Source organism: Watersipora subatra, chromosome 6 (assembly GCF_963576615.1).
Source record: "Watersipora subatra chromosome 6, tzWatSuba1.1, whole genome shotgun sequence".
Classification (NCBI taxonomy): domain Eukaryota; kingdom Metazoa; phylum Bryozoa; class Gymnolaemata; order Cheilostomatida; family Watersiporidae; genus Watersipora; species Watersipora subatra.
This window is the reverse complement of record NC_088713.1, coordinates 19,908,335-19,979,958: the sequence shown is the minus strand read 5'-3', so window position 1 is coordinate 19,979,958 and position 71,624 is coordinate 19,908,335. Positions and strand designations below refer to the sequence as shown.

General features: G+C 33.5%; 2 protein-coding genes across 2 annotated transcripts in view; both read left to right on the top strand.

Annotated features, from left to right (window-relative positions):
* The first annotated feature begins 11,409 nt into the window (after positions 1-11,409).
* Positions 11,410-55,975, top strand: LOC137398101 (uncharacterized). The gene is made up of 15 exons (XM_068084209.1): positions 11,410-11,484; positions 21,859-22,102; positions 24,093-24,212; positions 28,214-28,366; positions 29,341-29,448; positions 33,583-34,000; positions 36,219-36,331; positions 37,153-37,278; positions 38,649-38,782; positions 41,832-42,151; positions 47,575-47,649; positions 50,098-50,194; positions 51,007-51,664; positions 52,847-52,965; positions 54,960-55,975. The coding sequence occupies exons 2-15, from the start codon at positions 21,905-21,907 to the stop codon at positions 55,186-55,188; spliced, it is 2,868 nt and encodes a 955-aa protein (XP_067940310.1). The 5' UTR covers positions 11,410-11,484; positions 21,859-21,904; the 3' UTR covers positions 55,189-55,975.
* Positions 55,976-63,336: 7,361 nt separating this feature from the next.
* The window catches only part of LOC137398100 (chymotrypsinogen A-like), a 10,738-nt gene continuing 2,450 nt past the window's right edge, over positions 63,337-71,624 (top strand). The window contains exons 1-7 of the mRNA XM_068084208.1: positions 63,337-63,385; positions 65,132-65,302; positions 66,211-66,383; positions 66,522-66,532; positions 68,974-69,079; positions 70,412-70,580; positions 71,523-71,624. The exon at positions 71,523-71,624 is cut by the window's right edge and continues 35 nt beyond it. Of these exons, the coding sequence (XP_067940309.1) occupies positions 63,337-63,385; positions 65,132-65,302; positions 66,211-66,383; positions 66,522-66,532; positions 68,974-69,079; positions 70,412-70,580; positions 71,523-71,624 (781 nt within the window). The remainder of the gene's footprint in view (positions 63,386-65,131; positions 65,303-66,210; positions 66,384-66,521; positions 66,533-68,973; positions 69,080-70,411; positions 70,581-71,522) is intronic.

Sequence of the window (71,624 nt, the reverse complement as noted above, 5' to 3'; positions counted from 1 at the left end):
CCATTGTGTAGCAGCGAGGTTGCTTATTTCCCTTGCATACAGGTTGCCAGTAAGGACTGCCGTGTGATTGGCGACAGCATTCTGCTGTGGGTGTGTCTGGCCATGAGAGTGAAAGCTGGTAACAAAGGGAAGGTGGGTGTGCCATAGTTGACACTTGGTGCTGCGTAACAACACTTCTGTTGTTGTGACTACAAGAACAGAAGTGTATGAGTGGCAAGTAGGACAAAAGTGTTTATGAGACAAATACAGGCTCTCTTTGTTTGTTCATTCTTGGCAACCACTCAAGAAAGTCAACCCCAATGCAATACAGTTTCCAATCTATAAATATAAATATAGCGATAAAGTTTTAGTAACGAAGAGTAAACTTTGCACAGGATTGAAACTCACTGCAAGAGTACTAACAAGTTTGCTAACCACAAAGCTAAGCCTTTCTTATCAGTGTCATCCCTTTTATCATATACTGTATATTATTTTTGCGATTGCACAGGTTAAATGTGCAATTTTTATTGCTATTTAATACAGTGTGCCTTTGAATTATGATGATCTAGTTATAAGAGTTATAAGGCCTTTTTTGCCTTACTATATGAAACACAGTTTTTTACCTCATCATACAAGGGCAAATTTTTTTTCTGTTTTTTGAAAGTTATAAGATATCAAAAAAAAAAATTTCTCAAAATATAATTTTGGCAGTCAATCCATTGATTACAAGGAAATAACATAGATGCTGATATGTTATTCGCCAACAACCCACATACAAGGCTTAAAGGAGATACATGATGCTTGTTATTTTAGTTCAGCGTTATTCATTATAAGATATGCTGAATATAAATTCAAAAACAGATCGTAAAGTGGAAATTTTAATAAAATACATACTAAAACTTAGCCTCAAGTATGTTTTTAATAAGCTAAGTTCATTTAAGTTTAATTCACCGTTTACATATGTCTATCTAGAAAGTAAGAGCTCCCTATGGTGTGTACTGCACGTAGTACGTTGTGATGTTACATCTTATTTCAGATCATTATACCACTAAATACACTAAAGTTACTGTAGGTAACTATAGTTACTAAAGTTAAAATAATTATCGTTTTGTTACTAATTTTAATATGTACAGTTTGTGTATAAAATTTTGAGCTTTATGAAAGTGTGCTTGCATTAAATTTATTGTTGGTTTCTATACCACTCTATACAATATTTTCATCTTATGGTGCCAACACTGAAATGAATTTAAGTCATATAATCGAATACCAAATAGTTTTTCATTTTAATTGTCGCAAAACAGACTTTATATTGCAATTTCTTGCTAATTATTTCACATTCACATTTAAACACCTCTACATTTTTATTCTTTCTTAATTTATTTCAACAAAACATTTTTTTCTATGATACAAAGTTTAAGATACAGTTGTTTTATTTTTTTCCTAATTTATTTGAGCTGCACAAAACACCTTTTTCATGATATGAAATTTGACAGTTAGAATGGTAACTGTTGTTATATGCTAAATAAAAATAAGCTTTATGTGCAAATACCTTTTCATTACCTAGACAACGTGGAGCATTCAACTAGTGATATAATGAGAATAAGATGTCCATTTAAATAAAATTAGCCCAAACGAACTCAAAAGAAAATTTATAGTGTAACTAATTATAACAAATAGTACCCTGATAGTCTAGTTCTCTTATTTCCCTTCCGTCATGGTGGTAAACAAGTGGTGCATGTTCCATATATTTTAGTGGATGTTGAAAAACGTCAACAGGTGTAAGAGTTGCTGATCAGATCATTGGCCATGATCTGATATATCAATCTGGCCAAGCCTGACCAAGAAAACTATCGCTATCAGCTTGAGAACTGTACAGTTCCAATACCCTGGCAGTCTGATGTGCTGTGAGAAGTTATCAGGTGTGCTGATAAGCTACTAAGAATAAGAATTTGCGCAACTGCTAGAATGTGCACAATAAGCACATGAGTGTATGAGTGTATGAGTGCACAGCCACGAACTGGAGTGCTACAGTTCGAATCTAGTGTGATGCAATGGTTTTTTCCAACCACTAACTCTGGCTTAAGATAGACAGACATGGCTCTAATTATAATAAAAACTAGCACGCTTGGCAGTCAATTTTGGAACAATGAAAAATCATTATGAGTAATCAGTATGCGCATGATTATTCCATGAAGTTGTACCACGGCTGAGTAGTGTAGTGGTTAGTGTGCTGGTCTGTGACAGGGTGTGGTGGAGTTCACTTTCTATGTGAGGTGACTTTTTCTTTAACGCCGTTAGTATAGCAAAGATTTATTGATTTGAATGAATATATCAATGATTAGAGGACAACTGCAATGTGCTATGTAAAGTATTTGCTTCAAAGCTGTGAAAAATATGAAGATATCTCAACAAGGAAAAATGATTTATTCTCAATGACTCTACGGCGTTGACCTGATTAGGTCAGTTCTAGCGATTGCGGCTGCTAGACGTTCTTTTGAGGACCGCTATCTCGTTGTGGCAAAATGGGGATAACATTTTAAAGACTGCCACTAATTTACACAAGCTAGGCAATGTTTAAGGATTTATCTACATTGACAGTCAATGCTGACATGAGTTACTATGAACTCTGTCTAAAATAAACAATCTCATCCTGTGTCTGCATTCAAGGTTTATTCTCAAAACTAATGTTATGATACATCTGTCTGTGAAATCGTGTCATGTGTCTAAAAGATAAAATGCACATTTTGGCAAAAGTTGTGCGTCACATATACCAAGATGTGTTTGGCGATGTATATGTTATAACATCAGCCATGCCATGATAGTTTTTTTTATATAAAAGAAGCATTTTTAGCTATAGAGAGTCAGTCTTTTAGACGTGTTTGCTATATGCACAGTGTAATTTACTCAAGTATATTATATTGCTTGAGGTTTAAAGTGACAGTCCTTTGTGCACGAGACTTTACGCTGAAGTTATAAGTGTGAGGTCAACACACCCTCACTTTCTGGTGTCAGAAGCTGTAGATCGGAAGAAAGAGTGCTTGCTAGTCGTCGAAGAAGACAAAAATTAGAAGGTATGGCAGACTATGACTAGCTAAGAGCTGAAGGAGGCGTGAGAATGACGCAGAAACCGTGATCACGCTGAACGAAATGTAAGATGATGAGCTAAATTTAGATGCAATCGAGACATTAGAGAGAAGGATAGAAGAAAGACATAGAGATGCCTGTCTGTATGCGGATGAGATATACAGGATGCTTGCAGCCGAACGCCAATTAAATGATCGGGCCAGGCGCTTGGAGGAATGTTAGAATTCTTGGAAGTGAAAGTTTAAAATGTTCACAAAAGGGAGCTAGCCTTAACAAGCCCTCCTCCCATAGATTTCAAGATAGCTATGAGAATAATAGAGAGCCAGCCCTTACAAGTAAATAAAAATGTGCGAGTACAACTTTGATACCATGCTTGCCAGTAATAGAAAAAACTGGGTAAAATTTGGTTTGTCTTCCACAGGCAAATCAGTAGACGGAGATTCTGAAACATTCATCAAGAGATTTTAAACACGTTGTGTACTAAATGATGTACCTGAAACTGAGTACGCCGTAATTCTGCCAGTTTATCTAAATGACTTGGCCGCTACAAACTGGCAAAAAATTCTTAGAGAAAAAAGCAAACATGTTAGTTATAATACTTTAAAACGTATTTTGAAAAATAAGATAAGCGCTTCACGAGGTGCTGAGCAGGTGATTATGGAAATTTCCTTGATTAAACGGGGTGAGCGCAAAACCGTGAAACAGTATTACAAAAGTTTCTAAAAAATCATGAGCTGGAGGGAAGAATTAGAAAGAAGCCATTTGTGCTACTTCACTTTAGAAAAGGCTTCAAACAAAAAATCCGAAAAAGCGTGCTAGCTTAGGCAGGAAAATTTCTGTCCAAACTTTTGCGTAGAAAGATCCTAGCATAGAAACTGGGTTCAGGAATAACGAAGTTGATGTGGCTGTCAATTACAAATCAGACTCTGGTAGCTACAGAAGGTCAAACAAATGCCCTCTTCAGAACATTCGCTTTGAGAAGCGTAAGCAAACAAAAAGACTATGTTTTGAATGTGGAGATGGAAACCATTTTCTTTCCAATGTCCTATTTGAGGACTGAATACAAAAAAAAGTTTCAATGCAAATGGAAGCTTTTGCAATGAGAAAAACTTTCAGCATAAAAACCAGCAAACAGGTGTTTTCCAGTCTAATAGCTATTTACCTCAATTATAGGAGCCACTTGGGCGACAGCCACAAAGGTCTAGATACCCATGGATGCTACCTTTACAGTGGGATAAACAAATGCCTGGCAAATTTTAAGCCATTAAGCCAGTCTCTTCTGTTGCTTCCAGCAGTAATAATCATGATTAAGTTTCCTGCTGAAAATAAGCAAAACCAGTCAATAATTGTGCCATTTTTGCATCTTCTGAAAATGTTGTGATTGGAAACAGTACGGATGAGATAGAATCTCACTGTGAAATTACACGCTGTGTGGGTGCTGAATACAGAGGTATGCTTGAGTTGACCATGTTTGATGACCGTGATGAAACGGTTGAGAAGTCTAATACTCCATAGACAGTTGTTATATATTCATACTGTAACACGTTCAGGAATAAAGAACCACAGGCTAAATAGACTACTAGAAGTTATAGTTACTGGAAATACCGACTACGGCTTAGACGGCTAGGAGACACATGACCCATATCGATATATAGTGACTGGCGACAAAGCTGACGGTCTCTTGTGATCTTGAGTCCAGGGGGAGTGATTAATTGCTCCCCTGAGCAATATACTGACAGTCGTAACTGAAGTGGCTTAAAGCCAGGTGCTTTGCGTTCACATGGTTATTGCTGATAAAGTTGCCAAAGTCGAAGCCTCTCTAAGCAACTTGCATGAGGCAGCCGATCCACTCCCTGTAATTTCAATTCATGAGACCAATCTAGAGCTTGAGGGAACAGTAGCATTTAATGATTTACATTGTGAAAAAGCTGACAACATGTGCATATTGTAACAGATGAGTATATGTTGTTATGCCAATCTGCAAGGAGGAACTCTTATGCTTTATGCAAAGGAATTCCCCATAGATATAGTAAACCCTAGATTGGCGAATAGCTATCATTACAATGGAGCAAAAGTGAGGCCTATAATTGGCTGTTGTTTTCACGACGTTACGTCGTAGTGATGTGCATCACAGCATCAAAGCCTTCAATTGAGCAATGAGTTTAGTAGTGGAAGCACGCTTGGCATGCTAGTTTTTAAGTCATAAACGTAACAATAAGACCAAATTCTTAGTAAAATGTCATCAGAAGAGACCACAACACCTCAAGTATATCCTGAATTGCCCATAACAAGACAGAACTTCAACTCAAAACAAGAAGTTCTCAACAATATCATAAGCTTTCTATGCCGATTAAAGACACCAAGCTGAAAGCTGCTAGTGGAAAATAATAGGAAAATCATCATCATTTCGTCATTGGTTTTGAGTCAGCAGCCAAATCTGTACATGACATTGCTCAGTATCTTTTCAGCAACTACCCTTACATCAACTACTTCTTAATATTTAAGATCAACCAGGATCACATTGAGATTCTGTTTTCCACAATACGATCTATGAGTGGCTATAACAATAACTCGGATGTGCAGTGCTTTAGATCTGCACTTCGAGCACTGTTCATAAAAGCAGATATCACACCAAGTCCCGATGTTAACTGTATTGATCTGGATGTGAGCAGGTCTGATAAAACTGGCCAACTCCTGCTACATTCTCTGGTTAGAAAGAAGAAGGAAAAGACAAAAGCTGAGGAAGGTGAAGATGAGGAGTTCGGTGATGAGGATTTTTTTCTAACTCAAATGTGATGAGTGTATCAAGTTCTTGACCAATGTACAAGTAGTGGGAAGTAGAAGTAGTGATGACATAACCCTAATCTCAGTTAAAAACAGAGGAGGATTGGTGACACGATTGATAGGCCGAATATGTATTGCTGCAGAAAAGTGCCTACTTTCACACATGGAGAGCTATGGTATCACACAGATAGCTTTTAAACAAGTAACATCACAGACAATAACATATATGTCTTATTACATAACCTCAATCAAGGTTTTACATGTACAGTGCATGCCAACAGTCTACTCAAAACTATAGTAAATCGCTATACTAAAATCAGAATACACTATGCCGCTTCAAAGCAGGAATCTAGTTCAACCAACCTTAGACAAAAACTATCTCGTCTAGTTATTTTCAGTCATGTCTAATGGGTGTTTAATACAGTGGTCCAGCGTAACTGCTTCTAAATCTCATTTGATTCATTAGTTTGTTATTAGTTTAATTTCTATTTGGTCACTCTTTGTATTATTAATGATATAGAAGCTTCTAAATCATTGGTATTATTCATTACCATGTGTGTAAGATTCTTGCCTTTCTCATCCAAAGTCATTACAGTCATACTTCGACTTAAGAGCTTAATGCGTTCAGAGACTGAGCTCGTATGTCAATTTACTCGCATGTTGGTGCAATTTATTTATATATAGAACAATTAAATAGATATTGATTGGTTTCCATACTCTAAAAATCGAAATAAAACACTCAAAACAAGATATTGTAACAGAAAGAACATGTTGGTTTTTGTCCTAACTTACCACATGCTTTCAAAAAGCAACAAATACAAAATAGTGCAAGGAAATGTGATTAATTAAGATGTAAAATTAAATACATACAATAGCAGCTAACACTAGCATTTGCCAGAGAGGGAGAGATAAGTTATCCTTCATTACAACAGTGTACTTTGATAAATTTGGATTTTATCCAAGTCTTAAAAGACAAAAAACTTAAAAGCAAACCTAAAAGCAAACTTTAATCTTTAATTTAACGTAATTAAAATTTCTTCGGCGTTCTTAGTTTTAAGTTTCTCGCTGTTTAGCTAATTTTTTTTTGTTTCGCTGTCACGACCAGCCGGCCGTTTTAAGAGAAACCTATCTAAGGATGTTTGCCTTTGTAGCCCTTTCAACATGTTGCGATCAGGACGAACACAGGTGTCGTCACCAAGGGTTAATGCACGACCACTAGCCAACTTGTCCGAATGTCTATTTTTTATAGTCTTGATAGATAGCACCGGCCTTTTTACGTAGCACCGTTTCAGTTACGCAGTCACCGGCCAATTGTTTGTCTTTTATCCAAAGCCTGAACAGTCTCAAACATGGCTCGTATGTTAGTGCTAAAACTTGCTTAAAAGCTGACTCGTACCTCAAGTTTCTCGTACCTTAAGGCACTTGTAAGTTGAAGTATTACTGTATATAAGTTTTACATATTTTCAATAAAATATGCAGTCTCAAATGCACAAACTATGGAAAAATTGAGCAGTTTTTAGTGCTAAGTCAATAGGAGTTAATAGATCAGCTGATTCGCTTTGCACATCACCATGACGTTGCGTCATGCTAATTATAGGCCTCACTTGTTTTGATTATTCGCATATCTAGGGTTTACTATATCTATGGAATTCCCCAACTAAACATTCATCAGAAATCATTCATGTGTAACAATTAAGCTAATAAGAAAGTCTCTAGTAAAAATCTCTCACTAGTTTATTTAATTGGCATATTGTGCGTATAGCATCTGTAATTGCGCAAGCACCAATGGTCCTCAAAACAGGCCATACAATTCCCAGGTTCCTGTTGCCCACAATTGCTCCTGAACCGATGATTGATGAATTTTATGAAAAGCATGTAGATAAACGCTGTTGAACCTCTATATTTTGAGCTATTGTGGTGGATTTTACCTGTGCCACTTTCATGGTTTCCCACAAGCCAAGTAATCACGAAGACCGAGTTGTTATTTGAGCATACAATGTATGTTTACATAATAAATATAGTTGTATTAATATAACAATGGCATGCATACATAAATATTGCACAGCATAAGGATAAAGTGTCTCTTGTATGCTGGGAGCTGCGCTGCTCTGCCTGCCTCTCCATCGCGTCTGTTCTTTTATCTGCTTTGTTCTTGTTGGCTCCGCCCACTTGTGGTTTCGCTTCCCACCGTATGTTTGGCGGCTACGTGACTCATGTCACTCTGCCTTATCGCCGGCCCCAGAGCCGTATAGTTTCACAGAGTCCCGCGACCAACAGAAGCGTATATGGGAGGTCGGGCGATTCCAAACAAACAGACCATGCCTACTATTTTTATATATGTTATAATGGAGAGGCCGCAACATTATTCAACAAAAACTACTCCCATTAGCAGTCCCTTAAAAATTGATTGTTGTACCATAAACCATTTTAAAGAAAACAAAATTTTCTACAAAAAGCTACTAATAACGTTTTTGTAAAAACATAAAGTAAATGCAAAAAAGAACGGTATTGAGAGCGAGGTATGAATATTCCATTAGAGATCAGTATGTCGATCGGGTTTGTTTGGAAAGCTGTATAACTTCACAGAGTTTCGCTTTTAACGGATGCGTATATTGGAGCTCACACAGCTCCAAACAAACAAGCCGCACCCACTATTGTTATATTGGAGAGGCCTCAACACTAACCCACAAAAATTACTCCCATTGGCAGTCGCTATGAAATTGATTGTTGTATTATACACCATTTGAAAAAGGAAAAGATTCCCTACAAGAAACTACAAATGATTTTTTGTAATAAAATAAAGTAAATGCAAAAGAGTGAGATGTTGAGAGCGAGGTGAGAATATTCCATTAGAGATCAGTATGTCGATCGGGTTTGTTTGGAATCAAGCGTTTTTGTTCCCGGTTTTTGGTCACGGGACTCTGTGAACCTATACGACACTGGCCGGCCCAGCCTCCAGGCGAGAGGGGGGAGGTCTGGCTAGCCTGTCACTTTGCCGTCACGCTGGCACCGGCTCTGCTCGTGATGCGTTTCCCTCACACTATTACTAGTTTGTATTACTGAAATCAAGAAATTTGGAGCTTTGCAGTCAGCATCACTAATGCATGCAGGTAAACACCGCAAGTGACGAGTGATGTGTCAGGCATACACAGCATATCTAAATAAACCAAGCATGCCACCAGGCTCACTTATACGAACTGTAGCAAGAAATCATCGCCTGAGTCGTTTTACTTACCCTTATCAGTTAAACCAGCTGGCATTGCGTGATATCTTGTCTCTCTTAGCTTCTTACATAAGCCTACGTGAATCAATGTGAGCGCTATGGTAGCTGGTGTCATACAATCAGTACTTATCAGTTATGGAGCTCAGATTTCTACCATTATGAAATCCTTTTGTGATTCTGTTGGATTAACATCTAAAACCAAGTTGTGTTTGGCAATGTTTATGTTTTGACATCAGTCGTGCCATCAAACTTTTTATATAAAAGAAGTCTTTTTAGCTATAGAGAGTCGGTCTTTTAAACATGATTGATATATGCAATGTGCACAGGTCTGCCAACCCAAGAGTGGGGCAATGGGTGAGATTTGGTTTTGGGGCAATTGATGTATCAATGATAGTATATATAAAATTGTGGAAATTGGGGCAAAAATCTCACGCATTTCTCGCGCATTTTCATTTTTTCTTTAGGGTGATTGCGTGAGTCTCACGCCCAATGCGTGAGAGTTGGCAGGTATGAATGTGCACATTACTCAAATATATTACCTTGCTTGAAATTCAAAGTGAAAGTCTTATTTGCACAAGATTGTACGCTGTAACTATAAGTGTGAAAACCGCACACCCTCGCAGTTGATGCTAGTAATAACGTTTCAGAATACTTCCTACATCCCTAATTTTTTCAACTTTTCATACGCAAATGATTTTTCTCCAACAGGGTTTTCCTAAGCAGGTTTGTCTTCATATCCTTTTGACATTAAAAATGTTTCACATCAAGTTTCAAAATTTTTTATCAGCAAGTATAGATACTTTCATATCATTTGAAATTTTGTTTGTTGTATCAATGATATACAGCCCCCCCCCCCCCCCCCCCTACAAGGATAACCGACGGCTCTCATATGGATGAGGTTTAATGATGGAGCTTTGTTGGGATGAACCCGAACACGGCACCCGAACAAACAAATATGCTGAATAAAGCCCCTTGTAAATTTACAAATATTATGAACTATAGTAGTTGTTTTACTTATCTGTTAAATTCATTTTGTTGTCAAATACATATAGTATCCCAATATTGCCACCATTATGATCAGTCAGTAGCCATTCGCAAGCATTCGTGGTATTAATAGTCACAATCGTAAAATAGCCAAAATCTGGTTTTGTATTTAGATGTTGAGTATGAAAACTACACTGCAAAGCTTTGCCTGCTGTCCCATCTTATTGGCCAGGTAAAACAATGTGAAAACGGTGAAAGACTTTGTCATTTTATATTAAAGGTGGCAAAAAATTAATCAAAAACTAGGAAAAAAAAGGCCGTTGTTCGGGTAAATTATATTCAACTTTAAGCATATACTACGACCTTTGCCCATTTTAAAATTACTAAAAGTAGGTAATTTGAAATGTTTTATTTTGCATGGATCCAGTTTTTTGGTTAGGTATGACCCCTACATTGTAGAAATTCAAGGTTTGCTATTGTGGTCTACTGACTGAATGAGCTAATGAAATGATAACAAGAGCCGTGTTTTGCTAAACCTAACAAGGCAACGCGACCGACCCCGAGAATTGTGTTAGCTCCAAAACCCAGGCTAGCACAATCCTAACAGAGCTCCATCATTAAACCCAGCCCATATGATAGCCGTCGGCTATTCTTGGGGGGCTGTATATCATGGGTTGTATTAGGTGATCTGACAGCCAGGATGTTTCAAGATTACAATTGATAGAAACTGATCACGGTTAAATTACTCAGAAGGAAAAAGCGTGCCCAAAGATGACAGCAATAGTTGCACTTCCTGTTTGTTCTTCCCCTTATGATATTGGCTATTGCATTTAAATGGCAGTGTTTTGCGTCTCAGTTGCCATATTTGTTTTGTTTTCCCTAACAATTTTTGGAATAAAGCATCAAATATTGTGTTGCTTTGTATAGGATTTGAACCAGCAGCATTCAGCACCACCACAAACCATTCACCTTCCAGGGTTTTAAAATTAGTATGCATACATATGTACTTATTCTCTGTGTTTTATAGGCACATGCCAATCTGTCATGGCACTTATACTGCATTGGTACAAAGGCACTGTTGCTATGAATTTCAAAGCACAGTTATAAATAATACCTATGTCCGGCATCTCTGTACCTCCTCCTAATTCATCAAAAAATTGGCCCTCTAATACACTCATGCTACAACAAGGAAGTAGTCTGCCTCGCATTGGCTCGCTAGCCACTGCACAGCTTCACATTTTTCCCCTCACAAAGGCGAGAGCACTAGGTCAGTTCATTGCATGCAGTTGGTTAAATTTAGACACACCCACTTTCAAATGACAAACAATGACAGGTTATTGGCATTCATAGGGGCATAGAAAGAGGACATGACACGCCGTCTCTACTAGTGTCTCTACTAGTACTACTAACAAAAAACGGAATGAGACAAGGTGAGTCATGGATCTTACTGCCGAAAGTCATGCGTAGGAAAGATGAAGCTAGGATAGTTTATGGTTAAGCCTTCTCATTTTAGAAACAGCATAAGGCCTATAGAGGTATTCACAAAGCTGTGAAAACCACGGAATAGATGTATTACAAAGCTGCAGAAACTGGGGAATAGAAGTATTCTAAAAGCTGTAAGAATTGCAGTATAGCTGTATTCACAAAGCTGCAGAAACTGGGGAATAGAAGTATTTAATAAGCTGTAGAAACTGCATAATAGATGTATTTAATAAGCTGTAGAAACTGCATAATAGATGTATTTAATAAGCTGTAGAAACTGCATAATAGATGTATTCAATAAGCTGTAAAAACTGCATAATAGAAGTATTCAATAAGCTGTAGAAACTGCATAATAGAAGTATTTAATAAGCTGTAGAAACTGCATAATAGAAGTATTCAATAAACAAAGTATTAATTGATCTCTAAGTATAGTGACATATTTTAACCGCTACAGCCAAAACTTTTAATATTAACAGGTAGCGTATATGATTCTTCAAAAAGAAGCTCTTGGAGTTTAATTTTAATTATATCCTGTATGGAGTCTCACATCTACGTGCTGGGTCAACTCATTCTGAGATTCATTTCATCTGTCACAACTTGTGTGCTGGAACAAATATTTTGGATGAACAATTGCAATTGTTTATTTCGTTCTTCTGGTCAAACCACTAAGATAATGGTTAAGAAAATATATTTGGTAACTTCGCTTGACGTTGAAGTAAATGCTCCATCTCAGCTTGCTTAATTCTAAATGACAAATTAAAATGATATGATGATGTAACATGGAAACAGAAATTGAATGTTTAAGGTTTTTAATACGTAGGTTAGAAAGTAAAGGTGGTAGTAGAAATATTTGAAGTTACTTGCAGTAAATTGCTTTAACTTAGAATAACTTACTGAATTTTTCTGTAACTTACTCTAACTTTTCATAACTTTATGTAACTTACTTAACTCACTGTAACTTACTATAACTCACTGTAACTCACTGTAACTTACTCACAATAAGTTAATATATATAATATATATATACATGTATGTATATATAATATATATACGCTAGGTGAATATATATACCTAGCGTTACCTAGGTATATATATACCTAGCGTTGCCCGGGTAATAAAAAGTCTTTAGACAAAAAAGTAATTTTCATTTAACATATAAGCCTACAACCTTTAAAATTCTAATTTTTACACTTCACTTCATATCATGAGAAAAGTGTTTTTTGTGTGGTTCAAATGAATTAAGAGAAAAAATGAAACAACTGCAAAAGTTTTAAAACTTTTTCAAACAACTGTAACTTTTAAACTTCATGCCATGAAAGAAGTGTTTTGGTTGAAATAAATTAGAAGAAAAAATAAAACTGTTATGGTGGTTAAATGTAAATGTGAGTTCATTGGCAAATACTGTTTGTTTTGCTACGATTACAATGAAAATTTATTTGGTATACAATTACATGATTTTAGTTTGTTTCAGTGTTGGCATCATATAAGGTGAAAATATGGTAGAGACGTAGAGAGTGGAAAAAAACCTATAGTAATCATCTATTGCGATCACCTCCTGGTAAAAATCATCAAAATCATCATCATTAAAAAATAGTAACAGAACAATATGTTAACTTTAGTAGCTATAGTTACCTACAATAACTTAAGTGCATTTTGTGGTTATGATGTGCAAGAAAATGTAACATTTTAATGTACTATGTGCAGAGTTCTTACCTTCGAGACGAACGTGTAACATAAATGTTAAATCTAACTTATATGAAAGTAGTTTAATAAACACATACTCAAAAGAAGCTTTAGTATGTATTTTAGCAAACTTCAAACTTGAGACTAAAATTTTATCACTTATTTGCTTGCGAATCCATTTTTACCATATCAGATTACGCCGAACTGGGACCTGATCAACAAAGTAACATATCGACGTTTTTGTTATGGCAGGAAAACAAATTGGCCATAGTGTGGCAAGGACGAAAAAGCATCGTGTTTCATATTTAGGGTGCAACGTATCACTTAATACAAGTGTGCAATCGAGAAAAGGGTATAACATTGATGATAAGAGCAATAGAATTCTAAGGACTGTGTAGCTCTGTAATTAATTGCGTGGTGATAAACTTGCGGTTACAATCTCTGTGAGTGCAAGTCAAGCGCGAAGCAAGCTTTTCATTTCAAGATTTTAATAGCTATAACTGAACAGGCAGACACCTGAACAGACAGATGATGATTACAAACTTTGATATTTAAATATATAATATCTTCTATAGTCTACTATATTTATCTATATATATATATATATAGTAGACTTTTGGTGCTATAATTTAAATGACGTTATGAATATTGGGGTATTGGCTGCAGTGTTTGGCGAAATGCAAAAGAGTGCTTTATACTTTGAATTAGGCTTTTCTATTTTAATTTGTGCCAAAGGTTTGTTTAGCTATGAGGTAATGTACTTTTCTAGTCACTTGGTCAGAAGACATAGAAATGCTTGCCTTTAATGGTTTCTGCAAAACTTGTGAGGTGCCCAGCCATTTTGACTCTGAAAAATCCACATAATAGAGATTACATGCTACCTTCCACTACACTATAACTGCGCCCTTAGATGAGGCTTGATAATTATTTTTATTTGTATTCCAGACCAGTTCCTGCTTGAACTAAAGCTTCCACCACACATTGGTCAGCAGGTAGATGCATGCCATACATCTATAAATTGATAAGGTTTATTTGCTTGACAAACAAGAAGGAAGGCCGACTGATAAATTACTTTAGCATGAGTACTAGTTATCTACTAAACTGCAAACAGAAAATGTTCATTGTTGAATGGGCAATCATTATGATCAAATTTCAAAGCAAGTGTGGGTCTATAAATATAGAATGTTATTCTGCATTTTCTACAGTATGAGTTTGACACAATAGTACTTATTATGTCTATTAACAGTACCTAGTATGTCTATTAACAGTACCTAGTATGTCTATTAACAGTACCTAGTATGTCTATTAACAGTACCCAGTATGTCTATTAACAGTACCTAGTATGTCTATTAACAGTACCTAGTATGTCTATTAACAGTACCTAGTATGTCTATTAACAGTACCCAGTATATCTATTAACAGTACCTAGTATGTCTATTAACAGTACCTAGTATGTCTATTAACAGTACCTAGTATGTCTATTAACAGTACCCAGTATGTCTATTAACAGTACCTAGTATGTCTATTAACAGTACCTAGTATGTCTATTAACAGTACCTAGTATGTCTATTAACAGTACCTAGTATGTCTATTAACGGTACCCAGTATATCTATTAACAGTACCTAGTATGTCTATTAACAGTACTTCGCATTTATGGTAACAATACCTAGCACATGTAGTAACAATAGTTAGTATATATGGTAACAGTATCTTGTATGTAGCATAACCATACCTAGTATGTATAAAAGCAGTATCTAGTATTCATAGTAACAGTACCTAGTATATATAGTAACAATACTTATTATGTATATTTACACCACCTAACATGTATAGTAACAGTACCTAGCATGTATGCTAGGAGTCAACCCTGTCAATTGCTCAACACTACAAATAGATGATACCCTAGGACACTTATATTTCGCTAGTATTTAGTTTCGTGAGTAGCACACAGAGTAAAATTTCGCTGCAACTTAATTTCGTGGCTCTGATGAGTGCGAAAATATAGTGGTGTGAAAATAAATGCAGTGGAAAAAACATTACATTCCTCAGGTCCAGTTCACTAATAAGAAAAAAATTCAATTTGGGAATAGTTCGTATTTGTAAACCACAGGTTGAAATGTGTGGGTGAGATCGACAATTCAATTTGATCACTTGCTGCCATTTGTTTCTTAGACTATCAATGACGTCTAGGTCCCTCCTGCCGTGACTTTCACACTCTAATCCCAAGAAGAAGAAAATAGATAGGTAACAACCAACTTCCCAACCAAAACTGTATAACCCTTACGTTGCCATAAACGCATTTATGCGTTTTCTAGGGGTCACTGACATAAACGCATTTTCTGACTTTCTCAGCAATTGTCTGGTAACCTGATTTTATTATTTGTTGACCACATAACCCACGGTCTTTAAGTGTTTTATGAAATTGACTGTGTTGTCCGAAGATTTCTTTATAAAATCAGCCTAAAACAACGAAGCAATTTTAAACTTTTGTTTGAGAATTTCTTATCTGAAAACGAACATTTTTCTGTGAGTTCATTAACTACCCCGCGCGAGTCATAAAACAGGTAATTAGTTGTTGATGACATAATAGCCAGTTTATATTTTCGTGATTATACAGATAATTAAAGTAGAACTTGAAAAATACTGTATACATATCATGAAGCAATATCGGCAATTTCGGTAAAATGGCTGGCACTAGGCCGGTAACGAATTTGTACATGATTGGCAGTGAAAGAGATGTGGTTGGACATGATGAGGGTTGATATTGTTTTTGGATGGTAATAAAATTCATCACTGCAATAATTATTCTTCAATTTTACGACTTCACCTACCAGACTTTCATTCTCACCAGTTACAAATTCGGTGACTAAACTGATATTGCTTTGCCATGCTGCTCAGTTGGTGTATTAGCTATAATGAGTTTACCAGAAATTTCCCATTTATCCTAACCACAGACGAAAGTTGCCTGCATTTCTAATATTACGATTTTATTGTGGATATCAATGAACAAAGCTATTTAACTTCGCGTTTTCGCTCGTTCATTATGATAGTTTAGTTTCGTTCATTAAATTTTCGCGAAAGGATTACACCGCGAAAACGCGAAAGTTAGATGCCGCGAATACATAAGTGTCCTAGGGTAACCCTAAGTTCTAGGCAAGCCTAGCCCTTTATGAGGGCTCATAAAGTACCCCTGTTCTCAATAGATATTTCTCCAGATGTGCACAAATGGGTAATCCAACAGCATTCTTGATTTGAGCACAGTTACTGTTACTAATGTTGCAAGTATGGACCTGTGCTTGTCAGCTTGACAGGAACCTATGAGCTTGCCACATTGCGAGAACAAACTGTTTCTGCAATACGAGTGACATACCAGTTGTGAGCAGTGTAAATCATATGTTTTGCTGTTTTGGCTATAATAAGGTTTTGTCAATGCTTGCAATTCTTTGGTTTTTTTTGGAACTGAATAAACAGATTTCCGATCAGAGAAAGCTAGTACAGTAGCTACTTGTTGAAGTCGAAACAAACTTAAATATTGTAAAAGAAACAGCCGGTTCCTTTTGCTCTCCACAAGACAGTCAAGCGATGACACCAAGTGTCAACCACCATAATATACTAACTTAATAAATAAATATACATAAGCATACGTGTATGACAGGCAATGAACCGCATTCAAACATGCAGAGAGTGTGCGTGTGCAGCTGTGCTGAAACAATCAAATCTTGCTTCTTATAGAGGCTTTCTTCTTTTTAGACGATGCCCACTTGTCTTTTTGTTTTACATTTGGTCTTCTAATTGATTTCCTTGATCATCCGGGTGTTTTCAACGGTGACCGAGCCTTCTCCTGGAACTGGAAGGCGCAGCCCAGTGACCGTGGTGACCAGGAGGTCGATCGTCACGTCCCTGGCCACACCGCACTGCCGTAACAATATGTTACACCCTCCTGAGTATTTTATGTAAACCCTTTTTGTGTGAAGAATGTGTTTATCATCAACCTAGAAAGGCTGCAGGAGTGGCAATCAGTAAATACTAACTAATCAGTAAGGCGAAAAATAGATAAGGATATAGCCTATAGCCCTTTATCAATACTTGGGGAAATGAAGGAAATTTTTCAAACCATCCCCCTTGTTTTCATCTGAAATGAGGCACTTGTCATGAGCATAACGTATACACCAAATATGAGGCTTTGCGCAAGGGCAAAACTTGGTGATTAATGCTTTTAGCAGAAGAGTTGAAAAGTTTAGCAGCCTCTTTTAATATGAAAATATTTTAATAGAATAAGGCACAATAGTAAATACTTTCACTCGTGGCATAGTTAAAAATGTCAACAATATTCGTGCAAGCAAGTGACACTAGCTAGCAGGTGTTCGGCTAAGGATAAAGCAAACCACTACCTATAATAGGCCATCATCACATAGTAACCGAGTCAGTCATGTAAATAGCGTAGAGCCATTCTTATTGTTAATGTTTGGCATTGTGGGTGGTTACCCTTTACCATGCGGTCTATCGTAATAACATAATGGCATTGTTTGTACCAGTGTTGGCTACCATTAGCTTAGTATCTTAATGGTGAGCTCTCATAGGATTTCAGTGGAGTTTATTAAAAATTATCAGTATTTTTATCATTTACGGATGTTTTTTTTATGATTGAGGTGTTCTGACTGCCAGGATGCCTCAAGGATAATATTGACAAAACTTGACCGTAATTAAAACGCTCAGAAAAAAATACGCACAAAATAATGTCACTAACTCTACCTGCCTAACTTTCTCTCGTTATTGATATAAGCTATTGCTGTGTGTCTCTGTGTGACCATTACGTGGTTCTATTCTGTTGGTCTATGTGCCGACGTGCAAAAATAGACATTATGATTGCATTTTCACTTGAATCGGAGCATTTAACCATGATCAAACGTTGGCAATTTTAATCTTGCAACGTCCTGGCAGTCAGAACTCCTCAAACATCAAAAGCAATAGCAATTGATAGCAAAATACCGGTATATCAGGTTTTCTATTATTTGCAAGTGTTTTTAATGTTTGAGGGGATCTGACTGTCAGGATGTTTCAATATAAAATCAACAAAACTTGATTGTGGTTAAAACACTCAGATCCAGCGAAGTTGTGATTATGATGTCTATAGTTGCAACGAAACCGACAGAATAGTGAAACACAAGGGTGTGACTTGAACACAATAGCCCATACCAGCTATCGCAACAATAACGACTAGTAATGTCATTTTGCGCCTGTTTTTCTTCTGAAGTTTTGAACCGCGCTCAAGTTTTGTAAATTTTAATCTTGCAACATCCTTGCAGTCAGATCTCTTCAAATATCAAAAACTATCTCAAATACTTAAAAAATACGGATACTTTCTGATAAAATCTACTAAAACCTTTGTGTAAGTTCATTTTTAAGCACAACTGCGAACCGAATTAGCATATAATCTTTAAAAACACCGCTTTGAAGCAACAGCGGGCACTACGTATTTTCTCAGGCACTACGTATAACTACATAGCACTGCGTATAGCTATATAGCACTATGTATAGCTATATACTACGTAGCTCAGGCTTGAGTGAAATGGTGAGCTTAATCTCTCGGCTTCTATACAAACTTTCTTCTCACATGCCACACTCAGTGCCGCCCCTTAATCTGGCTCTTTATCAAATGAGATAAATAAATGGTTCTGCTGCTCAAACGGTAATAATGTGTCAATAATTTCACACATAGGTCGCACAGAGTAAAAGACGCACCACCCTCCTCTTTCCTAACAAACTACATTAAGAAAAAACTGGCTAATAGTCCAGAAACTACGGTAAGTCGAACATTGCCCAGCATTCTTTTCATTTTCAAACAGATAGCCTGCAGCACGAATGTAGATTTTCAATCAACACGCTTGCTACAGAAAAGTGATTGATCTCAACAATCAATTTTCTGTCAAATCGACAAATTACCAGTCTCGCAGCATCTGTCATGAGATATAAATTAAGCAATTCGCTACAGCCAATCACCATTGCTGAAGTGGGTGCTTAGAAAAATATCGTAAGTTTGATGGCTACAATGTTTCCTTACATGTTCTCGTTGCAGCTGTGATGTCATTGGTTTGCGACATACATATTTGAATTGAGGAATCATTGTACATATTCGTACTATTGAGGTTTTGCGATACAGTGTGAGCCAGCTTTCAAGCCCGAAAGATTGTGTTCATTTCAATCAGATAGCAGCAAGCGTGTAGATTTTCAATGCTTATTCATACACTGCTTCCTCAACAATCCATGAACACATTCATTGAGAGCAGCTATCCTTATGTATGTGAATGCTGTGCGTTGAGTTTCTAATCATATAGGTGTTTAAGATGCTGGTTCTCAAGAACCAGCCAAAGTTTTGAAACCAAATAATTTTTGTCATTTGGAAAAAATCATAGAGCCTATATCACTATGTTTCCATGATGCGCAGTACTGCGATGCAGCCCCCTCCGAAGCCAAGGGATTGTACGTTTACATGCTGCGCTGTGGTTTACAGCAAATTAGCCAGAAAACAGAAATTGTATAAATCGAATCGCTTGATGGAGAAATAGAATCGATCATGGATACCGAACATCGGAAACAGTCTTTTTATGCTTCTGTCATCATTATACTTTTATTTACAATACACATTCACAAGGTTTTACAAACCTTAACACAATTTTTACAAAGTAATATATTTTTAATAAGTATTTTTAAGTAATATATTATTTAAACGTTACTTTAGGATTTACCACCTATTTTTCGAAAGGTGTTGGCATCGATCACAAAGTCTAGGAAAGTAATCACCTCATCATCCTCATGGGTGAAGATCATAATTAAATTTAAGTGAAAGAAAATTGGCAGAATAGAAAAAACAAGATTAGCGGGATAACTTTTGTACTAGTTCATGGCCCTTGATGAATCGGTCTACACAGCAAGAGAGTTATGTGCAGCCACTGCGCTATGCCATTTCTTTGCTGCAAATTTGCACTGGCTTCGCACTGATCAGTGCGCAGTGATTTCAGTGCGAAGACGCCGTTTCCATGATTCGGAGACGGCAAAACTCTGAAGTACTGCGCATCATGGAAACATAGTGTATGTGTGATGAACTTTGGATGAACTCGGATAAAAAAAGTGTTTATACAGGCTGACAGACACAAACAAAAACATGGTAGCACATGCAGAACGCGTGCGCAGGAATGCATACCACTCACACACACGCCCACCTCATGCTCAGTACACACACGCACACAATTACAAAGAGAGATTTTTTGTTTTACTGCAAATTGCTAAGAATGGTCAAGCTAGACATTAAAACCTGCAGTCATAGGCTCTGGTAACCAGACGCTTACCGTGCAACAAAAAATTTTAGCGGATAGTAAAAATGTTTTTATTAGATTTATTTTAAGTAATCTTCTGAACGATAGAGTGAGTACCTTCATAATGGGAATTCTTGAAAGGGTGGAGGATAACTCCTATATTTTGAGATAAACTCAGAACATATGTGACAGGTTGTATCATTTTCAATACAAATGACGCAGTTGTTATAGTGCACAATGGGCTACTAAAGTGAAATTTGTCCATGTGACTTTTGTGAAACCAAGTCATTCCCAACATTCATGGAAATGTAATGTTTGTAACATGCGGTTGCTATGACCTTCCTAAACATCCACAAATGATACTGTTTAACATCCTATCCATTATCTTTGAAGACAAAATTTTCAGTTTTTTGTGTTGATCATGTTGGCCAACACCCCCTTCAATAAAAAGCTGTATCTTAGGCTAAATTGCTTCGACTTCAATTCCGAAATCAGGTTTGAAAAGCTGAGAAGTTTCTCTATTACAGAGCTAAAAACAGTTTTGCCATCTAACCTCATTTGTATCGAAAATGATATGACCTGTCACATGTTTTAGAACATATTTATTGTAAACCTCACTTAGTTATTGTTGTGTTCTAGATGAGAGTGTAATTTAAAAGTTCTAGTAGTACAATCGCAGTAGACACACCGCCTCTTACTGACGTTTGGGGATGTATACGATTTTATAAATCGCAGCCAATAAAACTATTTTTAGCCAGCAGACCAAATAATACAAATGGCAATGATGTTATCTACTTAAAACTGTAATAGCTGCAAACTGTTAAGTCCTCAACAAATATAGATGTTGAGGCCTTTTAGATGTTGAGGCCTGTTGAGGTTTTATGTTTTTCATCAGTAAATTGCTGCACTGGGTACAGGTAATCTACAAGCCTGCATTGGAAAACATTTAATTAAATCAAATTGAAAAATTAAAATTTTAACCTTGAATTTAATTAAAAATTTTAATTTAAAATTTTAATTTAAAATTTCAATTTAAAATTTTAATTTAAAATTTTGATTTGAAATTTTGATTAAAAATTTTAATTTAAAATTAAAATTTTAATTTCAATTGTTCAAAATTGAAATTAAAAATTAAATAAACTAGTTAAAAAATTAAAATTAATCTTTATTCATTTTTTTGAAAATCTGCTCTGTAAGTCAGCTCAACGGCCACAAGCAGCAACATTATTTAGTTCAAATGACCTACATGTTAGGCTAGCTTAAGAGCTTTTGCATACTTTTATAGCCATGTTTGTATTCTGGCTATATAACTGGCACTTTTTAAGGATAGGAGCTGAGTCTACCGATTAACCGCTTCAAAAGCCTAAAGACATGCCTGAACCACAGCTACGTCAGTTAGTAGAGGTGGTCAGTAATGGACCACCCAAGATCAACGATGATCTACTTAAAGATGTGCTTGCTCCCGTGCTGGACATTCCTCTACATGTGGTTAGCATCGTAGGAGAAGACAACTCCCGAAAGTCTTTGCTGCTAGATTCGCTGTTTAGCTGCCTGCAACAATTTCAAGAGGTAATTTGTTTTGCAACAGCCAATGAAAATTTTAATTTTTGTTTTTACAAAAGCATAGGCCATTTCCTCAAAAAGTTTGAATTCAAAAATTATCATTGCTACCATAAAAACTATTGCAATAAGAAAGATGAAGATAATTTTTAATTTAGTGGTTATTGTAATTTTTGAACTAAAAATACTTTTTCGGCGTTATAAGACAATTGCCAAACAATTTTTTGTTTTGTTTTCACAATATTTCTAGTGCAAAATAATTTGAGCAGTAAAACGCATACTAGCCCATTAATTCTAATCAGCCAAAGTTTAAATGTCAAACTTTGTAGTCATAACTTCTATGTTACTGGCTAGCAATAATTGTGTAAACTTATAAATTAATGAAATGAAGTAAGTGACAAGTTAATGATTTTATTATTATTAAAATCATTAGTTTATCATTTTATTATTGTTATTTTATTTTTAATAAAATCATTAAGTTTAATGATTTTAATTAAATTTAATCATTAAATTTAAATCATTAACTTTAAAGCATTAAATTTATTGATTTTAATTTAATGATTTAATTTTAAAGATTTAAACTTTATCATCAAGTTTAAATAATTAAGTTTAATGACTAATATTTAATGTTTTTATATTTTATATTTTATTTAATTATTTTACCATCAAATTTAAATCATTAAATTTAATAATTTTATCATTAAATTTAACAATTTTATCATTAAATTTAATTAAATTTTACAATTAAGTAAATCATTTAATCAAACATAAGCATGGGGAACCAAAGTTTCATTTTTTTGCAAGCAGATTCGTTTTATCAAAAGCTGTTTCACACCAAGCAGCTACCTTATTTTCACTAATAAATTCTCACTGACCTGCAATGAGAATAAAGTCTAAATGGTGATGTAAGGGATTAGCACTTGCAAATCACGCGTTTAGTTGATCAGAGGCATCAAACACTGACAACTGCATTTAGCTTGGCTGTTCATGACAGAACAAAACTTTTCTTAAATTTAAGTTGGTTTAAAATCTTCAATTCTTTTTTCAGAATCTAACTAAGCAAAATCTCTTTTGAGTTTCTATTCTCTTTACTTTTAGACAAAGCAAGTAACAAAATGCATTAGTAATGAAATTATTATTGATTATTAAGTTACTATTGTTAATTGAATTATTATTAGTAAAATAATTTATTATTATTGGTGAGCTAGCTAAGAAAATAACTTAGAAATAAAATGATTTTCTCATTGAATTGCGACTTACTTTTCCTGGTTGACAGGCACGCACTCTTGACCAGACTTGCCTGGTAACATCTTAAAATGATTTTGAAAGCTTATAGGTTTAGAGAGTTAGTAACACTGCAACTTAAATGATGTCTCTAACATTAAATGACATCAGTTAGCATATAGGTCATATGTGCAAAAATTTAAATGAGAAGCATTTCCTGCTTGCATTGATTGGTTGCAACTTGACCTTGCATTTGATTGGATAATAATTTGTTAGCAATCTATCTTTATTTTCTCCCTGCAAGCTTATTCATTTTTTTAGCAGCCTAAAATCATGAAAATCTTAAAACTAGAATAAGATATACCTGAATTGAAGTTGCGTTTTGATATGGCAAAGCTTCCAATTTGTTTCATAGATGATTTGTTGTCAGCAAAAGTGATATCTACTCCATTGTTTCAATTTTTTTGCAGAAAAAAAAATTTTAGTTTGAATATATTTTAGTTTATCATATATATTTTAGTTTGAATTCGTATAATTGTTTGAAAATTTTATTTCTTCAGCGAAAGTATTGCCTCTTTTTAAAGGTTTGTCTGATGTCGTTCGAAATCTTAACAATATTGAAAAATTATCTTTTTTAATGTCTTCGGTAGAGAATATAAATACGACCAAAATCTGTCATACACCCATCTGTCGAAAGTTTACGATATTTTTGTCAAGCACTTGCTCTGTGTATAAATAAAATCTAACACATTGCTTTTATGGTTATCTTTTGCAGTCCAGTAACTGGAACCAGGCGGCAATGCTGAGAAGAGGAGATCAGTGGGACAATGCAAAATGTACTAGTGGAATCTGGCTTTGGGACAAACCCCTTATACTCACCGTGGACCAAAAACAGGTTTGAACTCCAATAGCAAAAGCTTTTAATCGTAGTTCTGCATTTAGGCTTTTTCTCAAATAATCATTTTTTGTTTCTGTAACATAATAATAAGGAAGTTGCATAGTTAAACCATCAATTTTGGTGAAACTAGCAGATGACCTTTTTTGTTTAGAAGTAGAGGATTTTGTTGAAAAATCAGTCTTTAAATTGGATAGTGGCAACTGTGCAGACGCGTGCGACATTATCAATATATTTTGTTTTACATTTTCATTAATCCAAAGTCGTTCTCAAGTTTCCTTAGATATACACTTCAATAATTTAACTTCAAGTTGAAAAAAGGGACTGTCTGTATTCAACAAGTTTTCAAGTTTAGTGGCATTAAAATAACCTATATTACTAACTTGATGTAACATTTTGTGATCATTTGTATTTTATAAAATAACTTTATTTACTGTTAAATTCACTGGAGAGACCTGCAATGCATTTTTCTTCTACTATTTACTCATTTCTGTTTAAAAGTTGAAGATTTTGTTGTAGAAGCAATCCTAAAATTCAATCGTGGTCACCCCTTTTTATATATGTACAGAAGTGTGAGACAATGTCAATTTATTTCATTTTTCTTTCTTTTCCGCTTGAAATTATGCGTAAAATATCACATAAAACAGACAAACACTGACAATTCAACATTTTGTTGGTAAGAAGGCTATCTGCATTTTCTCATACAGTTGAACCTCAATTCTCCACCAATTTGGTTGTTGACAAAAAATTGGAGATTTTTTCATTTCAGGTCTCGAACATAAATTTGGTTCTCGACCAAACCGAAGCATGCACATTGAAATTAATCGTTCAGAACGGTTCCAGAAACAGTTTGGAAACATTCGTTAAAAAAGGGAAAAGCAAATTACACTTCATAAATTTTTTACAAAAAGGAAGGAACCATCTGGGACAACGTTCCTCTACCGAAGAGATCTGGTAGAGAGACAACTCCTCCAGTCGAGTTACCGTAAATTGTTTTGTAGAAAGATTCTCCTTCAAAGATTTAAAGTACTTGTGCTATAGCTGTTTATATTTTCTTTTTCACACGTTTTTTGATGTAAATGATCTGTTGCACTTTTTTGCTGTTTCATTATCAGTTTCTGCAATTTATGGTATTGTGTCTTAACCGAGAATGTGTTCGATGTTTTAAGAGCAAAACATATGAAATGTTTACATTTTTATCATCATAGATAGAAAATATTCTATTAAAAATGAACATGATCTATATCTACCCGTTTTTATTTACAGTATGTAGTATACAGTACAGTTTATGGTGTAAAATGGGAAAAAAATACTTTACCAAAGTTGTTTTTTTGACTTGGAACGGATTAAAATATACATACATTAATTCTAATGGGAATAATTGTTTTGGATCTCGAACAACCCGTTTTTTGAACAAACTTCTGGAGCGGATTAAGTTCGAGAACCGAAGTTCCAGTGTATTTTCAAAATTTAACAACACAAAGGCAAAGTGAACAACTAGTTTTATTTGTAATCTTGTAGTAAATTTTGTTTTTCAAAAATTCTTACTCGTGTGAAGTTTGCTAACACTTCCAAGCTATCTGTAACACAGCTCACGGAGCATCACGCTTATGATACTATAGATTATTTTTCACCTTTAAAGTTTGGTGAAGAGGTGCAAGTGGTAAAGGGTTGGTCCATGTAACAGAAGGTTACAAGTTCAAGACCTGTACAAAGCAACCTTTTATGGAGCACTCTAATTCAGTGGGACAGCTTCATGATTACAAAATGATAGTTTCTTTGGGCTTGTTTATTTATATACAAATATGCTGACAGTCTCATGCGCCATGAGAGATTTTCATGTGGAATAACTATAAGTACAACTCTTCCAAGTGGTGCAGTTGGTAGTGTGGCTGCCTGCAAAACAGGAAATCTGAGTTTGATTCCCATGTGAGGCTGTTTTTTTCTAAAGCTCAGCTCTCTGTTCAAAATCTCCTAATGCTTTTGGAATGCGTCCTTTCATTTGCCTGTCTGTTCAGAGCCTCGCTAAGAGCATTAGCTCTTTAAGGCTGGTTCCTACTATATCACCGTATCTCGGCGTTGATGCCACAATACTTTGATGATCGTCGATGAAAACGATGTTCACACTATCACATACCCATGCGCATTTGCATCAGGAAATACTCCGTGGCATAATGTTTCTATTTTTCTTTTTCAATTTTTGCGAATAAATCTTTTTGTTTTCACGTGCTAGAATTAAATACTAGTATCGCAGTGACTACCCTAAACCGATATGAATAAATCATGGTTATGCCAAAATGGTTCCCATTTAAAAGGTGATCGTCGGTGCTCGGCAAAATATCGGGAAGGTTTGACAGCTACAAACTTTTCCGACGTTTCCGCAATGTTTCGTCTATGCCATCGGTTCATGGTTCACATAATCGATGATGAAGGCCAAAAAAAAGCGCTGACAAACAGCGATATAATGTGAACCAGCCTTTAGAGCATATGCTCTTAACAAGGCTCAAAACTGACAGGCAGATAAAAGGACGCGGCTCTTATCAAGCCTGTAACTTAAGCTAGTAAACATCTTTACTATAATAAGAGTCATGTCTGAAGCCGGCTTACTATATGGTCTTCAATATATCTAGTAGCTAAGCTAATAAGCTAAGCTAGCAGTAACCAATAGTATGTTCCCAAGAGCTTCAAGCGCGAGTGATTCAACTAATATAATAACTATGTGCACAATTATTACTTAATATCACCAAATGGTTGTGAAGTGTAGTGGGTAGTATGCTTGACTAGAGATCTAGAGGTTCGTAGTTCAAATCCAGTGCCAAGCAGATTCATTTCTAAAACTTTATTACTATAACTGGACATTTGAGCATCTGGACAGCAAATGACAAACTCTGAGATTTATCCCACGACCAAACAAGAGTGAAGCGATTGATTGGGAGATTTATGATAATTGCACATGTGCACACAGCTCCCGAAAAATTATTTGGTAATGGCCGTCACCAAACCCTTGCAATGAAATCCTATCAACAAATTTAATATTTTTCAGTAAAGTCGTTTAAGTATAATAATGATACAAAACGCATATAAACCTATTTAAATATGTTACCAAGCCTTTGAAAGGTTACCGAAAATTCCTAAAACTAACCCATCTGATCGGATTATACATAAATAGACAGATTTATTAGGACGAAAATCGTCACAAAACGCTTGAAAAGCTTGGTTTAATAAGAGCTAAGACCGGAAATTGAAACAGCGAGGAACAGAGAATAGAACAATAAAGTCTTGCGCATTTCATGAAAAAAACGTGCACTTTTCATCAGTCTATAGCATTGTTCCCAAGGTTTCAGCAATTAACATAGGAGTTTAGAAATTGCTTCATTCTTGTCGATTTCAATTTTTTCATTTTCAATTACATTTGCAGACACATTTGAGTACTTTCGTATTCTAACTGATGTCCAACGAAGTATAAGTAAAGGAAATGACGATGATATTTTTTAACAGTTCTTATGAGATTATTACAATAAGTAATTATAAGTTTGGATGACTACAGAACAATGACTACGTAGTACAGGTTTTCTAAAAATCTAACGCAGTGTAAGTAGCCTAAAGGGAAAGACGATGATATTTTTTCTAACGGTTCTAATGAGATTATTACAATAATTAATTATAGGTTTGGATGACTACAGAACAATGGCTACGTAGTACAGATTTTCTAAAAATCTATATCAGTGAATTTTACTTCTAATAACGGCCGATATTGCATTTCTCTTTTTGCAGGAGGAGAGATATAAACATATAATATTTTCCTTTCATTATTGCTATTGGTTGTATATAATAGCACCCACACCCAGTGCATTATACAGCTACCATTGCAGTTATCCTATTTGACTGCTAATATTGCATTTCTCAACCATCAGTACCCTTTCTTTTTTCCAATATCACTTTGGTCGTGGGCTGTATGACAGGGGAATTTCTAGTACATATGATTTACCTTCTTGCAACAGATAGCGGTATTACTAATCGACTGTCAAGGAAAAGGGGAGACAACAGATAACACATTAGATGTCCTCAGTGCTTATCTTACCCTCTGCATTGCTGATATGCAACTTGTCAGCTTTGACTCAGATTTGTCTACTCAACCTTTAGAGACAATCGAAGTAAGTGCAATGCAGGCAGAGCTAATCAGCACAGAAATATTTAGTTGTTTTATTTATTATGTTGTTTCGGTTCATCATGCATCAAGCAACATAATTAACTGATATATACAAATATAATAAACTGATATATACAAATATAATAAACTAATATATACAAATATAATAAACTAATATATACAAATATAATAAACTAATATATACAAATATATTAAACTAATATATACAAATATAATAAACTAATATATACAAATATAATAAACTAATATATACAAATATAATAAACTAATATATACAAATATAATAAACTAATATATACAATTATAATAAACTAATATATACAAATATAATAAACTAATATATACAAATATAATAAACTAATATATACAAATATAATAAACTGATATATACAAATATAATAAACTAATATATACAAATATAATAAACTAATATATACAAATATAATAAACTAATATATACAAATATAATAAACTATTTGCTGTAGGTAGGTAGTCGAATGTATACGGTTTTTCCTGTCAGACTCTGACTCTGTCAGGTGGTTTGTTACAAAGCATCAGATGGTTTGTTACCAACCATCTGTTGTAACAACATTTACATGGAAAACGAAAAGATTTTCGTATAAATGTAGACCTGGACTTCAACGATGAACTTCAATTTTCTAAAATTTTTAAATCATCATTCTGCAAATCATGTACTTTTGTTAGTCTGTTAAAGAGTGCAGAATTTTAGGAATTTATGTCATACGAGGTGTGCGTTATTGAAGCCTCTATTTAAAATCAGGTTCAAATATCTAAGCAGTTGCCTGCTCTTGAATAAAAATTTTACTATATATCAAAAGTCATATTCATTCGTCTGTTCACAGCCAAGCTTGAAAGTCAGAAAAAAAGATGCCTTTCCACAGAACTCGAACCCATGACATCTGTCTTCAAAACTTGTAGCAACTGTTCTACTTGCAGATGGTGGGAGAAACTCTACAAAACTGTGACGAGCTGGCTATGAGCACACTGGTCTGTATCACGGATGACGGAAAAACAAGTGAGGTTTCTCAGAGCTTGGATAAAAAAGTAAGCAAACCAGAAAGTGTATAATGTGGAACTCCTATTTACGAAATACCCTATTTACAAACTTTTTGAGTCAGAAAACGTCTTTTAGTAAAAATTTTGTTTCGTCTTACGAAAGATATTTTTAGCTCTTTCATAACCACATTAAAATTGCTATTCTGACCAAATTGATTCCAACAGATTTTCAAAAGATTGAAACATCGTGGTATTTAAGCAATATCTCAAGAATCAATGCAGATATTGTTTTACAGTAAAATGCATCTTATTCAAAACAAAGTTCCCTACAAGATAAGTATAACATTGTTTAGTTAATTCCACTCTCACAAAGTTTCCGATGTTTTCTTTAGGTTGAAAGAACACAGTGAGTTTATTTTTGCCATGACGATAGCGATTTGGTGTTCCCGTTTTAAAAAATGAGTGGAAATGGAATTGCTCAGCAAAAAGGTTTTCGATTGGCTGCATGTCATTGGCAACAAGGTTGTTTCATTGGAGACCAAGTTTGATTGGTCTAGCTAATGTGTAGGCTTTGTAATGAAAAGAAAAGTGAAACCCAATTGATAAGCCGATACAACCGCTTACGGTCTGTATTTCTATTACTTTTTCGCTACCGTAAGCCAACGCATCGGCTTACGGTAGCGAAAGAGTTAAATACGAAAGGCTGAATGGCTTTTCGTACTTTGCTCCGTTTGTTTGTTTGTGTCTTGGCCCGTTTGCTTACAATGGCGCGTCTCACTCAGTTTTATTGGCTAGCTAAAGTGAGTAAAGAAAAAGTGAATTGTTTTCGCTCGTTGTATAATTTGACGGTACCATATATCACATACAGAGTAAGACAACTTTCATTTCTAGCAATTCAAGTTTTGTGTTTATTGTATGTCCTTATTTAAAACTCACTTGAAATTTTTGTAATGACCAGCAGAAATATATAAAAATATCAATAAAGGTTAAACAACTCCTGTAACGGTAGTTTATTTGCAGAAATTTCTATTTGCACAAAATATTACAGCTGAAATTTTTATTGCTTTTATTTTATTTGAGTGATTTATGAATACCTTGGTCTATAAATATACATCTCTGGACTACGATACAATAAAAGACAACCATAGTGTGACAAATCCGCAAAAGAAGTCCGTTCCCCTGAAGACAAACATATATTATAAAAACAAGAAACAGTTTTAAAAATTTTCTGATAGCTTACAATATAAAAAACCAAGCCGTTTTACTCATTTCAGCAGCTGTGTATCCTACAAAAGTGACTTGATCATGTTTGTTCCAAAATTCTAAAGTTATGATTTATTAAACCTACTCTATTATTCTCTGGTTTTCAAAAATAATATCTTTGTAGATTTTTTTTTATCAAAAAAGTTATTAAAATTTGTTCTTCCATAATTCTGATGGTGACTGGAGGTCATCTTTATGATGCAAGTTTACAAATTGTGTAAAGTACCGTATCATAAATCACAATATTGAAATGTGAGTTTTTGTCTGATACAGTCTAAGTGTCATCTTTCATTCCTTTGTTGTTGCTTGTGGACACTTGTGCAGAAACTAAGTTACTTTATGGCATCTGCTGCGCTTGTCAAATGTTCATTGAATTGTATTGATTATATAATGCTTGGTTTATTAGCATTTCTATTATACTGCTGTAATGGTTTCTGTGAACTGAAATCTCCATAAATAATTGCTATTTTGAGAATTTCTGTAGCTTGGGACTTTTGCAAAAAAATTTTACTTGCACAAAGTATGACAACCAATCAAAATGTACTCCTTTCTGGCGCACCACTCAGTCTGTAGCATGTATTTAAAGGCTGGTTCACACTAAATCTCAATGTTGATACCACAATACTTCGGTGATCGTCGATGATAACGATGTTCACACTATCACAAAGCCATCCGTGTTTGCATCAGCGATGTAGTGTTCTTTTTTTTGTGTGAAGAAACCTCTTTGTTTTTTGCATGACTGCAACCAAATACCAGTCCAGCAGCAAGGAAATCATCCATAAATCCAGCATCCATAAGTATAAGTCCAGCATCCATAAACGGAAATAGATCATGCTATCAGCGACTGCAAATTACAATCCCCAAAATGGTTCACATTTGAAAGTCGATCGCCGATGTTCGAAAAAATATCGAGGAAGTTTGGCGGCTGCAAACTTTCTCGACATGTCTGCGTTGCTTCGTCGATGCCATCGGTTTATGGTTCACATAATCGATGATGAACGTCGAAAGGTAAACGTGGGCCTATGGCAATAGAGTGTAAACCAGGCTTTAGGCATCTGCTGCGCCTGCCGAATGTTTATTGATTTCTATTGATTATATAACAAATCGATTCCCTTGGAAGTGAAAATACTTTGTTTTGATAATTGTGGCTGTAACAGCTGATGCCTTGCATCAATTGTTGGTGCCAATAAGTTCAGCTCTATCTTCGTTTGGGATCAGTGCAAGGTGTTTGTTTGGAACACTATTGCAACTTTTCCATCTCATTGGCCAACTTTGTGATAACACATTTTGTGGTTTTAAAACTTACCTATAAAGGAATGCCAGAAACCTTTGCTAGTATAAAAGCCTCGTCAGTCTGTTCATAGCCAGGGTTAGAGGTTAGGATAGAAAAAATTGCTTCTAAAGGGGTTCATACTCAGGAAATCCAGTTTGGATGATTGACACTCTAACACCAGTCAAGCACCAGCGTAGCATTTCAGAATAATTTTGTGGCTACCTATTCTCTGTGCTTTATCAGCATATCAGATGATCTTTCTCAGTGTACTAGATTACAGGGTGCTGGCGTATATATATAATAGAGATAACAAGATACGTCATTGCCCCTTCAGTGTAGCATGAGAGAAAACAATATTTTTAAGCCAACTATAGGCGGAGCTTGTTGTTATTCCAATAAAATTTGAGAACTCGCCTCGACTTGACACTACGTAAAATGAAATTATAGCGTATAACGTATAATATATATATTTAAACATATAATATAACGTTATAGGAACACATACACACATTAACACATACAAAAACGTATAATACAAAACAAAAACTTTCCAAAAATTTACATCATATGAGGTTTAAACTATAAGAGCAACTCCTGTATTTAAAATCAGGTTTTAATATCTGAGAAGCTTCTTACTCCTGAATAAAACTCTGTACTATAATAAGAATTGTGTCCAATCATCTGTCCACAATTACACTTATTTAAAGGTTAGAAAAAATATAACTGTCAACAGGATTCGAGCCCATGACTTTCGTTCTCAAAGAAAAACACTCCATCACCTGCACTAGTCACCTTCTTTGCTGTATTTGGGAATAATTGTGCTGTTATTTATTACATCTGATGATCTTTCACGTAGCACTAAACTGACAAAGTTTTAGTTATAATAATAAAACAGAAAAGAGTTATTGAGAAGGGTAAAATTAGGTCGTTATAAAATCAGCTAAGGTATTCTCAAAAAATTGGATTTACTAATGCTCTATAAAAAGCAACTATCTGGTTAGTCACCAAGGCAAGGGTGGGATGGCCAAGTGATTTTGACCATGATCTACTACAGCCAAATCTAACAAATTATAGATCCGCAATGAGCTGAAGATGTGCATTTTTCTTTTTTACCATACATAAACATGCAATTATTTGTGTATATTTTAAACAAGGGGTCAAATACTATTTTAAAAAACTTTGTTTATGTACATAATTTGACTACAAATCAGTGCTGTAATAAATATGTCTGATATCAGTGAGAAAAATGATGAATGGGCTCTGACTTCACAATAGTATCAAAACGTGGTTTCCTGCTATTTACAGCGACTCTTGAAGTTCATGAAGATGAATATTTGTGAACTGTGTTATATGATTGTTTTTCACAAATCTATTGCTAAAAACAATGAATTTACAAAAATCTTTTTAAACCAAATTTTTATAAAAATTACTTTGAAAATTCTTTTGACAGCAACTTGAAAAATCCACACAAAAAACTACAAAGATCCTAATCTGGATCTAGATCCGCCATTTTGCCATAGCTGTCCTAAGACATCGTTAAGATGCAGCTTGACAACTTCTGTTTATTTTCTGTTTATCTTATCTTTTGCTTAAAATCAAACTCTTGCAACCGTTCACTCTATGATGCACTACCATTTCCTTTTTAGCTGCATGAATTACATCTGGAGTCAAGCAGGACTAAAGCTCAGGTCAGCAAATCACGCTTCAGCATGTTTAGCCCTGGTGTTGATACATCAGCTAACGTCTTGACGGGCTTCTCAACGGCGCCTCAATTAACCCCTGAATCTAATGCTACCGTTAGTCTTATGCCTGAAGACATTTGTCCGCCTCGTCTGCTACCAGAACCCTCGCTAGTGCCAGAGGTTTTAGAAGGTTTGTCGTCGAAGCTGTTGCCTGAACACTTGCTGCCAGAGTTTGAGCCAGGAAGGGCACCGCCAACTCCGGCGTCATATTCAGAACAGGCAACTGTTTTGGTTGGTTCAATCAATCCAGAGAGTTCTGCACTAGAACCAGAGATTGGCTCTTCTGAAACAAAGAGAGAACAATTTAGCCGCTCAGTTCAAGGTAATGACTAGTTTATATGTTGAAGAATCTCACACTAAACTGAAAATGAAATGAAACATTCAGTTCATCTAGGCAGACACACCTCACAAATATTTATCTGGCAGGGCCATTTGACTAACTACCTCAGCCAATGATAACTCAAGCTGCAGAGAAACCCTTATTTACAAAAAGAATTTGTGACAGAAGCCGTTTTTCGTGTAGAAAATTTTTTAAATAGAAATCGATTCTACCATATAAATCGCAAATTCATTGTAAGCCACACACAGAACTCGAACGTAACATTTAAATAAATTATAAACACAAATAGTGGATAAGACATCTAATGAATACATGTTAGATTTATATTTGCTGCATGTTATATAATGAATAAAAAAGTCAACATCAAAAATAATAGGAAAATAATGATTAAAAACTGCGATCAGTATGTTTGCTTACCATTGGTCATCCAGACAAAGCTAAGCAAAGCCCAGCGAGGTGTAGTGCATCATGCACAAGACGACCTTGAATTTAAGTGTAGTTTAATACACTCCGATTTGAGGTAATTGCTAAATGATTTGAAACCTTTCCGTTTTTACCGCAATGTTTTAAGTCACGCTCAAATGGTTTGAGATTTTTAGTCACCACGCAGATACGCAAACCCCAAACCCCACTTGAGTTAATTACTAAGTAACATCCTAAACATAAATATACTAATATTTATGTTTAGGGTGCTAATATGCTAAGTAAAATATGCTAATTAGCATATTTTTTATTAAGTGAGAAAATTCCATCACCAAATTTTTCTCAACTATAAAAAATAATAAAAATGACTAACAACATTAGACTAAAACAACGTCTAGACCAGACATAACAAAATACCTCAAATCTAGACAAAGACTTTATTACGCCTAGGTTTAACGATTTTATTCCGACGATCGACGAAAGTTTGATGATTGGTAAAAAGTTATACTGAGTGGTAGAACGGTGATCGTAAGAAGTACATGTAGGTGTTTTCTTGTTGTCATGGATTTGTTTAGCTCAGAAAAAATATTTTTTACCAACAACGGTAGAAAAATTTACTTACATCAGCGTGAACAAAAAACTAAGCCCTCGTACAAAAACACAGAACTTAAATTATCAGAAGCGAAAGTTGTCCTACTCTGTATATGAAAATTAAACGCTTGTTGTTGACGGATTTTCTCTAGCAAACAAAACTGAGTGTGACATCATACCCAAAGAAAGCAATCAAGTCAAGATACGAGCATAATGCAGGAGGCTCTTTGGCCTTTTGTATCTAGAAACATTTTTCCCAAGTCAAAGCAAAACTTTTATTAAATGGTGTTTCGCAACCTGAAAAGTTTTTATGTAAAGATTTGTAAAATGTTTTTTAAAACTAATTTTTAAAACACTTTTGTTCAACTCTTTCATTAATTCCTGATTTCTGGCTTTTCATAGCATGACTGGTCATTGCTAACAATAAATTGCAATAAAAATGAAAGATTTTACAAAGCGAAACTACACTCATGATAGGTGGTTAACATATTTTTTATTGCCTTAACGTATGCAAATAATTGTATCATTTTATTTAAGTACTCTGATTCGGTAATTTAGTGGCTAGAGTGTCTGACTGTAAATCAGAGTACTTGAGTTCAAATCGTTCAACAGGTAATTATTTTTCTGGCTCTTTTTGAAGGGCTTCAGACAAACAGACGGACACTGTTTTTATTATGGTATTAATTTTCACTCCTCTTTTGTATTTTATTAGCTTAAAATTTAATTTAATTTAAAATTTTTCACATTTTTCTGAAATTATTGCTACTTTTCATTGTGAATGAAAAATGATGCTTTATTAAAAATATACGAATATTTTGACAAAATATAAAAATCTTGTTCGATTTTTAACAAAACATCATTTTTAACAAAATGATGCTTTGTTAAAAATATCTGAAAATTTTGACAAGATATAATAATCTTGTTAAATTTTTAATAAAACATCATTTTTAATGAAAAATGATGCTTTGTTAAAAAAATATGACAAGATATAAAAATCGGAAGTTTGATTGACCGCAGATCATTAAATTGCTAGATATTTTAGCAGCTGGTCATGCCATGACTGCAGGTTTCAAGGCTGAACAGTATGTTAAACTTAGCTTGTCACAAAATCCAAGCTAAAAGCTCGCTACAAAAAACAACTTATTCGGTAAAAAAGATATATATCTAAACATTTTGTTTACTTTAGACGCTGATTCAGGATTTGTGGATGCTTCCAGCAAACTAGCCAGTCATATAGTCAGAGAAATCTCTAGCAGCAGAAAACAGGAGCTTGGAAGGGGAGTGGTAGAAAGGTGCTCTGTGAGTGTCATAACCTTTTTGTGACTGGTAATTCGTCACACTTGAAAAATTACTTTAAAAAGTCATATTTCATATTAATTTATCTTACTTTATATTTATTTTACACTCTATATTATTATATTACACTCTATATTATTATATTATATTACACTCTATATATATATATATATATATATATATATATATATATATATATATATATATATATATATATATATATATATATATATATATATATTATTGCTCTATATACTGTGGGTAAAGTACAAATCTTTCTGTTCTCCTTTTACATTTTTAAATATAAATAAACTAAAAAGCGTTTTAATAGCGATCAAGTTTTACCAATTTTAATCTAGAAGCATTCTGGCAATTAGATTACCTCAAGTAACGTAAAGGATAAAAAAGTAGTGTTTACTTTCTGAAAAAAATTCACAAAAAACCTGTGTGAGGTCATTTTTAACTTTTAACATAGCATTGTTTGTTATAGGTCAAGTATTGGCTGGCGCATTTTTAGTCATATTTGCACGGTACATCGTTGCTCAGTATATACATGTATATTCTCTGCATATCTATGTTTCATAAATCTATTCTCAGTAATTCTATGTTTAGAACACCTATGGTAGGTATATCTGTGCTCAGTGAATGCAAGCTGGCTAAATCTGTGGTTGGTATTTCTATGCTCTGTATATTTATGTTGGGTATATCTATAGTTGATATAGTTATGATCAGTATATCTATGCTTGCTAAATCTATGGTTGGTATATCTATGCTCAGTATCGTAGAACATCAATGCTCAGTGAGTCCATTTTGTTGTTTTTAAGGACTTGAAAGCCTCATTTAAGGAGCTTGCTGGTTCATGTAATTCAGGAGAAGAAGCTGTTGAAGAAGTGATCACCAAAAAGATATACTCTAAGGCTATGGTTGACTATGAAAAAGAAATACAAGAGGTAGCAACTCCATGGTTTGCTTCTAGTAATAGTAAACTGACTGTGACCTGTTAATTCTGGTACAAGGTGAAACCATTCTGTTAGCATAAACTATTTAGAAACAGTGACATTCATCCCTTTTGTATTGACATTGAAAACATTTGGTTTACTTCTATATGTATATGTACAGTATATATGTTATATATACTGTATATAATACATATATATATATACATATATATACAGTATATATATATATACTAGAAATATATACTGTATATATATATACAGTATATATTTCTATATGTGCAGTATCAAGTGTTGTGAGAGATCATCAGGTGTGCCAATTAATCACAAAGAATATCTATTTGCACCATTTTTATTCCTGAAAGTATCAAGGTGGCTGGTCAGCGCAGTTGTTAGAGCATTGGGATTTTAAACTAAATATTGTGGGTTCGAATTCAGAAGGAGGCAATTATTTTTCCAATCTCCAATTGTGACTTTAGACAGACGGACATGACTGTTAAGTACAGTGTTGGTCTACCAAACTGAGGGTTGTGACGTCAAATACCACCGAATACAATGTTTTTTTTCTAATTTCTATGCGTGTCTTTGGAAAGACGTCATGACTCTTATTACAGTAAAAGTTTTCATTCAGGAGTAGACAACTGTTCAGCTATAGAAATATGGTTCTGAAAAGAAGCTAGTTGTTTCCATTTTACTTTAATCTGCATTACACAACAGAATGGAACCAGTTTTGAAGATTTGGTTTCTACTTTTCTTTGCATTTTCTTGATAGCTTTTATGCACTGTTATGAACATACTGTGTATTTTTAAGCAACTTTTAAACTTGTCGTATGCTTTCTTTCCCTAGAAAATAATAATTTACTGTTGCATAAAAATATCAGATGGACTCACTACCGAGGTCTCTGCCTGAGCCAGTAGTATAATAAATCTTCTTTAGCCTAGGATACTTAGTTTTAATCCGAAATTTTATACTAATTAGTTGAAACAGCAAGACAAAGCTGAAAAGTTTCTCATCACATCATGGTATATCTTGACTTGTTTTAACATTAAAATAATGATAAAAAAATGTTATGACATCATTTTAGATTATTTGCTGGACAATCATATAGTGTTGTGTGTGGCTATATATGATAACCAAATATACCTTAGAATTTTATTAAAGACTTGCATCTAACATGAGGAGTAAAGACCGGCTGTTTTTTCCTAACAGCGAGTGTTGTTGCGGCTAACCCAACCCATCATTAGGTAGTCCTTAAAAGCTATGGCTATAAGTTTTTCCTATATGGTATGTTTCAAAGCCTTTTTTATAAAATGCTCTATGTAAAAACAATAAATATATTAGAGCTTGTCTGTTAAATTCACAGTTTGAGTTCCAAAATGCATCAGTGGGGGATGATGAGCTGCGACAAAAATGGAAACAACAGCAGGAAGCAAACGCCAAAGCGATCCTTTCTCGAAATAGAATCTTCCAACATTCTGGGAGCTCAGCTATTAGCAAGTATGTATTTTTCGGCTTTTTATATTAAAGATAAATATGCACAGAATTTTTAGTAAATTTTATCAAAAAGTATTGATATTTTTTATCATTCGTTTTTGATGTTTGAAGTGATCTGATTGCCATTGAAAATCGATAAAACTTGATCGCAATTAAAACTCTTGGAATAATGATGGATCAAAAGGACGTCACACGCTCTTGGAAAAATCTGAGCAAGAATTTATTTCTATATAAAATTGTTAAAATTCTTAGATCATTCTCCATTTAAAAATAAACTTACACAAAATGTTTGTAGATTTATCAAAAAGTTTCAATGACTTTCCATAATATGCGATTGTTTTTTATGTTGAAGTAAGTAATCTGATTGTCAGAATGTTTCAGGATTAAAATCGATAAAACAATAGCAAAAGTCAGACCAAGTGAGAGTGCGATTATGACGTGTATAATTGCAAAAAGACTGGCAGAATAGAGGTGTATAACGCTTAAATATAGACACAATAGCCGATATTAACTACTGCAACTATAACAAGTAGTGACGTCATTTCACGCAGATTTTTCTTTTGAGTGTTTTAATCACTTTCAAGTTTTATTGATTTTAATGTGGAGATACCTTGACAATCAGTTCTCCTCAAACGTCACAACGATTGCAAATTATGAAAAACTATTGATAATTTCTAGTCAAATCTACAAAGAATTTTGTGCTAGTATATTTTTAAGTGGAGAATGACACAGGAATGTTGACAGTTTTATATAGGATTAACTTCTTGTTAGGATTTTTGCCAAAAGCAAATATAGATTTGTCTTCCCTTGTCTGTCCTTTGTGAAAATGAGCTGTTAAATGAAACTGGTGGCTATGAACTTTACTCGCTGACTGCAAAGCGATAACTATACATATAAGTGTGTATGATATATATAATAATAATATAATATAACAAGGTATATAACAGTAGATATATATATATATGTATAATATATGTATAATATATGTATAATATATGTATAATATATGTATAATATATGTATAGTATATGTATAATATATGTATAATATATGTATAATATATGTATGATAGCGGTTCATAGTTTAGTTTTAGTTTCTCTCATCTTCATACTTTCTTCAATTCTATTTTACAATTAATTATAATATTAGTCATAAAATAATTAGTATTATTTCTTCAATGCCATAGTTTAAAACAAGATTACAAGATAAGAGTTTAATAATATAAGAACTACAGTATGCTAGTGAGTTATAGTTTAGTTATGGTTTCTCTCATCTTCATAGTTTTACAACAGAAAACACTCAGATATCTCTATTTGAGCTTCAAGACTTAGAGTTAGTATGTCACGAGTTCGAATCCTGTAGGAAGCAATCTTTTATAAAGTACTTTCATCCCTACCTATATAATTTCTTTAGTACAACAGTTTCAAGAATATAAGATCAGAGTTTTATAATATACTAGGTTACATTGTATTTCTTAACAGTAAATCTCTGATCTGTTACTTTACATTGTGTGACATCAACTATATTCCTAGTGATAATATACATGTATATATTATATTCATACTAAGAATATAGTATTATTATATAGGAATAGCATAATATTCCCACGACCAAACGAGCGGAGCGAATGTTTGAGTTTTATGATAAATGCATGTGCACACAACTCACGAAAATTATTCATCAACAACGCCGCAAACCCTTGTACCAAAATCTCATCAACAAATTTAACCATTTTTCAGTGGATTCGTTTAAGTATAATAACGATACAAAACACATAAAAACCTATTTAAATATGTTACCAAGCCTTTGTAAATTGTCAACAATATCTTAAAACTTACCCATCTGATTGGATTATACACAAATAGACAGATTAATTTGGCCGAAAATCGTTATTAAAACTTGCCTAGCTTTACTTTTATCAAAATTAAGACTGGCAAACGAAGCTTCGAGCGACAGAGAATAGAACCATTAAGTCGTGCCCATTTCACGAAAAAATAACGCGCACATTTCACCAGTCTATAGCATTGTCGAATTACCAAAGATTTCTGTAATTAACGTAGAATTACGGAAAAGGAATCGTTTCTTTTTTGCCGATTTCAAAGTAACTGACATTTTGGAAAACTTTGAGTACTTTGGTATTCTAACTGATGTCTAAAGCAGTGTAAGTAAAGAAAATGACAATGATATTTTTTTCTAACAATTCTTATGAGATTATTACAATATTTAATTATAAGTTTGGATAACTATTGAAGTGTTATAGTCACACTAACAACATCGATGATGGGCAGTATGTTAATGTTATTATTTTTTCTAAATATTTTTGTTAAATAGATTTTCTAAAAATCTATATTAATATCACAACTTCTTGATATTGTTAGCTATGACGTTTTGAAATGTAAACAAAATTGGGCATTGGTTTTCTATTATTACTGTATTACTATATTAATAATATTGGTTATTCTAATATTATCAGTGCATTTTACTCCTAATATTGCATTTCTCCTATTGCAGGGGGAGAGATATAAACATATAATCTTTTTCTTTCATCATTGCTGTTTGTCATGACCAAACACTTTTTTAAATAGATTTTCTAAAAATTTATATAAATATCACAACTTCTTGATATTGTTAGCTATGACGTTTTGAAATGTAAACAAAATTGTGCATTAGTTTTCTATTATTACTAAATTAATAATATTGGTTATTCTAATAATAACAGTGCATTTTACTTCTAATATTGGCCAATATTGCATTTCTCGTATTGCAGGGGAAGAGATATAAACATATAATCTTTTACTTTCATTATTGCAGTTTGTTGTATATAATAACACCCAGTACATTACAGCTACCATTGCAGTTATCCTATTGCACTGCAGTGCCATTGGACTGCTAATATTGCATTTCTCAACCATCAGTACCCTTTCTTTTTTCCAATATCACTTTGGTCATGGGCTGTATGACAGGGGAATTTCTAGTCTATATAATGTTGTTTTTCAACAGCGTAATAATTAGCTTTATTGACTGTTTATGGATAATCTTTTGCTAATTTTAGGAGGTGTTCCCAAACATTTGCCAAAAAGCTGTCTAGAGCTGACAAAGATTTGTTTTACGTTCGAAGTGGACGCCTGTTGAAAAACATCATACGTACAACGAAAGCAAATCCTGCAGGTCAAAACATAGAGTGTGATGAAAAGAAGTCAGCTCTGTACAAGGAATTGGAAGGGTGCATTAATACTGTCCATACAGATCAGTATTCTGAAAACCCTGCCACAGACTGTAGAAGAGCTCACAGCCTGTTTATTTCAGGGTTGGGAGATGAAAAAGACGCCCCTGCTACTATACCTTTCCATGGCATATTCAAGGACAGAGCAAGTAAGTGAAAAATGCAATAGTAAAAGATTATTGTACCTTTATTGTTATAAATTATATATATAATATAATATTTTATAATATGTTGTTATATGATATAATAGTACCATTATACATAATATACAGTAATATTATTGTAATAGAAAGTTATTGTATATGTATTATTGTAAGTTACGCATATTATGTTTTATAATATTAGGTAATATTATACTATTATATAGCATATAATATTATTAAAAATATATATGTATAATAATATTATTATAAATAATAATATTGTAATAAAAAATTACTAAATCCTTATTGTTATAAACAATGTATATTATATAATATTATATTAGTATATAATTTATTATAATAATTTTATAGTTAATATAAATTTATTAAAAATATCATTGTAAATAATAATATTGTGATAAAAAACTTTTGTATGATAAAGAATTAAGTTGGGCAAAAGCACAATACAAGGAAGATTTTTTAGAGTAAATCTTTTTCTTTCGTTCGTCCATAATTACTACAGTACATATAATCATCTATCTTTTATCTACATATTTCTGAAAGTTTGTGTATATGTGTGTTTGTCCATGAATAGCTATTGAAATATTTGAATAACCAATCCGTATTGCAGAAGATTTGTTCGCGAACCCTTTCGTTCGCCGTTCCGATGCCCTACTAAGTTAGCTACACAAGCTTGATAGATTTTCTAATCAACATAATATTATGTCGCTACATGGGAGCAAATACTCTACCGCTTTAGGTCATGACGCAGGGTGATTACTTAATGTCACAAGAAGCTGGTAGCTCTTATTAGTACGCTTGCTCAAATTATGCATTGGCAATGTGCCAGGCTAATGGCAAGTGGCAGGCAACTCTCATTGTTTATAAGCTGATTTTTAATACTCGGGCAATGCCGGTAGCACAGCTAGTATATATATAATTCTCAAAGTTAGTCATCTGTCTAGTTATAGCAATAATTTTTTAGGAATTATAAATGCACGCGCCGTTACTGGGTTGCAAAGAATCTCAGTTTATAATAATTGTATCAGTGTCAAATCATTTTTCAATATGACCTTTGTAGCAAAACAGACTACCTAGCCATTACTTGCTAATTAATTTAACATGTCACATTTAAACACTTTTACAGTTGTTTTATTTTTCTCTTAATTTATTTCAACTGCACAAAATACTTTTCTCATAATATGACATCTAAAAATTAAAATGGTAAATACTGTATATAATAAATAAAAATAAATTGTCTGACCAAAAACTTTTTTAACACCCAGGCAATACCAGACATTTGGTAGTCTGAGAATAGATTAGTTTTAGAACTTTATTATTATTAGTTACTAACTTTGAATAATTTTTCACACATAATTGAGTTCATAATGAGCTTTAACAATAATGAACTTTTAAAAACCTTTGCTTCCCAATCTCTATTAACAAATCCCATTTTGTCATTGTGCGTGTGTCTCTCTGTGTGTCTCTCTGTGTGTAAATGTGTGTGTATATGTGTCTGTGTGTCTATCTGTGTGCCTGTCTGTGTGTCTATCTGTGTGACTGTCTGTGTGTCTGCCTGTGTGTTCATCAGTGTGTCTGTATGTGTGTCTGTCTGTGTGTCTGTCTTTGTGTCTGTATGTGTGTCTATCCATGCGTCCATCTGTGTGTCTGTCGGTGTGTATGTCTGTGAGCTTTTATGTGTGTCTTTATGTGTATGTCTCTGTGTCTGCCGGTGTGTCTGTCTGTGAGTCTTTTCTGTGTCTTTATGTGCCTATGTGTCTATTTGTGTGTCTTTGGGTGTGTCTGTCTGTGTGTCTATATGTGTGTCTGTCTTTGTGTCCGTCTGTGTGTCTGTCTGTGTGTCTTTATGTGTGTCTATCTGTGTGTCTGCCTGTGTGTCTGTCGGGTGTCTGTCTGGGTGTATGTCTATGTGTCTGTATGTGTGTCTATCTGTGTGTCTGTCTGTGTGTCTGTCTGGGTGTATGTCTGTGTGTCTGTTTGTGTCTCTGTATATATGTCTGTCTATGTGTCTGTCTGTGTGTCTGTATGTGTGTCTGTCTATGTGTCTGTCTGTGTGTCTGTCTGTTAGTCTGTCTGTGTGTCTGTCTGTGTGTCTGGCTGTATGTCTGTCTGTTAGTCTATGTTAACACTAAAAGTTCACTTTTTGGCCGATTATAGAAATACTTCACACACATGCTCAGAACTTTCCGTCAGATGCTGAAAATATTTAGTTTCTAAATGTTATCCTGTTATTGCGAACAAACTTCTTAAACACTCATTTCTTTAAAAACTTTAAAAAATGCACATTCCCATACATTAAAGACAATTTCTCTTAATGAACACGCTCTTGGATTGAAAGCTGTGTAGCAATTTACGTTAAAAATCTACATGCCTACTATAAGCTATCTGCTTAAAAATGAATAAATAATTTATATTTAAAATATGCTTATATTTTGAATAAATTATGCTAAAACCAGCATTGCAGCAATCGAGCAACATTAGAAAACCAAAAACATTTATTTACTAATAAATTTCACACATTTACTAAAAATGGTAAAAGGTTCAACATATAAGTATAATATATTATTTGTCTATAATTGGGATTAATTATTTGGGAATATAATTTGTTGATATAAAATAGTTATACAGTCAGCAAACATATTTAAAGGTTATAGTACTGTGTCACAATCATAGAACAAAGAATAACAGAAAAGATCTGGAAATATTCATTTTTACATACCTAATAATTTCCAACAGACAACTTGTTAAAAGTACGGTTTAGTAGGTAAAAGTGAAAAATCTTGTCAAATTTGGAATAAATAAATATAAAAATATAAGATACTTATGAAATATATTAATTTAAGCTATAACTAGTGTCTAAAACTAGGTAGAATGAGGTAGTAGTAAGTAGTGTACTGTAGAATAACTAGTGTACTGTAGAATAACTAGTCTACTGTAGAATAACTAGTGTACTGTAGAATAACTAGTGTACTGTAGAATAACTAGTGTACTGTAGAATAACTAGTGTACTGTAGAATAACTAGTGTACTGTAGAATAACTAGTGTACTGTAGAATAACTAGTGTACTGTAGAATAACTAGTGTACTGTAGAATAACTAGTGTACTGTAGAATAACTAGTGTACTGTAGAATAACTAGTGTACTGTAGAATAACTAGTGTACTGTAGAATAACCTGTGTACTGTAGAATAACTAGTGTACTGTAGAATAACTAGTGTACTGTAGAATAACTAGTGTACTGTAGAATAACTAGTGTACTGTAGAATAACTAGTGTACTGTAGAATAACTAGTGTACTGTAGAATAACTAGTGTATTGTAGAATAACTAGTGTACTGTAGAATAACTAGTGTACAGTAGTGTAAGTTTTATCATTCACTAAAAATCGACTTGCGCAATACTGAGTCTATGCATCAAGTGTCTCTAAACTAAAGTAATAATAAAATAATAAAAATGATATAGTAACAATAATGATAATAAATGCCTATGTTATAAATTATTACTCATGTAATTTACTTTATTACTTTAAGGTTTTTTTAACAAATAGTTTTTTGTAAATTTTCTAGTTTTTTAGGTCTAGAAATGCCCAGGATTTTCTCATTTTTAAGCAGATAGCCCGCAGAAGGCGTGTAGATTTTTAATGTAAATTAATTCACAGCTTTTACAACAATAATTCAGCCTGTTCATTGGGGGCAATTGTCCAAATGTACGCCAATGCGCATATTTTTAAACTTCTAATAAAATGGGTGTCTAAGAGCCTGTTCTCAGAAACTAGATAAAGTTTTGAAACCAATTATTTTTAGTAACCTGGCGGAAGGCGCAGAGCACATGCCTGTGAAATATTTCTATTATTGGCCAAAAAATTGAAAATATAGAGTGCTTGCGCAGACTAACATACAGACGCATGTGCGGACACACAGATAGATGCACATACAGATGGAACATACCTGGCGGAAGGCGCAGAGCATATGCCTGTAAAGTTTTGATAAAATCAAACAGTTTAGAAACATACAGCATTTACTTAGACTAAAAGATACAATGACACAGTTAAATTTATTAATACAGATTATAGTAGTTGTAGCAATATTCACGCGCATACAATATACATGTATATAAAATAACTAACTGCGCTACCTGGCGTGACAAGAAAACAACAAACTGTGAAAACTACTATTACAATAATGCTCTTGGAGGGATTTCACTAAGCCAGCGTATAAGACAGATTAATGTACTTTAGTTCTGTTATTTTGTATTTTTATTTATTTTGCATTATTTTCAATCAATATTACTATTTTACTATAATATTACTATCATTATTTTGAATGAATATTTTTAAAGTAGCAAGGAATTACTGTACTTAATGCTAGTGGTTGGGGTACGCCTGATCAAGTTCATCTGTTGTAACAAAACTCTCTGAGTTGTTTATCACAGATGAACTTATGTTTTGTTTGAAACAAGTTTTGTTGTAACAAAACTAAAAGATCTAATCTAATCTAAAATCAGTAACTTACTCCTCATTATCTTCATCCGTAGCCTATATCAGAAATTTTTTGTCAGCAGACCAAAAAGATATGCTTTTTCATATCTTATATTTTCTTAATATACCATAAATAATTTTTCTTTTATTTGTTGTTAATGAGTAGACAACAAGTCATTGTGGTTGTCTGCAATGTGGTATGATTCGACCGACAGGTTCTAAGCTAGTCTGGACATAAGTTGAACCATTAAATATAATATTATTTATACCACCTTTTAAATTTAAAATGTAAAATATCAAATATAAAATGCAACAAAAATCAAAATACAGTTTATTTTTAAAGCTTATTTTCCTTGTTTACTGTACCGAGTCTTATCGACAATAAATTGCTGCGTAGGCTAAAAGGTTTCCTATTACTGTACTTTGGATTCAGGCTATGTGAAGTGCTTGTAGATCTACTGCATTTTATTTAGGACTAAAAACATCTCAATAGATACAAAAATGAAAAAAAATTTGATTAAAAAACCAATTTAAAGAAGATTGCAAAACCAAACAGACGTAAATCGCATAAGCTGTAAATTGATGACAACCCCTACTTGAATTGATGTAAAACCGGATTGTATTCTCTGTTACCTTTGAGGTTTATACTGGTAAAGTCTGATATGGAGTCTGCAAACACAGCAATATATGGTAGCGATGATCTATAGATGTAAATTGTGATTTATAAAATTTTGATCTAAGGCTATATAAACATGTTTACCGTAAAACCTCTATTTAAATGCTATGGCACTTTATTTTTCAACCCTTCTCCTATAGTAGCACTCAAATAAATGTAGCATTCAAGTCTAGTTTTTACGGTATTTATGTTTCTGTTATCTCAGGGCCTTTTTTTGAGAATTCCAATATGAAGTTCTCTTGCAATGTTTGTTTTGCAGAAAGGACAAGCTATGACTTGGGCAGTACCTTGCAACCTGAAGGAGATGCACAACAAGATGCTCCAGTTCTTCGTGGTAAGTTAAGTTTAGAATTAGTTTTTAAAATTAATGAATAGTGTTTATGGGTGTTCAGTTTATACAAAAAATCCCAAAGCTTGCTAGTTTGGTTAATTTGAAGTTGAAGACAAACAATAGTGCATTTTTAAACTTGAAAATAAATCTTTGTCTCTAATAAATAGGAACGTGCACAAAATTTTGGTTGATTTCATCAGAAATATCATAACCATATTTTCCTTTTGCTTAATCTTATATTTTGAATAATTGATGAAATACATTACACACACACTCACACATATGAGCACACTCACACCACACAGATGTATTGGTATTTTTTATAGTTCACGGTTGTTTTTTATGTTTGAGGTGATCTGACTGCCAGGATGTTCAAGATTAAAATTGACAAAGCTTGTTAATGTTTAAAGCCCTCAAAAGAAAACTACATGCTGATATGGAGTCACTAATTTTGTAGCTGCTTGTCTTACAGCATTACGCTACTCTATTCTGTTGTTCTCTTTGCCAAAGTGCAACTATAAACATTATAATCGCACTTTTACGTGAAGCTGCGCACTTTAACCGCAATAAAGTTTTTTAATTTTAATCTTTAAACATCCTATCAGATCACCTATAACAAAAATCAGAGTCTTAAGTGATCGAAAAATATCTATACTTTCATGAAACATTTATAAAAATTTAATATGATTGACCCTATGAGAGGCATATATTCAGGTTTGTACTTCCATGATTGTTTATCAATCTTCAGATACGACTCTAAGGTATCCTTTTGTTTTGTAAAGTCAGGTTATGGCACTGATTTCAGGCCTGAGGAAGGACGCAGTCCTGTGCCTATAGCTAGCAATGGTAAATGCTATAAGTTGCATAGGAAATCTACTCCCTCTCTCTCTCTTTATTACGTTTACTAAGGAGACATGGCATCAGCAGCTGTGGTGTAGTGGTCTAGAGCGCCTGACCAGCTAACAATATGTTAGGGTTAAGTTCCCAGAGAAGGTGACCACTAACAACAGGAATACCATCCAACATTGAGTTGCTTGCAGCTGCAGGGCATGTTTTTAATCAATTAGGTGTTCTTGTTACCGGGCTCAGGCATGTATAGCCAAGGTTGCAGCCAATTTCTGTGCAATAATGCTTTTAAAAACACGCACAGCCTCTGCATGCAGTAAGCTAACCAGACATCTAATACTTCAAAGAAAAAGTGTGACTCTATCTTTGAGGGAATCATCATGCATCTCTATACACATGGCGATTGCATATGGAAATCGCTTAAATTGCTTAAATTGAATATGCTTAAATTGTGTACGTTAATTCAAAATGCGCAATCACAAATGGTAAAAGTGTGTTTTTTTGCTTGCAGTTCTACATAATTTATAATGACTCGCTTTAATCTATATATATCTCATAATTTCTCTGTTGTCTGTCGCGTTATGGCGATAAATTTATAGCAACAAAAACCAATTTCATACTAAATTTTAAATTCCGACATTCAAAATGCAAGTCTACTAACAAGCACGGGTAACCACAAGACTAAGCCCTTCTTATCATTTTCATCGCTATTATCATATACTGAATAACCTTGTCACAATTACACACACTAAATTTGCACTTTTTATTATGAATTAACATTATATTTTACATTTGTTTTTTTTATTGTCATGAAAAGTTTTTTTTACCGTGACCTATTTCTTTAAGTTGTATTAAATTTTACAATGTACCATTTAAATTTAAAATGTGCCGTTACAATCATATTTCCAGTTTCCATAAATCTGTAAAAGCTAAATACTTTTCACATAGACAATTGTATTATTTGGAGTAAGAGGTGCCTCCAATTTCTTTCTTCATTCAATTCAGTCAGAGAAAGTACCAGACAAAGAAAATATAATACCTCATTTTTATGTTTGTGCCAGCATCAAAAGGTGCCTGTATCATTCACCAAAACGTTGAATACAACGAGCTTTTGCTGTGACAGTAACCCTTGTTAGACAAACACTTCCATGGACTCTTTGTTTATTTTTTCTATTAATTTATACAAACTGCCCTAAAGCAACTTTTTATGATATGTAGTTTAAAAGTTTGAAAAATAAATGTTGTTTACACTAAATAATAGCAACTTTTTTAGTAAAGAATTTTTTATTACCCGGGCAACGCCAGGCATTCAATAGTCTTCACTATAATAAGAGCGGTGCCCATTTGTCTGAATCCATGCTTATAACGTTAAAAAAAGATTCCACCACACAGGAATCAAACCCAGGTATTCAGATTCTCAGCCAAGCATGCTCCCACTTGCTCCACACAACCACCCCTCTATATCTAAGTATAATTGTGCCCATAGTTTTTACACAGGGTGAGCTCTCATAATAGATGGGACTGCAAAAGTACTAGTAGATATAAAGTGTGTTTTAAGTAGACAACTATTTATAAAGATTGCTTAACTTTGAGAACCTTCTGTAGAACAAAGTGAAGGCAACTCCTTGTGGGATTATTTGGATCAGACAGGCAACGTTGAACAAGAGGTGATTCCGGATGCTTTGGTTGAGGCCATTAGCCAGTAAGTAACCCAGCCAGTGATGGAAGTTTTCTCCTCTTTTTTCACTTGGTTTTAGCAAATACCTTAATGATTGTATTTGCTTGAAGTGGAACTTGCACCAAATTTCAGTAGAATCCATCAGAATGAGTTGGTATTTTTATCATTTGAAATGGTTTTTGATGTTTGAGATGATGTGACAGCCAAGATGTTTCAAGATTAAAATCAACAAAACTTGATTGTCACCAAACCGCTCTGACCAAGTGAAAGTGCAATTACGATGTCTGTATAGTTGCAAAGAGACTGATAGAATAGAGACCCCTAACGCTTCAACTTGAAAGCAATAGCCGATATCAACCATAGCAATGATAGCAACTAATGACGTCATTTTGCACATGTTTTTTGTCTAAACATTTTATTCGCTGTGAACTTTTGCCGATTTTAATTTTGAAACATATAAATGAAAGTATAGTTTAAAAATGTGGTTTGCAGAAATACAGTAGGTTGTTGTTCTGTACAATTCTTCTTTTTATCCGTAGTAAACTACAAATAACAAAATTTGGAAACCATGATATTATGCTGTGAAATTTGAGAAAAAAGAAAAATACCTGACCCATTTTTTGACAAAATAATAACCCATTATCTCAAATTTATTGTAGCAAAATTCTGGGTTGATCGGTTAACTCTATGATCTGTGGTCCATGTATTTGTATAGGTACTAAGGTGAGCTGTTATAAAGGCGCTCTTTAGCAAAAGAGATAATGAGGAAATGAGAATGATTGACTGTAAATGCTGCCATCTACAAACCCATATTCCTTAAATGGCATGTTTTTTAGACTGTGCTCTAATTGCGGCGTCAAGAATGCCCTCTACATACAAACACCAACAAACCCCAAGCATATAGTCATCATTGGATCAGATGCTGAGGCTATAACAACTTCTATTCTCTCAGATACGCAGAAGGCTCACACAACCTTCTCCCTCTCTACAAAAAATTGCTCAAATCTTCTGCTCACGAAACTATTTAGCTGGAAGGTAAAACAGGATGTTGCTCATCAAACTAGTTGGAAAACAGTAACATCTATCACCAGCCAACTTGTCGTTTCCGCTACAGAGAGATGTAAAGTAAATCCGGATTCAAATATGGTGTCATATGTCGTTACACCCGCGCACGCATTCTTAAGTTCACAGCAGTGCACAGCATCAGCGGTAGGTGAATGTTCAATTGTGGAACTGCGAAAGGAAGTCGAAAGTGAGACCACAATGCATCGGTATATTTTTGAGCAAGATGAGAAACTAGTTCAGGACCTTGCCCAACCGGTTTTATTACACCATAAGCACTGGGATCTGCCTCCATCCGATCCTTTCATGCAAGACATTGCCCTTTTGCGCCTTTCCAAACATCCTGGCAATGAAGGGTGGGAAGAGAAGGAGTTACCTCTTTTGCAATGCACAGAGAAGGATCTCAGGCTATTAGAAAAAACTGGACAAAAGGTAAAATGACTTTACATGAACCATAAAACACATAATAAAGTTTGTATTGTGTAACTCATTGCGTAGAACAGTTGCGAGTAGGCATTGTGCAAAACGTTTTTGATTAGTGTGTAGTTAATTAGCCTATCATGTCTGTAACTAAATGACAAAAATATACATCATACAAAATATGTTTACAGAATGCGCTGAGCTCAGTTCCGCTTTGCAAAAACTTTTTTTTCATTGACCAGCTGTGTCAGACACATTGCAGCGATGTAGGTTTCTCTAATTGTGAATAAATGAACTACCGATAATTATTTATAGAGTAATAATAGTACTAGTGACAGTGATGTCTTATTTTCAGCAATGATAGTAGTAATGATGTAAACTATAGTAACATTGATAACTCATCTGGCTCTTTACATGCTCAAGTTGTTAGTCACGGTCGTTGCGGAAGTTGCCAAAAAGTGTCTGAACCTATTTGTCACTTTTAATAAAATCAGTTGGTGTGAAATTTTATGCATGTTTTGTATAAATTTTGAATTTAGTCTCAAATTTTTTTTCCGAAAAATTTTTTGATTTAGAAGCTACGGCAGCTTATATGCACCTCTGTAGAATATTAGGTTTTACTAAATATTTATGTCCTGGTAAAAAATTAATTTAGTAGGAAAAGAATTGAAATTAACCTCAGCTATATTTGAAACCTTTTAAGCTCTGTAATACAGTCAAGTCCTTATTTAGCCAGCTGATTTGTTCTGAGGTTATTTAAGCATATCAGGTGTTGAAGTGTTTTACGGGTGTAAACTGTATTTAATTCACTTTGTTATACAGCTCAAACTACTTATAAAATAAATACTTCAAGTATTTATATAAAGGATTCAAAAAGTTATCTAAAACTATGTAAAAGATAAAATTATTTTTATATTATTATTTGAACTAAATGTGAAAAACTAAATCAACATGTCATATTTACTTTAATGAAAGCTTAATAATGTTTAATAAAAATAATTAGAAGAATAAACTTCGAACGTTTAGATAGTTATCAGACATGATGGCTCCCACAAGTATCAATTCAAAGTTCTTACACAAGTAGGATAACACAACTTTGCATCAAACACATTACAAGTTATAAACAATGTCTAAACATAGATAGGACAAATCCAAATATCAGTACTGTCAGATTACTGCACATTCATCTTACAGATTGTCATTAATGGGATGGAGGGGAAAGTTGTGTTCTCTCCGAAGAGTGTCAATAACGGTGACAAGAAATATGGACACCATCTCGCTTTTGTCATCAGTGATACCAGTGCTAAGTCAAGGTGAGGTTTTAACATAAATGATATAATATATTAGCCTGAAGACCTTAAGATATAATAATTAGCCTTAAGACCAGCAATGCCCGGGATTTTTTTTCATTGTCAATTAGATAGTCCGGTGATTTAATCGGGTCGCAGGTAACGAGTGAAGCTCTGGCAGTCTGCTTTCTCTTTTCCGCGAGAATTTTCAAAGGCAGTTTATTTGTGAAGGTAATCATGTCGGTCTACCAAGCTGAATATCATGACTTCAAGTCCTGGACAAAGCAATCGTTTATGGAGAACGTTAATAGCCGCCTATATCATTTCTTCAGTTCGACAGTTTTAAGCAGTATTGCTAGTGGATCAGTGTTTTTTAAAGATATAGATAGATTTATATGTAGATTTAGATATTGATATAGTTATAGATATAGGTTTAAATATAGATATAGATTTAAATATAGATATAAATTTGGTTTGAGATATGAAATTAAATGTTGATGTAAATATAGTTTTAGTTATAGATTTAAATGTAGATTTAGATATGGATTTAAACATGGATAAAGATATATATTTAGATTTCAATGCAATTTTAGATATAAATTAAGATTACCTTTAGATTTAGATAAAAATTAAATATAGATGTGTATATAGATATAGGTAGGTATATAGACAAGTATAAGTAGATATAAACAAACATAGATAAGTTATAAGCTGCCTAAGCTCTTTGCTTTTCAATAAAATTCAGTTTTTCTAAATATAACATGGAATAATCGATCTGTAATTGAGATTCAACGACCAGGTTGTCTTTTTTTTTGCTTTAGAAGGAGTAAAACCATAGGCTGTCTCAAACCATAGGCTGTCTCAAACCATAGGCTGTCTCAAACCATAGGCTGTCTCAAACCATAGGCGGTCACAAACCATAGGCGGTCACAAACCATAGGCGGTCACAAACCATAGGCGGTTTCAAACCATAGGCGGTTTCCAATCATAAGCGGTTTCAAACCATAGGTGATCTCAAACCATAGGCGGTCTTAAACCATAGGCAGTCTCCAAGCATAGCCGGTCTCAAACCATAGGTGATCTCAAACCATAGGCGGTCTTAAACCATAGGCGGTCACAAACCATAGGCGGTCTCAAACCATAGGGGTCTCAAACCATAGGCAGTCTTAAACCATAGGCGGTCACAAACCATAGGCGGTCACAAACCATAGGTGATCTCAAACCATAGGCGGTCTTAAACCATAGGCGGTCACAAACCATAGGCGGTCTCAAACCATAGGGGTCTCAAACCATAGGCGGCCTCAAACCATAGGCGGTCTCAAACCATAGGCGGTCTCAAACCATAGACGGTCACAAACCATAGGCGGTCTCAAACCATAGGCGGTCTCAAACCATAGGTGGTCTCAGACTATAGGCGGTCTCAAACCATAGGCAGTCTTAAACCATAGGCGGTCACAAACCAAAGGTGATATCAAACCAAAACAAAGCTTATTCATTCTCCTTCTCAGGAAACATACTGGTTCCAATCCTTTTTATGCAACAAATACAATATTTAAAGTTGTCGTTTCAAAAAGGTCACATGAACTTTTGTTTCAAAAACTGTTTTCTACAGACTTAAAGTGATTTGAAAAGGATGTATTTAGGAAAATTTGATAAAAATTTGAAAGCTTCGCATAACATGTTTATGTATTAACACATTTATGCATTTTAGAGAGGATTAAAATTGAACAAGCTTCAATTTTATTGCTAATTTTTTTAATCAAAGCTATGGTAAATCAATACCTTTTTTGTGCATGTAACTCCATATTTTCTTTCAAAAATGAAGTAAAAAAATTACATTCATTGGTTACCTTTGAAAATCGTAAATTAAAAACCTTTTTTATCTTATCTATTCTAACTAGAGTTAAACTGTATATAAAATAAGATATTACATCAGTGGTTATCCTTATATGCACACCTTGAGCACAGCATTCCTCTACCTCTATTCTTTCTTTCACTGTGCTATGTGAACGTTGTAGACCACTGGTAGCAGGGGAAAGTGGGTCCATAGTCTATCTAAGAGGTAAAGGAAGTCGACCCCTACCGTTTGGAATGTTCATAGGAGAGTTCGACGTGTGCTTACCAGGGTGTGATGTCACTATATACCAAGCAGTTATACTCGGCGCCGCTTTTGCTGCCCTTGAAGATGACTACGGGCATCATCTGAAGCAGATACGCCTTTTGCAGACATCAACAGAATTAGATTGAGGATGAAAGATTTAAAGATTAAAGATTGGCAATATAACTTTGAGATATTATTGCTTTTCAAGTGAATGCAGCAATAGAAAATAATTTTTATTGTAAAACTTTTTCTTTTTTCTCTTGTTTCAGACTGTATGCAGCTAAAAGCAAAAAAAATCAAACGCAAAGCATTTTATACACTTTCAGATTTATATAGATTTTTGTCTCCCATTTTGGCAGAGATATACTACACTTAAAATGATTGCTTTTTATTTTACTCTATTTTTCTATTACCTAAGACAATCACCGTTTAAAACTAGGTTTAAAATTTTATAAATCTGGCACAAAATAAGTCAATTTTAGTGCATTGCATTAATTTGTAATTGCCATACAATCAATAATTTCTATCAATTACTTTTTATGTTTAGTCAAACTATTCGAAGATGCTCAACAAATTACTCAGCTAGTTTCATAAATTCTGAATAAGTAAACAAAGTGTTTTGCTTTAAATTCAGCTAGCTAGATAATTTTGTTGAATATATTTGCTAAAATATTTTCTTCTGTATTTGCAATAGCTAGCAATAGGTTTTAAAAAACTAGCTTTTGATTTCCTGCTGACTTCACCTTTTGATCTAACATATTAATCCCAATGTTTTTATGGCTATCTGACACCCAATTATATATTGCTCAAAAATTGTGATTTTTATTGTTATGAGATTTTACTTGCTTTAATGTGTCAGTTCCAATAGCAACATTCTCTTTAGCAATTTGTTCAAATAATATTTTCTTTGTGATATATGGGTTTGACATTTAATAGGCGTTATAAACATCAAAATGCAAACAAAACTCAAGTATTGAAGGTTTTATGTCTAAATATGTTCAATAAATATTGCAAAGAAATAGACAACATAGTTTTTAATGCAAAAGCATTGGAGAGTTGTGCCTAATAAAAATTGTGGTATGACTATGATCTTGCGGTAAAGTTGTGACTTTGTAGCAAGGTTGTGACCATGTGGTAATAATGTGACCTTGTGGTAAAGATGAAACCTTGTATTTATGGTGTGACCTTGTAGCAAAACTGAAACCTTGTAGCAAGGTCACGACCTTGAAGTAGGTTCACGACCTTGTAGTAAGGTTGGGCTTTACCTTGTAGTTATTATGATGAATGACAACATCAGCCTTTGCTATAAATTCTCACCATTTTTTAACTAGCAATAGAACCAAAATTACTTTATGGTTTAATTAGGCTATTATGAGTATATGGATGATTGCATCAAACTGCAGACGGGTATTATATTCCATAAGTTTTGGTTATTCCAAAGGTAAAATGGTATGATTGTTTTATTTGTATCAAATCTAGACTCCAATATGCTTTCTCTGAAGGTGAATATTGTAGCAGAATTTGCACTTGATGAATTTACTTTTCCATCAACGTCCATAGCAAAGGCCGACTAGCTCTCCATTTCTGCGGATGTCCAAAATTAGTAAAACTTTTCCGACACAGGCTTTGGAGATCCTTCAAATGCTTGTCACATCTTTGTTGTCTTTGCAGAGAGTTGTCTCATTTTTATAGTGAATGTTGGTCGAACGATCAACTCCAGTGACCTGCTTTTGTGCTGCATCCCTAGTGTGGCATTGCCTTTTTTATGAGCAAGAGAAAGTTATTATCTTCTCTTACCATTTTTTGAACTTCGGGGCTCTCCAAAGCAGCCACTAAGCTAAACCTAAAAATTTTTCTTACAACTATGAAAATATCAAAACGTGAAATTTTAAGCTCTAAAATATGGAAACATATATATATATATATATATATTTCTCAGAGTTTGTCATTTGTAGGGTTGATTGTCCGGCTATAGACCTTAAAATCGCGGAATAAATATCCCATACCAAAGAAAATTTGATATCTGACCCTGCTGTTCACCAGTCTGACGCCTTACCCACTAGACTACAGAAATCAAGTTGCTAGCTTGCCAATATAAGTCATTATATGAGAGCCAATACCTAACTGCTTCGCATCTGACGCGGGTCATAGCATAACGTCACGAGGTGTTGCTCACATTATTAAACTGACTAATAGCGAGCAACTCTCACTACTTCTCATTGTTTATAACACAAAACACTTTTCTCATAATATGTAGTTTGAAAGTTAGAATAGCAAATGTTGTTATATGTTAAATACAAATCAATTTTCTGTCCAACGACTTTTCTATTACCCGGGCAACGCCGGGTGGCACAGCTAGTATTTTCATATTTTTCTGTGTGAGTATGATGCATGCTTAACTTACTACAAGCAGGGGCTGTGAATGTTGTTAAGAGCCATTGTACAAACAATAGTTCTGTGATCTTGGCTGAACATTTCTGAGTTCAAAGGAAACAGACCCGATATGATTAGAGACATGCCTAGTTTCAAAAACAGATGTTATTCCTGTCACCATCGGTGGACTTTTTTTGGAATCGAACACTAACCTGTTGTTTGCAGGTCAGGAGTCCTTGACCGCTAGGCCACAGCTTCCTTTTATAAATTCCCCTTTAACAACAGGTGAACAAAAGTAAAATTCTGTCAATTTTTGGTGAGAGTAGCAGAAACAGGTACAATGTACAAAGAATAAAAAGCAAAAACAATTTCAAACTGCTTTGCTGACAAATTGATTTTTAACCGTTAATACCGCCTAGCTCTTAAAATATTTCTTAATAACTTTCTAGGATTTTTGGAAGTTTTAAATAAGCAGATATCGTACAAAAAGTATTTTGAAATCTTTTAAAAGTATTTTGAAGTGTTTTAAAATCAGTTTAGTGGGTAATTTTGCTGAATAATTTCATTTAATTACATACTGGTGTACTTAGCTGATGGCAGCTTTTGTTTAGTACATATAGGCATACTAACAATCTACCAACTCTACAGCATCCAATTTACGAGTACAAACATCCCAACATACATCAACACACTGGTAAACACTCATTACAGATTATAGTCTGTATTGAGTTTAAAGTTGCACCGAGGTCTTCAGCTACTATTTTGACTTTCACATCTCTTCAATGTTCAGGTTTCAGTAGAGCTTCCCGATTCCCAATATCATCAGATGATTTGATATTGCAAATTTGCAGTAGCGAATCAACTCACAATGTATTGTGAATCTTCCATTGTAGAGGGTTCGTGATATTATTATTACGTGAAAAAAACTTGTGAATTTTTGTTATGATATCTTTGTATATTTTAACAAAAAAGGGTTTTGTGTCCATGATAATTAGAAACATTCATTCCATGAATGTCGCCTCGTAGAAGATCATGAAGCATGAGCATACATATTATTAGACAAAAGGCCTGTGCGCTTTCGTTCCAGTACCGCTCACTCTGACAATCGTCAGGTAGGAGAAAAATTGCTATTGCACAATTATATAGTTTATACAATTGACGATGTTTCTTTAAGTGGTGGTAATTTTAAATCATTCACATTTAAAATCGTCATCAAACAATAAAACCGCCACATCGCAGAGCTTCAATCTCCATCTGCTTTTATTAATAAATAAACAGCTTTTTCTTTTCTCAACAATTAAAATCAAAAGTTCAACAGCAGCAGTTTTATGTCACAAAATGAATGCCAGGTTTTTGCCACCTTATGTCTTCAATATATATTTAGCAAGTTTTGCAATTGTTTTAGCTGGGCCATGCTAGATAAGCAGTCTTTCGTAACCTCTCCAGAATGATGAAGGCAGAACTGTGAAATATTGGTATTTTTATATGCTAATCAAAAACACAGAGTTTCATCTATGCTTTTAACAACTGCTAGCAGTTTTTTTTCTGATTTATAAAGCAGTGTTGAAGCTTGTTTAACAGGCATTTTAAATTTAAAAAGAGTTGTGTGCTCTTGGCAAATTTTGTTTTCACTTTTCTATGAATATGACCATGAACAATTATGAACAAACTATTCAGCCAAAGTAGAATCTTGGTCATTCCTGGCAGCAGAAGATTATTCAAATGCATAATTACATTTACATAAAATTTATGCCTGTTGTAGTCTGCGCACGTCTTTATATTTTTGTATGTTTTGTAGCGTTTCTTGTTTGCTTGTGGGCTCTCTTACTCATCATAGACTTACGTCGAATTTCAATTCATTGTTTTTTACAATCTTATTTTACTACACGATTTTGAAATATTTTATGTTTTTATATTTTTTCCTCCTACCTAATTGCTGAGAAAGTAGTTTTATTGCTTTTCTCTACTGTTTCTTTGTTTAAAATTTTTTAATCGTCAACAGAAAATCTAGTTTCTGGTTCATTTTATTATTTAAAACTAGTACCCTGGCAGTCCGGTGCACTGTGAGAAATTGCCAGACATAGTGAGTAACTGCACAGTGAAGCAGGGTAGTTACTTGGTACCAGTGGCAGTGTTGATCAACAAAACTGAAAGTTGTGAGTTCGAATCTCACCAAAAGTAATTTTTTTTTGCAAACTTTAAAACTTACGAATTTTAATTTAAATACATGTATATATGCTTAGTAAAAATATTTTAGAGTTGAAAAAGTTACGGAGTACATCCACCATATCTATGGGGTAAAAGGCGATACGTAGTGATATCATATACTAAAACTGCATTACCTCAAGTACTAGACTGTCTTGACAAACTGTTGTTTTTGCGGAGTTGTCCCTTGTCGAGCGAACGAGCAATAACAGCTTGTCACAAGACGTACTGCACCTGATGCATAAGCTGCACTTATAGGGAGTTGTTCTCTTCCATCTACGCGGCTTGGCTGCGATGTTATGTCGGTCGCTCCATTGGTAATCATAACGGATTTCACGCAAAAGTTTATGTAGGAAAAAACAAGATTACAACGTTTAACCAAAGACTAGTTTCTGTGATAAACGTTAGTAGAACTTAAGAATAAAATAAACTGAAAATAAAATCAATAAGAACAAATAAAACTGACTGATACAAAAATAGAAATGAAACTGACTGAGCGCACAAATAACGACATGTTTAGTCGCTGCTGTTGCTTAAGCTCTTAAATTTTACTAAAGTTTACTGCAGAGACGAGTCGCTAATTAAACGTTCTTATTTAAAATTTTCTACAGAAATTTTTGCGCGAAATCCGTTATGATTACCAATGGAGCGACCGACATAACATCGCAGCCAAGCCCCGTAGACGGAAGAGAACAACTCCCTATAAGTGCAGCTGATGCATCAGGTGCAGTACGTCTTGTGACAGACAAGCTGTTGTTGCTCGCCCGCTCGACGGGGGACAGCTCCGCAAAAAACAACAGTTTGTTAAGACAGGCTACTCAAGTACCCACAACCACAAAATACTTCTGGGCCAGGGTTTCTATAATTACACACAAATGTTGAATATTTTTACTGCTTGACCCTTATGGTTCCCTTGGCCCTAGATTCTTGTAATACAGAAGTTAATTGTATTTCATGGGTTCACCTATCCGGGTATCGTTGTATTACAGGTTTTCATAAATCATGGCCATTTAATTTTTTTTTCATTTTCATTCAGTAAAGATAACTTAGGCTATGTTTAAAAATGGTTGTCTTGTTTTGAAAGGTATAACGTGAAAGGACAGTACAATGTACAGTGTACATTATTGTCGCTGTATAGAATAACTTGCACGGGTATTAAAAAACAGCTTATAAACAGTGGCAGCTAATGTAGTTGCCTGCCACTTACCATTAGCCTGGCTTAATGCCAATGACTTATTTGTGTAAGCTAGTATCCATATTGCTCAAGTTAGTAATAAGAGCCGTGAGAGCAAGCTTTAGTGACATTGTCTAGCGCAGAGCGCTATGTATATTTTAACCAAACTAATGAGTCATATTGCCTAATGAATCTATTGCATTTCGTGTAGCTTATTTGGTTAGGTTATTCCCTGGTGAACGAGAGGTTCCAACATCAAATCTTCTGTGATACGATATTGTCTTTGTTAGATACCCATAGCTGGACCGAGCGGCAGACAAAAAACTTTGAGATTTATATTTATAAACTATGAGTTATCTCCACCGCTGGTGGAGATAACTCCACCGCTGGTGGTCTTCATTTAGACATTTAGCAATATACTGTGTCATTGCTATAATTTTTCACTTGTTGGTAATGTGTCAGTTCTAATATCAACACCCTTGTTTGTCATTTGTCTTTGGATATCTGAGTTTGTCATTTAACAGCAACTACAGACAGGAAACAACAAACAAAACTCGAGTATTCAAATGTTTATAACTAAATATTATCAACAATTATAATAAATTACGCAGTTGGTTAATATGATAGCAACCTAGCAACAAGCTGGTTGGTGAGAATACAAAAATGAAATATTTTACAAGAATTGCTCAAGGTATTTCCAACTATTCGGTAGACTTTGACCACCCCTCCACTTTGATCCACAGCGAATTGTCAGTAAATGCTTTCCATCATTTCGCTATCATGACAATTATTGGCTCAAAGGTTTTAGCTTTGGCTTTACCTCTGTGATTCTCGCCCTAGCTCTTATTAATCTTTTACGGGTTTGGTATTGTACAAATATACAATGTACTACACAAGTATGTGGCACATATGATAACATTTACTTACATTTATGCTAATTGCTGAGTTTAGAAAACAGTTTAAGTGTTCTTAATCGTTCACATTATGACTAATAATAATTTGTAGGTCTTGAATGGTTTTAAAATGTAACCAAAATATAGATTAAACCAAAATATATATTAAAAATATAGATTATAGATTAACCAAAAAGATTAATGTTGTTGGAATTGTTTTCCAAAAGCGCAAAGTAGAACAATGTCAAGAACAAATGCTACGTGAGGTTTGCTATCCATGGTGCATTTACAGTCACTTGCAAAAGGTAATAATTTATTAGAGTAAGTAGCCAATATGGCAGATCCGGGTGCTAGATGTGGTTCAACTTGAGTCTGAGAATTAAGCATATGCACCCTCATATCAGCTTCTTAAGAAAAACTATATTGGCTCCTTGACATTCGGTGGGAAGCAATAAATCAGCAGCGTAAGTCAACCTCTCAGGTTTTCACAAAGTACAAAGTTCAATGACTTTTTGTAGAACATAATGCTGGCAATAAAGTAATAGATGGTTAGGTGTTTAGGTGATCTGGTAATAGAGCCTTCAATTTAAAAATGAATTTACACAAAAAATTTTGTAGGTTTCATCAGAAAGTATTGGTATCTTTCCATCATGTTCTATTGTTGTTGATGTTTGAGGCGATCTGACTGTCAGAATGTTTACAAATTAAAATTGACAAAACTTGATCGCCGTCAAATCGATACAAAGAAAAAAAATGTGTGAAATGATGTCATTAGTTGCTATCGTTGATCGTGTTGATATCAGCTAATGCGTTCAAATTACATCTCTATTCAGTCTCTTTGCCACTGTAAGCGCACTTTCACTTGATCGGTGTGTTTTAACTCCATCAAGTTTTGCTGATTTTAATTTTGAAACATTCTGGCAGTCAGATTCCCTCAAGCATTAAAAACGACCGCAAATGACAGGAAAATACTGATACTTTCTAATAAAATCTTTTAAAATTTTGTGCACGTGCACAACCCCACCGAGCTTTACTTTTTGAAAAGTCAATAAAATATTTCCTTTGATAAGCTATTATTTTTAATAGTTTTTTTACTATAATAAGAGCCAGGTACTATTGTCGTTTTAGCTATCCAACACCATGTTTTGATGTTAAAAAAAGATTGCATTGCACAAGCTTCGAACTCGAAGATTTTGCTTGGCAGCTAGGCATATTACTATCTGCACCACCTAACAAAAGGACTGCATGTATAGTTACCATAACTAATGACCTCTTACGACACCCTGAATTGCCAGTCTGTTACTCCATCTACCTGTTGGAAATCACAATTAGAGGAAAAATGATTAACTACAATGGGTTTCAAACTCTCAACTGTTGGTTTGCTAGACTGACACCCCACCGGCGCCACAAATCAACCTCTCCATGGTCCACAGGCAATGCAATTTCCAAATTTTTCATTTTCCATGAAGTACTCTCTAAAATTATTCTTAAGAATGTTATAGTTATATAACCCTCAAATATGTATAACACTGTTGAAGCCCCTTAGGCTATTGTTTATCTGTCAAGAAGGTTGAAGATGCTGATACGACTGTGTATAAAAGTCATGTCAATTTGTCAGCTGCCAGCTTTGATCAGCCAGATCTCTCAAAATGTTGTTCAAGATTATCCTTGGGTCAGCTTTAATTGCTCTTGCTTTTGGTAAGTCAGTTTATATATATGATACAGAATCTGCATTTTTTTCTGTTTGTCCATCGCCATAGTGGAATGTTGAAAAAGATTGTATCAAACAGGATTTGAACTCACAGTTTTCTGCTTGGTGGGCCATCTTTACTACAATAAGAGTCATGCCCGGCTGTTGCAAAAAAGGTTGCATCACATTGGATTTAAATTCGCGACATTCAAATTTATAGATCGCCCCTCTAACACCTGCGCTCTAGCACACGATCTAAAATCAATCAGTTAGTTATTAGATTTGACAATCTCTCACAGCACACTGCACTTTCAGGGTACTAGAATGTATAATTTATATATCATTTGTTTTATTAAACTTGACTTTGCCGGATGTTGAAAAAATTTTCATACCTGGTGTACTACAAAGCTTTGCAGGTAAATTTTTTGTTCCCTTAAAAACGGTTCTCTTAAGTTTTTAAAAATGTTTCTGTAACAAAATAAATTCAAATTTATTTCATTGAAAACTTTAAAAAATTATAAAGTGATTTTTTAACTATTGACAAAACAATTCTGATTTTTTTTAAGTTTTTTAATTAGTTCTGTTTTATTAAAATAGCCAAAATTAAAATTAAATAATCTCACATATAATGCAAGTTTCTAAAATTGCAAAAGTTTGCTATTTCACTTTTACATTTTTTTTTAGCTTTATAAACATTTCTTTACATTTAAAATGGTTCTGAGGATATAGTCAAAAATCCATTTAGTTAAAAACATTTATAAAAACATATTATCCCATAAATAATTTTTTTTTCTCAAACCAAATAATTATTGTTGTTATCAAACAATTTAAATAAATACCTTGTGTCAGTACTTAATTCAATGTAACTTAAGTTAGCTGTTTAAAATTTAGTTTTTTATCAAATAAGTATATATTTTTGATGTCATTTAACAGCATTTTAAACTTGGACACCTCTTTTAAAACTTCTACAATTTAAGTTATAATAGATCTGGAGCTTGTAGTGTTACATTAATTAATACATTGTAATTAATATAAATATCTAAAGCCCTTGGCAGTCTAATGTACTGTGGGAGATCGACAGAAGTGTGGATAAAGCGGATGTTGTTGGGATGGGCTGGAAGATATTGGATTAGCTCAGTTGTTAGGTCATCGGATGTAAATCTGCATGTCAAGAGTTCTAATCCTGCACTAAGGAATCTTTTATACTAATCTCCAACCCGGGCTTCAGGTGGACAAAGTTCTTAAGAGTCACCATTGCTGTGAGAGATAATCAGGTGTGCCAATAAAGCACAAAGAGTCGCCATATTCAAAATAGTTTTACAATCCATTAAAAATGAGCAATTGGTGCTGGTTTTGGGGAAACCTGTAATGAATGTAATAGGTTCGAATCCTATACGATGTAATATTTTTTCAAGCTCTGATAAGCATTGGGTAGATTGAGGATATAGATAGTAAAGATTACTATGTGTTACCAAACTCATTTGTATTACCTAACTTATAAAAAAGACATATTTACTGAGTATTTTTGGTATTAGTATTTGTATTTTATAGTCTATTAAAACATATTTACTTATTTTATTATATGAATTATTGTCTTATACTTTATATTATTAATATTATTTTTTGTATTTTTATTAGCATTTAAAGTAGTCTTCACTCATAATTTTACACTTGCCAAAAGATCAACATTTTGTTATAATAAACTAGAATATTCTGGAATATTCCCCTTTAGCCTGAGGTTATAACAATTGCAGGGGCGACATGTGAGTCACAAGGTGGAGAATGCAAAAGGTCTTGTGACAATGGAGACTGGGATTTTAGTCTAACTTGTAGCAACAACAGGAGAATGTGCTGCTTTCAAGAAGGTTCTGGACCCGTAGACCCACCAGTAGGCGATGTTGACCCCTCAACCATCCCTGGACAAGGTTTGAGTCATTTTGTTTTAAAGGGAAATTTCACCACAATTTGGCTCACATTGAAATATTTAAAAGATATTGCAAACAGTGTTTGGAATATGTTTAGGGTATTTTAGAAATTTAATTTATTAAATTATTTATTTATTAAACTTTATTAAATTTTCTGTGAGTTTTAGAAAAATTAATAAAGCTTTCACAACGACTTCTAATGTTAATTAACCTAATGTCGTCATACTTGTTTGAAGGTTTCAACTATTTAGGAAGATTATCAGATCTAGATAATCTGATAATCTAAATCTGATAATCTAAATCTGATAATCTCAACATTTTAAAATCAGTTGGAAAGTTATCACTTTCATTGCAGCTGAAATAATGCAAAAGATCGTGTTTGTGGGTGAATTACTACCAAGTTTCATTTAAGCTTCTATTTTAGACAAGGAAGTGTGCCAATGAGATGAAACCCAAAGAGTTGTTTCATCATGGAAAGGACAGAAAACATTAACATTAAGTAGACAACTCCCAAAATGAACTCATAAAAACTAATCACAGCGATAGCAGCAAATATTACAGTTGTGTAAATCAAAACAAAACAATCTTCTTTTTTGTGGTGATAAAATGCAAATTTTTCAGACTATTCCTTTTCATCTGACTCTATCATACTGAAAATCATCGTTAGTCAGCAAATTGCCTGCCTACATTGAGTGATGGAGTTCCTTTAGCCATATTAGTTACGTTAACTTGCACTCAGAATTTAGATAAATGTTTCATCCTTCTGGAAAATTATTTTACTGTTTCATACTCAGAATGAACAACAAAAACTGTTCATTTTCGACACTTGACCTATCTTTTGATTTTGAATATGCTCTGAAGTCATTTACAGGGTTGCATGTCATTGCATTATGGGATCTTTGTTTCAGAGAACTGTGGGGTGTCAACGGGAAACAGGATTGTGGGCGGAGCAAATGCTAATGAGCATGAGTACCCCTGGCAAATCAGCCTCTTTCACTATGACTATGACATGCATGTCTGCGGAGGCACCCTGGTCACTTCAGAGTGGGTTGTGACAGCAGCCCATTGTGTTTCTGGGTACGCATACTAACATGTTAAATGGCTCCTATTATATCTAACCAAAATCGATATTATACGTACAGGTATTTCTACAGCTAGGAGAGAAGGCAACTCCAAAATATAGCAAATGTGACCCTCATATTGATAATCAATACTGAAGTCAATGGTGAGGTGGGTCTATAATACCTCAGAGATTTTAATAAAATTGCTGCTCAAAAGGTAAAAATTAGCAGCTCGTACAGTGAAAGTAGGAATGCGAAAATGGATTTTACTCTAATTTCCATCAGATTGTCATTCACTTTACAAGAGCCATAACTCTCACATGCTTGCCAGAATAAGTGCTGTGGACTTGAGAGCGTTCGGTTGTTTTAGTTATATTAGCATTAGGTTTGGTTTTGCTGTGGCTTTGTCCATTTTCAATTAGTTAGCTTGCAGAAGGAGTGTAGATTTTCAATGCAATTTCTACGTATAGCGCTTTCACAATAACAATCCATGAATGCATTAATTGAGATCAATTGTCCTCAATGTATATAAAGGTGCATTCTTGTGTTTCTAATAAGACGAATGTTTAAAAGGCTGATTATCAGACACCAGAAAAAGTTTTGAAAACAAATATTTTTTGAAATTCTGCCGAATACATGGAGCAGATGCCTGGAAAGTTTGGACAAAATCATTCAAAAAATTTAGAATTGCATCTCGTTCACTCTGGCTAACAGACAGACACATGATGACTAAGTGGAATTTATTAGTATAGTTTTAATATATTAAATTGAGAATGATTTATGAGTATGAGTTTATCGGATTAGTGAGGTCCAAATTTATTTTTCATTTTAGATATATTAATAGTATGCTTATTACTCTTATTAATACTACTGTATAGAGTTTTCATGGCTGTTAATTGGTTTCAACGTGTTCCATGCTTTATCCAATGACTAAACAGTTAACAGCTTAGTCTTTAATAATTGCATAGTAATGATAATTATTATTGCTCTTATTATTTTGATTAGTTTGATTAATATTACTATTATTACTATTATTATCTTTATTATTATTTGTATCATTATTCTTACTACTATATTACAGTGGTTCATTGTCATTGACTGATCGCAATTTGTGTCCAAATTCTATCTAAAAAGCAAAAGGCTTTCACTTATTATGATACAATCAGCACTACTACTAGTACACTCAGCAGTCTCATGTACCGTAGGAGATCGTCATGAATAATAAGTATATAGAGAATTATCCAGGAAACCGTTAGGGTTCCGAAAGAGGGTAAAATTGTTGGGGCTTCCGAGTAGTATAGAAGGAGCGTGTTTGCTTTTGAACTGTTTTAGTTTTATAATCTGCAATGCTTCCGATAGACAGTCACTGCTCTTATTATAGTATTAGCCAAGTGCCCAGCATTGAACAGATAAAAAATGTTACCCAAAAATTTGAGTAGCTCACCTCTTCAGCTAGTAGTCTGAATTTTTATGAAAACAATAGCCGTGTTTTAAGCCAGCTTAATAATCGTTACGTTACGCGTAACGATCAACTGTGCTAGTTAATAACCCAAAGCACTTCCCGCATGAGTATCTTAACTAGTGTAGTGAATGTCATAACAGCCATCTAAGTCTTCGGTCAGTTGAACAATTCTATAGATGTGGTTTAGATCGTTGGTCATCAGAATTGCAAGCCATGGGATCGTATCCTTTGCGAAGCTGGTTTTTCATTCTTAGATTTTAATTGCTATAACTAGACAGACACTGAAATTTAGATAGGTAGTTAAATAGATAGATAGTTAAATAGATAGATAGTTAAATAAATAGATAGTTAAATAAATAGATAGTTAAATAGATAGATATTTAAATAGATAGATAGTTAAATAGATAGATAGTTAAATAGATAGATAGTCAAATAGATAAATAGTTAAATAAATAGATAGTTAAATAGATAGATAGTTAAATAGATAGATAGTTAAATTGATAGTTAAATAGATAGGTAGTTAAATAGATAGATAGATAGTTAAATAGATAGATAGTTAAATAGATAGATAGTTAAATAAATAGATAGTTAAATAAATAGATAGTTAAATAGGTAGATATTTAAATAGATAGATAGTTAAATAGATGGATAGTCAAATAGATAAATAGTTAAATAAATAGATAGTTAAATAGATAGATAGTTAAATAGATAGATAGTTAAATTGATAGTTAAATAGATAGGTAGTTAAATAGATAGATAGTTAAATAGGTAGATATTTAAATAGATAGATAGTTAAATAGATGGATAGTCAAATAGATAAATAGTTAAATAAATAGATAGTTAAATAGATAGATGGTTAAATAGATAGATAGTTAAATTGATAGTTAAATAGATAGGTAGTTAAATAGATAGATAGTTAAATAGATAGATAGTTGAATATATAGATATTTAAATAGATAGGTCGATTGGAGCACCAATATTATAAATATACTTATTATCATCATTATTTGCTATCAAAGTTAAGATTTCTAATTATTATTCATTTATTTACAAGCTATCTTTTTATATTATCTTATGAAAGCCAATGTTTTCAGTGTACCTCTGTGAAATATGGAGTAGTCACTTTTGATCTAAATATTGTTTAACAGAAGTGGCTGGGACAGCCCATCTGACTTCAAAGTAGTCTTGGGTGAGCACCGCCTAAACCAGGACAGTGGAAGAGAAGTTGAGAGAGAAATCGCTGAGATTGTCAAGGTGAGCTTTTTATAGGAGTTGTGCTCTTGTTTAGTTCTTAAAACAAATAATAGTATTTAATAATATAGAATACAATATTACTAATATGGAACTTCCTCGGATATCTAGTACTTTTCTTGTTATAATTTATATAACCCTACGGAAGGTATTTAATAGTTATATATTTGTTATTTATCATAATTATTTCTATTATTATTATTTTTGTTATTATCTATTAGTTATAAATGATTATAATAGTATGTATTATTAGTATGGTTTCTATTATTACAAATATTATTGTTGTCGCTATCATTTACAGCGTACTTGTTAGTATTGTTTGCTTTATGTATAATTTAAAGAAACCTGATGCATCGTTGTTCTTTCTATTATTTTTTTTTCTATTATTACTTCAACTTTTTCTTTATTATAAATATTGTTATTATGTTATTATCATTATTATTATTAATATTTTGTTATCCTTTTGGTATTATTATTACTAATTATTATTCTTACCATTATCACTTTCAACCAGTTCTAGCCAATAGTATTTATCAGTTCCATATTACACAAGTTTTATTGTTATAACAGTGAGAGTTATTATTTATCATTGTATTTGTGTTGCTAATATAAAATATTATGTTACTAATATAAAATATTATGTTACTTTAATGAAATATTATGTTACTAATATGAAATATTATGTTGCGAATATGAAATATTATGTTTTAATACAGAATAACGTGTTACTAATTCGACATGCTGTGATAACAATATAAAATGTTATACTATTATTCTAGAATACTTCCTTTTGATGTAGAATACAAAATTACTGCTATGAACTACTATATTAATGATAAAAAAGCTACATTATTGGTTTAGTATAATGTATTACTTATATAATGTACTATATGACATTATATGATGTACTATATGACATTATATGATGTACTATATGACATTATATGATGTAGTATATGACATTATATGATGTAGTATATGACATTACATGATGTAGTATATGACATTATATGATGTAGTATATGAGATTATATGATGTACTATATGACATTATATGATGTACTAGATGACATTATATGATGTAGTACATGAAATTATATGATTTAGTATATAACATTATATGATGTAGTATATGACATTATATGATATAGTATATGACACATATTACTATGTGAAACCTCTACTTATATATGATTTTGTCTCATTTCGCCAGTTCAGTTTATATCAACACTTCTAATACTATTATATAATAATATATTATTGTATTGTTTTTGTATTATTTCTTAAAATGTAGTTATTAATTTTTTATCACCTCTTTTATCACTTTATTTGTAGCATGAGAGCTATTCTGACAGATCACCTTGGCCCAATGACATTGCTCTTCTAAGGCTCGCACAGCCAGTCACCCTTGGAAATGCTGTACAGACAGCATGCTTGCCTAAGGCTTCTGATGAGTTCACTAGTTCTGATACTTGTTGGGTCACGGGATGGGGAGACTCTAAGGGTCAGTTATGGTTCATGGAACATAGGCTAGTTTACTGAGCTTTATTTAGAGATCAAGTAAAACCTTTATTCCTTCTTATATTTAATTTCAATTATTTGCAACAAGACAGCATAACAGAAAATTTATTCACCACCATTAAAAATAAACTTGCGCAGAATTTTAGTCGATTTTTGGACACATCTTTTTCTTCTGAGCATTTTAAGTGCGATCAAGTTTTGTCAATTTTAATTTTAAAACATCCTGGCAGTTAGATGGCTTCAAACATCAAAAACTATTGCAAATGATAGAAAAATACCAATATTGTTTGATAAAAGCTTCTGAGTTTTGGCGCACGTTCATCTCTAATGAAATTCTCACTCGCTTGATCTGTTTGTAGAAAAAGCTTTTGCTACAATTTTTTAGAAAGATGGCACGCCTTTTATCTAAGCAAACACTGCGTGGCATTTGTTAAACATATTGCTTAGATAAGTTTTTGTGACAAAAAAATCGTAGTTAGATTGTTGATGAAAAGAGAATAAAAACAACGCTGTCAATTTTATATTGATATATTGTAATTGATATATTGATATCTGTGTAAAAGATACCACTAAAAAGGAGGTAAATGTTGCCAAGCACGAATTAAAAGCAATGTTTTTGTTAAAATGATGACAAATATCATTATTGTTACTACAATTTGCATTGTAGTTGTCATCATTGTTAGCTTCAGCCATTACTAACAGTAGGCACAGATCATTGCACAGATCCAGAAGATTCTATTGCAAATAGTTTTTTGTATTTTTCATTAAAGGCTATAATGTGTTTGCTTTCAAAACGATTTTATAGCTAATTTTTTTAAATTTAATATAAGTCATTTGTCCTGTCATTGGTTCACCCACAACCAATTGATGCACTGTTAGTACAAGATTTGTTGATAAATAGCCAATCGAACCTCATTTATTGCAGGCACAGCCAATGAAAACATTCTCCAGGAGATCAGAGCAGATATAAGGACTAATGCTGACTGCCAGGACGCTTGGGGACGAAACTCCATCTCTGATGGTAACA

What these genes read in the sequence shown, in the direction of transcription:
- LOC137398101 (XM_068084209.1), top strand. Translation starts at nt 21,905, where the DNA reads ATGCCTGAACCACAGCTACGTCAGTTAGTAGAGGTGGTCAGTAATGGA. An exon ending in ATTTAGCCGCTCAGTTCAAG is followed by an intron (nt 34,001 to 36,218) that starts GTAATGACTAGT and finishes TGTTTACTTTAG; the next exon opens with ACGCTGATTCAGGATTTGTG. An exon ending in GGGAGCTCAGCTATTAGCAA is followed by an intron (nt 38,783 to 41,831) that starts GTATGTATTTTT and finishes TGCTAATTTTAG; the next exon opens with GAGGTGTTCCCAAACATTTG.